This window comes from Neovison vison, chromosome X, assembly GCF_020171115.1.
Source record: "Neovison vison isolate M4711 chromosome X, ASM_NN_V1, whole genome shotgun sequence".
NCBI classification, from domain to species: Eukaryota; Metazoa; Chordata; class Mammalia; order Carnivora; family Mustelidae; genus Neogale; species Neogale vison.
In genome coordinates, this window is record NC_058105.1 from 30030333 (window position 1) to 30101074 (window position 70742).

At 48.2% G+C, this 70742-nt stretch overlaps 2 protein-coding genes across 2 annotated transcripts in view; both read right to left on the reverse strand.

Moving 5' to 3' along the window:
* Nucleotides 1-2049, reverse strand: part of SLC25A5 (solute carrier family 25 member 5) — a 2864-nt gene extending 815 nt beyond the window's left edge. Inside the window, exons 1-3 of the mRNA XM_044234261.1 lie at nucleotides 1857-2049; nucleotides 360-846; nucleotides 1-122 (exon numbers count right to left, since the gene is read on the reverse strand). The exon at nucleotides 1-122 is cut by the window's left edge and continues 19 nt beyond it. Of these exons, the coding sequence (XP_044090196.1) occupies nucleotides 1-122; nucleotides 360-846; nucleotides 1857-1967 (720 nt within the window). The 5' untranslated portion in view covers nucleotides 1968-2049. The remainder of the gene's footprint in view (nucleotides 123-359; nucleotides 847-1856) is intronic.
* A 9607-nt stretch (nucleotides 2050-11656) lies between these two features.
* SLC25A43 (solute carrier family 25 member 43) lies at nucleotides 11657-53923 on the reverse strand. The gene is made up of 5 exons (XM_044235124.1): nucleotides 53649-53923; nucleotides 45017-45258; nucleotides 42235-42407; nucleotides 13115-13249; nucleotides 11657-12442 (listed from the first exon to the last, which is right to left on the reverse strand). Exons 1-5 carry the CDS (start codon nucleotides 53921-53923, stop codon nucleotides 12242-12244), a joined length of 1026 nt encoding a protein of 341 aa, XP_044091059.1. The 3' UTR covers nucleotides 11657-12241.
* Between the last annotated feature and the right edge of the window lie 16819 nt (nucleotides 53924-70742).

The following is a 70742-nucleotide window of genomic DNA, read 5'->3' on the forward strand; positions in this document are numbered from 1 at the left end:
CATCATCATTCGGCGGCGAACAGTGTCAAATGGATAGGAAGTCAACCCGGCAACCGCTGTGACAGACTGTGCGATCATCCAGCTGATGAAGATGTGAGTATTCTTGGGATCTGGAAGCATTCCTGAGAACAGGGAAGAGACGCTTTTACTAGAAAGCAGAGTTTTAGGGGCCTGTTGTTTCCTACACCCCCGCCTCCCCCTTCCCCCCCCAACATCTCATCCCTGCACAGAGTTTGCCCTGGATGACCACGGCTTCCTCTAGCAATTACAGTAAATCTCTGGCTCTGGAAAATCCGGCCAGCATTAACCACCTTTCGGATGAAAGGAACACAGCTTCTATGTAGAGAGAGCAAACTTACCCTTGGCGGTGTCATAGATACCGAAGTAGGCGGCTCGGTAGATGATAATACCCTGCACAGACACATTGAAGCCTTGGTACAGGCCCCTAATGCCATCAGATTTGTAGATCTTAACCAGGCAGTCACCGAGGCCTTTGAATTCCCTTTCAGCTCCGGCTTTGCCCACATCGGCTGCTAGGCGGGTACGGGCAAAATCAAGAGGATACACAAAGCACAAGGACGTGGCCCCAGCTGCACCACCAGATGCCAGATTCCCGGCAAAGTAGCGCCAAAACTGGGTTCTCTTGTCCACGCCACCCAGGAAGATCTGCTTGTATTTATCTTTGAAGGCGAAGTTGAGAGCCTGGGTGGGGAAGTATCTGATGACATTGGCCAGGTTACCGCGCCAGAAGGACAGGACTCCCTGCTCCTTGGGGATACGAACAACGCAGTCTATAATGCCCTTGTATTGCTTATCCGCAGTGATTTGCTTGCTGGCATGCTGCACCTGATAGACAAGAGGAGGGCCGAAAGGGAGAGTTACAACCACGGAGAAGGAAGACAGGAAGAGAAATGTTATCCTCTGTAACACTGGCGGGGCTTTCAGGTTAACTACTCCCCACAGCCACTCTTCTAGATCATACAGGATGGGAGGCCAGTCCCCGTGGAAGGAGTGCTCTGCAACCTTAGAAGGCATAAAGCCTCCACCCCTTTGGGTGGGGGGGCACCCTGGGTCGGACCCGTGACCTTTAGACCTGGGAGAAAGGTCATTACCTCAGACCCAGGTTCAGAGGCATCTTGGCCTGTCCCGCCTAGGGCGCGGTCACCTCGGTGACCGTGGCCTCCGCCTCGGGGTTCCATTCCGCCCCTGCTCCTCTCCCAGAGGTGACCCACAGGCCCCCAGTCCTGCGCTCGTCCGGGGGCGCCCTCTAGGGCCGGAGCGGGGGAGCACGCCGCGAGGCGGCCGGGACGCGGCGGCCGCTGCGCGGGGGCGGACGCAGCGGGCACACGCGCTTCCCGGCGCCGGCTTCCGGCCCAGCGAGGGGAGAGCGCGTCCGCCGGCGGCGCGGCCCCCCGACGTGCCGCATGGCCTCCGCCGGGCTGTTATGTTATCTCCTTGCCGCGACCTTGAGGCCTTCGACACGGCCAGGTGTCCCTCCCTCCAGTGCCGGCTTCCAGCCTTCGCCCTTGACCTCCAGGCCCCCCGGGAGGCGGCCGCTGCCGGGCTGCCCACTCGAGCTCGCCGCTACCCCCCCACCCCCCGGGATGCCAAGGCCCAGGCCCGCCTCGCCTCCCTCCACCCCGACCCCTTCCTAGCTCCAGAACTTCAGGTCACCAAAGCACCTCCCCCGAGCTGGCCCTTTGGTCCGCCTCTGCGGCCACCCCTGCCCGCACCGGGCCGCTTCCCCCGACGGGACTAAAGAATTAACGCCCTCCCCTCCGGCCCCAGGGCCAGGCTTTCTGCGCGCCCCCTCCCCCACTTCCTGGTTCGCCCCCCCCCCACATCCCCGGAGGTACCTGCAGCAGCAGCTTGACCCGCTCGATGGGCGCTACCGCCGTCTTGGAGATGGCCGCGGCCACTCCACCCGCCAGGAAGTCCTTGGCGAAGGACACAGCGGCATCTGTCATGTTGAAAGGAATGAGATGGGCGACTACGGGACTGCGGTAGGAACCGGCTGGGACTCCGGGACTCTGGGGCGGAGCGAAACAAATGGCCGATTTATATAGGGCGAGCCGGCGCCCCGGCGGCCGGCGTCGGGGGCGGGCCTGGGCGGGCACCGAGCCCCGGCGCGCGGGCCAGCGGGGTGGCTGAGTGGCTCGGCACGCGGGGGGCGGAGCCGCGGAGTCAGGCCCCGGGGCCGCCCTCCCGCGCGGCGCGGCTCGCCCCAGGCACCTGCCCGGGCCTGAGGACCCAGCGCCCCCGGGCTATACCTGGGCTTCCGCCGCTGGACTCTGGGAGAGGCCTTCGAGTGGGGAGGGCGGGTGAGGTTACGGGTGTGCCTGCATAGAAACCTCTGCAGTATTGAAGGGGACGCAAAAAAAAAAAAAAAAAAAAAATCTCGGTAACTAAAATAATAAGTTAATGCAATGTTAAAAAAAAAGAAAAAATACTGTGGGCAAACGACGGCCGGTCGCCGGTTTCTGTAAATAAAATTGAAATGGAGCCCCAGGGTTGGGATTAGGGTGAGGCAGGTGAGGCAGGGTCCTGCAAGTGCGGGGTGCGATTCTGTCTTTATTTTAAATGGTGATAATTTGTTCTTCATGGATTTTGGCCTTACTTTTGACTTTTCAAAAATGGTGCACTAAAAATCATTTGTTGTGACTCCTGAGCTGTTTGGTGCCCTTTAAGTTTTGTGCTAGGGCGGGAGCCTCATTCTTTTCACCCCAGACCTGGCACTGCTCTGGAGCTGCCCTGGGGAAACCAGGGGAAACTGGGGGGAATAGCAGGGTTGGGGCACTATCAGCGTGCCTCAGACTCTTGGTTTGCAAAAACGATTTAACAAAGATCTTCCCCGGAGTTGGCAGAGGAGAGTCCAAAGGACTCTGCTGGGGGTGGGGACATTATTTTAGCCAGAAGTCAAATAAAGAGGTTGTACCGGGAAGGTTAAGAGGCTATGTGAACTAGGTTGGCATTTAGCTCCTTGGACGGAAAGTAAAGTGCTCTTGGATTGAGTAGATTCCTGAACTCCAGAGCTTTTAGAGGAATCAATAGAATTTGATTGACGGGCTTTGTGTCAATGGACAAGTGCTTACTGAGCCCCTTAATCCCTGCGGTGGGTAAGCATTTGCCAGACAAGTCCTTAAACACCTACTTGCTAGCTCGAGTGCACTCTCTTAGGTTTGGAACAGAAGCAGAGAGTATAATCACATATCATATGTCTAAGTAGTAACAACAATATTTATAAAAATGATGATACCATTGCAAGTTGCAACTGCCGCCCAACCCGAGGTTGCCCAGCACAGTGAAGACACAGACAGGAGGCGTATCCTTCACCTTCCTTTCCTGCCCTCTCCCACCTTCTGCAGATCTGCCCATTGAAGGGCCCAATTCTAGGGTTCCTCCAGGATCATGAGGTCCTTCATTTAGTTATACTTTGCAATTTGGAAGTCTTCCTAGGAACTCCAGCAGTCTGAAGGGATGAGCACACACGGAGAGGATTCAGAGAAGAGCAGTTTGGAATCCAGCTTTGTTGATCCTGGGTAAAACCCTTACCTGATGTTCATGAGAAGCTGTTCCATTTCTCATTAGTTGATTATAACAGTGATGCAGCTGGATACAGAAATGACTTTGCTGGAGAGTTTCAGTGATGTATATTCTCCGAAAGTGATAGTCCCTCCCTTTGCCTTTGCTGGTGAGAGAATTAACAACAAAAATTAAAATCGGCAGAGCATTTTATTTAGAGGGAGGTGGTTTGTAGAATGCATTTCAAAGTAGAATTGAAAACCTTTGCAGTTTGAACTTTTGACATTCTGGTTAATGCATTTTTATTGAAGTGTTAATTACTCTATGATACCCCTTGCCTGTCACTTAGGTACCCCTTTATCTGTCTTTCACTGGCCACATCTGCTACTCCCTTTGACGAGATCGGGCGCGTTCAGGGTGGTATGGCCGTAGACTCTGCTACTCCCTTTGAGCATGATGTCCCTACTACTTTCTATTCCAAAAATCTTTTGCTGTCTCAAGCACTTTCACATGTACTGTTGTGTCAGATTTCTATCTCACTGGAAAAAGATGATCAAATAATTATATAGAATTTGTCCCTTCTCAGTCTTTGGGTGCCTAAGTGTAGTTTTATTCAAGGTGAAATACAAGATGGTCATTTCAAAGCAACTTCATGCCATGTCTTGCTATTTTGCTAAATCCACCATGGGCGGGAGCTTTCTTAGTTGTTTATGATCAGGTATGATTCAAGGAGTCAGACAGATGTTTTCAAAAGTGTCAAGGTCATAAAAGACAAAGAAGGACTGAGGAACTGTCACAAATTAAAGGAGACTAAGGAGAATGACATCTTAATGCAACGTATGATCCTGGATTGGATCCTGGACCAGAAAAAGGACATTGATGGTACTATTGCTGAAATTTGAGTATCTGTAGATTAGTTACTGGTAGTCCACCAATACTGGTCTTAGTTACAACGATTGTGTAAGATGATAACATTTGGAGAAGCTGAGTGAAGGAAATATAGAAATTCCTTTAAAAAAAAAGGTTTTATTTGACAGAGAGGGAGCAGCAGAGGCAGAGGGAGAGGGAGAAGCAGACTCCCCGCTGAGCAGGGAGCCCACTGTGGGGCTCGATCCCAGGACTCCAGCATCATGACTAAAGGCAGCCTCTTAACTGACTGAGCCACCCAGGCACCCCTAGGAATTCTTTATACTTTGTGTGTGTATGCAAAATTTTTGTATCTGAAAGCTAAAAAAAAATTAAAAAGGAAAAAAAAAAAAGAAGAAGAAACCAGGAGCAAGAGTCCAGGAAAAATAGAGATTAATATTAATGATAATGATGATGATGTTGGTGGTGATATATGCTGGTCAATTCATTAAAAGTGAATTCCTCCAGTGAAGCATTAGTGGGGGCTCTGTGTTAGTAACTATTATGTTTCTGAAGCTTTTTAGACTGCAGGTATAATTAAGCAAGTGGAACTAAAGCTAAGGTCGGGCCTAGTAATTCTCAAGAAAAAACTAGGAAGAAGGTCAGAAATGATACTTGGGCCTCAGTTATCTATGTACCAACACACCCAGAATATAGGTAATAAAGTGAATGTAAAATGTTAATACAAGCAAGAAAACTCAATTTTACGGGTGTCGTGCAAACTTGGTAGAGTAGGACTTCTGTCTGGAAGAGGAAGGGGAGACCTGGTTCCGGGAGATACCATGGAGGATAGCAGGGTAGTAACAATATACCAAGAAGGTATAATCAGTTATTCTTTGACTGGAGGGGGACAAGCATTCAGTGAAAATGAGAGGGAGAAATGAAAGTGATTGTGGTCATGGAAGTATACAAGGAACCGCCTGGTTAGATAACAGCTGTGAATAATACTTCATAAAACAGTTACATAGGCTAGAGATGGTGATCAGAAGCATAGACCATCTGAATCCTTGCTGTAAGTCTCATTATTCTGATAGCAACATATTGGATACATTCATAACTCTCTTGGTGATAATTACAAGTTCTCAGAAGACTAAAGGATCAGTGAGGTCAATTGCTAAACTGGGCTTAATCCTGACAATAAATAAGGAAGATCTGGTTAGCAAAGTGAAAGTGATAAGAATCTTGGGGAAACTGACCATGCTGTGTGGGTCTGTTAACTAGAATGCTGGGCATGGCCAGAGAGGTTAACTAGTGTGTGTGGGGGCGGGGGCGAGAGGGTAGACTTCAAAAAGATTGTAGAAAAGATAAATAGATGGCCTGGCCAAATACCAAAAGAGAAAGATAGCTGAAGAGGGCAAGAGATTCCAAAGATAAAATTCAAACCTGTACAATTTAGAAAAATTCAAATAAGAGACTACAAAAGGAGAGGTAAATGCAAGTGTCCTTACACATTATTCTCTGACGAGCTCGGATTTTAAAAGTACATATGTAAATGACAGGAGGGCTGGACTTCCAAGGACAAAGACCAAAGACTATCACAAACCCCTAGGAACTGAGTCAGAAGGGCTAAAGTCTAGAATAAACCCAGGCTTATAAAATGGGATGGACCACAATAAAGGGTTCTAATGTTTTATTTATTGCAGGACAGTTAAGGATGAGGCTTTAGAGCTTAATGGTAGCGTGTATGATAAATAACTGGGGGTCTTCCTTGTCCGTGAGTTGGCAATGCCAGAAATTGCTGATGAGTCTTGAGTTGGGCCAAGAGGATGGTGGTGAGCAGATCAAGGCCTCTGCTGGTCAGCCCAGAGAGATTTATGCTCACTTCTGGATGCCGTGTTTCACAGGACATCAACAAACTAGAACATATTTAAAGGAGGCATGAGGAAAGTTGAAGTGCCTGTAAATCGTGTTGTATGAGAAATGGCTGAATATTTGAATGAGAGATACTGGGAAAGAGCTTTGGGTCAAGGAGGGACATCGTAACTGTGTTCGTGGGGCACAAGGCTGGCTCAGTGGGAGAAGCATGCAACTCTTGATCTTGGCATCGTGAGTTTGAGCCCCAAGTTGGGTGTAGAGATTACTTAAATACTTAAATAAACTAAACAAACAAACAAACAACTGTGTTCATAATTGAAGGATTGCCAGAAGACAATTAGACATTCTGTATGAATAGTCAGCACCTGCTGGTATCATGAAGGTAGTCTTCAGCTGAACAAGAAATGACTTTCTAAAATACGGGCTACTTAAAGGTGGAATGGGTTGCTTTATGATGTGGGGGAACTTCTCATTGCTGGAGATGTTAAGAGCTGAGGCAGAAGGACCACTCATTAGGGACACTGTAGAGGAGATCATTGCGTTGACTGGGAAGAGTTCTGTACCCTTCCAATTCTAAGATTCTGTGCATCTTATTCTTATTCTTATGAAGCAGTCTGTGCCTCTTATGTATTCTTTGTATCTCTATAAATTTGAATGGCTTTGAGCATCTGAATTTGGGAATCTGGGGCCAAATAGGAGGAGAGAGGTAATTTAGCCCAGTGGTCAAGAGGGTGGGCTCTGGAGACACACTGCGGGAGTTCAAATCCTGGCTCTACCACTTGCTGTCAGGCCTTGGGTAAATTGCTTAAACCCTCCAAACGTCATTTCTTCCAGTGTAAAATGGTAGTGAGAATAGTACCTATGATTCCAAGTGTTCCAGGATTTCGTTTCCTTTGGTGCCTACAGTTCTTGCTCACGCCGCTTGGAAGAATGAAGAGGTAGACCAGATGAAGAGTGGTGGGCAGCAAAGCCAAGTTTATTGAGTGATAGAGTACAAAGCTCCCGAAGAGGAAGGGGACCCGAGAGGACTGCCACCGGAGTTTCTAAGTCTGGGTTTTTTTTTTGCGGGGTGTGGGGGGAGTGGGGGGGCTTGCAGATGGGCTGTTTTAATCTGATTAACTCTCATGCACCTGTCACCCAATCAGGTTTTTGTCACCTGCCTATCACGTGGGAAAGGGTGGCAGGCTCCTTCCAGGGTGGTGTAAAATCCTTGGAAGGGTGGTTTCCTTTTGGGGCGGGCCCCCTTGTCCCTGCCTGCCTTTTAGGGACAATTAAATGAGATAATGTATGCATAAACAGTCTGGTACATAGTGAGTGTTCCGTACATGTTAGATTTTATTAATACTAAATAAACACGAGGCGCCTGGCTGACTCAGTCTGAAGAGCATGTGATTCTTGATCTCTGGTTTGGGAGTTCAAGCCCCACAATGGGCACAGAGCGCACTTAAAAAAATAATAATAAAGGATTAAAAGAGTATGAAGAAAAATACTAACTTAGGTTGACCTACTCTGAGTTCTTTTTTAAAGATTTTTATTTATTTATTTGACAGATCACAAGTAGGCAGAGAGGCAGGCAGAGAGAGAGGAGGAAGCAGGCTCCCCATTGAGCAGAGAGCCCGATGTGACCCCGATCCCAGGACCCTGGGATCATGACCTGAGCTGAAGGCAGAGGCTTTAACCCACTGAGCCACCGAGGTGCCTGACCTACTCTGAGTTTTAATGGACAAATCACTCCAACCTTGCTTAAGTAGGGCAGTAAGCCAGTTCTCAGTCCCAGGCGAGGACCCTACCTGTAATCTGGTAACTAGACCAGAGACCATTTAAGCAGGATTTGAGTGTCTAAGAGGTACCCAGAAAAAGCACTGTTGGTTTTTTGACCTGGCTTGCATTTGTGGTATGGAAGGGTGGTGTTTGCTGTGAGGTCACTGAGGAGAAAACAATGCTTATCGTTTGTTGGCCAATCTTCTTATATCTAGGCTCTTGTTATTACTTCAGCTTCTGGAACAGTCTTGCTCACATCCAGGTTTTTTTTTTCCCTTAAGATTATTTATTTGAGAGAGAGAGAGAGAGAGAGCAGAGCAAGTGAGAATACAAATTGTGGGGAGGGGCAGAGGCAGAGAGAGAAGCAGGCTCCTCCCTGAGCAGGGAGCCTGATGCAGGAATTGATCTCAGGACCCTGAGATTGTGACCTGAGCCAAAGGCAGACGCTTAACCGACTGAGCCACCCAGGGACCCTGAAGGTATCATTTCTTACTTGGACTTTGTAAGTCTCTTCTACCTGGTCTTCCCATTCACAGCCTTTCTTCCTTCTGCTCTATTATCCACACAGCAACCAGAGGGATATTTTTAAAGTGAAAATCAGATTATATTGCTTTTGTACATAAAAACCTTCAATGCCTCCTGACTGCATTTAGAATAAGGTCTAACTTTTTGGAAAAAAAAAAAAAGTATTTATTTATTTATTTGAGAGAGAGAAAGAGAGAGCATGCGCATAAGAGATAATGAGAGGGAGCATGAGTGGCGGGGAGAGGGGCAGCGGGAGAGGGAGAAGCAGGCTCCCCACTGAGCAGAGAGTCCAATGCTCTATCCCAGGACCACGGGATCATGACCTGAGCCAAAGGCAGATGCTTAACCCACTGAGCCACCCAGGTGCCCCCAAATCTAACTTCTTATTATGGTCTTGACAGCCACATATGATCTGGCCCTCTGTCCAGCCTCATCTCGCACACACTCTCCCTCGCGCACACTACCAGTCTTTTCCCACTACCCGTAGCCCTTTTGCACGGTCTGCTCCCTCTGCTGGAATGCTCTTCTCCCCAGCTCTTTGCACAGTTGGCTCATTGTCATCTTTCAGGTGTCATCTCTGATGTCACTTCTCAGAGCAGCTTTCCCTGACTCCCTGACTTCAAATATTTCCCTCACTCCCACATAATCCTCTGATAAACTGCCCTGTTTGTTTCTCTCATAACATTACAATTTATAATTACCTGACTCGCAGGTTACCTTATTAACTGTCATCCTTCTAGAATATAAGCTCTATGAGGGCAAGGAACTAATATCCCTTCTTTTCATTTAAAACTTAGCTCAAGACTCATCACTAGCTCTTTTTGCTTATGATGATTCCTTTCTTTTTTGTTTTCTTTATTTTTTAAGTAGGCTCCACACCCATTGTGGATCCCAGCGTGGGGCTTGAACCCACGACCCTGAGATCAAGACCTGACCTGAGATCAAGAGTTGGACGCTCAACCGACTGAGCCACCCAGGCACCCCTTTGATGATCCCTGTAATCACTGATTCGGTAGGGAGCCCCTTGTTAGTGTTATAGACAGTTGCTACTGCATTATCATGTCTTTGCTTGTATTTGCTTTGTAATCAGACTCATTTCTTATATGTAGGGATGTTCTGTCATTAAGACTGCGCTTCTCCTGGGTAATGTTGCATCACACTTCTTTTTTTTTTTTAAGATTTTATTTATTTATTTGACAGACAGAGATCACAAGAAGGCAGAGAGGTAGGCAGAGAGAGAGGAAGGGAAGCAGGCTCCCTCCCGAGCAGAGAGAGAACCTGATGTGGGGCTTGATCCCAGGACCCTGGGATCAAGACCTGAGCTGAAGGCAGAGGCTTTAACCCACTGAGCCACCCAGGTGTCCCTGCATCACACTTCTTAATCCTCCTCCTCAAGTACTTAGTCCAGCTTGGTGTACACTGTCAGCCACAAAAGCCGAAAAGCAGAAGGCTCCCTTCACACCCCCTGAGAAAATGAAAATAAGCAGAAAGTTTATTTTTGGAACAAAACTAGAGGTTTTTTTTTAAAGCGATTTATTTATTTATTTATGTCATCTCTACACCCAACATGGGCCTCAAACTCATGACCCTAAGATTAAGAGTTGCACACTCTTCCAACTAAGCCAGCCAGGAGCCCCCTCCCCCCCCCAAAACCCCAGAGTTTTAAGAGCTATCCTAAAATTAGAAAAATGAGGGGTGCCTGGGTGGCTCAGTGGGTTAAAGCCTCTGCCTTTGGCTCAGGTAATGATCCCAGGGTTTTGGGATCGAGCCTGCATTGGGCTCTCTGCTCAGCAGGGAGCCTGCTTCCTCCCCTCTCTCTCTCTGCCTGCCTCTGCCTATCCATGATCTCTGTCTATCAAATAAATAAATAAAACCTTTTTAAAAAAGGAAAAAAAAAAGAAAAATGAGGCATTCCTTTTCCTCACTTAACTTTATTGAAAAAGCCAAAACTATAGCTCAGAAAACATTCCTGTGTGTTACAGTAGCAAGAGTGTGGCTAGCCATCTCATAACATGGGTGGAAGAATACACAGAGATATTAACATGATGTAAGTAACCTGAGGCTAGGAGTTTAGATCTAGTTAAAAAATATATATATAAATATATATATATATATATATACCTACAGATTTCAGAACTTTAAAAAACATTGTTCACCTCAAGGAAGATGAAGAGTTCATAAACAGGACTATTAGCGGTGGGTAAAGAATTTGCCACCCTCCCCACTGTAACAGCTTGGGTTACAGATGAGACCTTCCTGTGTGTATTAACTGCTATTCCTTTGCTAGAATAGAATAGAATGGTCACTCTGCGCACACACAGTTATGAGGTTTTTATGATTGTAACATGCCTTCGGTCAGTGCACTTCTTGTTCCGGTCACCTTAGTAACAAATGACCAAACAACCTTTTTCTTTGGAAAACAAATTTCACAGGGAAAAATACGTGGAGCATCCTGAAAACCTGTGTGTGTGTGTGTGTGTGTGTGTGTGTGTGTGTGTAAATTAACGATTTACTATTACTGTGTTTTAATGCATAGGAAGGCACTATTTGAAAGTGAGGTTGTGTAAATTTGACAGGAGTTCTCAAGGTGGAACAATCCAAAATTCGATTTTTTCAAAGAGTAGAGATGATCAGCCTGAAGTGTTTTTGTTCAGTTCCATTTCTCTTTTGGATATGCATGTCAGATGTTCTATTTGATCCTTTTCTAGGCAACTGGGACATTTTGTGAGAATAACTTGACTAAATAATTTATTTTCAGGGTAGGCTTGCAAAGCAAGTTAGAAAGGCAGAGAATTCAGGCCACGTCAACTGTACATGACTTCAATTGGAAGGAGGTCTTTTGGGGGTCATTAATTAAGTGGTCACAGTAACAACTGGCTTGAAAAAAGATTCCTGAAATTTGTAAGCTTGAGATGCTTCAGGTTTAAAGCATCTCAAATTTACAGCATCTTCAGATTTAAAGAAAGAAGGATGGTTCCACCACGAGAGAGTGAGGACTTTTAAATGTTAAAGGTTTTAATTTAGTTTCTTTAAAAAAAAAGATTTATTTATTTATTTGAGAGAGGGAGAGCACACACAGAGGGAGAGGGAGAAGCAGGCTCCCTGCTCCTACGCGGGGCTCCATCCCAGGACCCTGAGATCATGACCTGAGCTGAGGGCTGCCGCTTAACTGACTGCACCACCCAGGTGCCCCTTTAATTTAGTTTCCAATAAGGCATAATTTACACTATAGTGTGCACACTCAGAAGTCAGCTAACATTAGGAGTTTCAGAACAAGTGTGCTGGGAAGACTTGGGTGGAATGGAGCAGCGCGAGGCCAGTGTGGGTCAGTGCAAGCTGCGACTGTGTGGCTGAGCTCCTGATGTGCTATTTGCTCAGTTGCTTCAACGACGTTTCACTTGGAGATCATGGCCATTGCCTTTCTTTGGTGTTGTGTAAGTTGCCTGTTTACAGAGTGTAAATCGCACGTTTTGTTAATGCTGTGTTTTGTGGAGCTATCTGGTGGATTGCCACCATGCAGTGGTTGTGCTGGGAAGCTTTCCCAGGGCACCAGGACGTGCGTTTGGAGCTTGGAGCTGGTATGTGGTGAAATCTTCCCATTTCCAAGAGTGGCAGACGGGAGTTTCCTCTGGTCACTCTGCGCACGCACAGTTATGAGGTTTTTATGATTGTAACACGCCTTCGGTCAGTGCACTTCTTGTTCCGGTCAGTTTTACAGAGTTGGTTTTTTAGACTTAAGCTGTCCGGTTTTGAAGAACTTTTTAAATTCCCGCAATTCCTGGGGCTTCAAACTCTGATCCACCCCAGGGGTTAATTTATAACTCAGAGGAGACACAATGTAACCATTTTGGTAAAGACAGATCCGCTTGCAGAACTCAAAGGTGCCAAACATAACTCCAAAATACGGAACTATCTGTTTAAAAACAAATGAAGATCATGTTAAAATCTTAAATAAGGTCAGTGTATCTGCAGTCAACCTGGACTGGGGTAAACTGAGAGAAAGGCTGGGAACAACACAACATCATTCTTTTTGGAATCAGGGAAGACGGCAGAATGAAGGCTGGCACAGTTTGGGTCAGGGAAGAGGAACAGTAGCGGTTAAAGGGAATGCACTGCGGAAGCATGGCCCGGATTAATATGCCGAGGACAAGCTGACATTTGTGCAAGATTAGCCCAGGGTTCTTAACCTTTTTTGGGGAGGGGCATGAAATTCCTTGGAAATATGATGAAAACTATGCATCCTCCCCCAGAGAGATGCACACATGCCCATACCTACATGTTTTTTGCATACAATGTTAGGCTAGGAGATTATGGTCCCCTTAGAGGTCCACGAACCCCCATGTCAGGAGCCGCTACACTAAATACTCAGCTCCTCTGGGATGGGGTGTCTGGTGCCCCACCACTGCACAGGGGTCCCTCTCTCTCAGGGGTGGTCACCAGCCTGTGCTCATGGGTCTTGTGCGACTGTCAGTGCTAGATGGCGAGGGGGGTGGGGGGTGTCCCCAGGCAGCCTGCAGGGGAGAGGCAGGGGAAAGGGCTAGAAGTGGAAGAGGCAGGGAAGCAAGGGACTGATGGCCCCTCTCACCTTCAGCAAGTTGGCCGTCAGTCCATTCCAGAGCGCCAGGACCCCCTGGGCTTTGACTATCTGCCGGAAGCAGTCCACCGCTCCTGAGAAACGCACATCTACTCCTCCACGGTGGGGAAGGTGTGGACTCTGAGCCTGGCAGGAAATACAGAAGACGGGGATGTGGTGATTGCATCACCAGGAAAGAAATGTTCTAGTCCGGGAAGCCCAGGTCTCAAGCCTGGGCGCTGGTTGCTATGCATCCTGCAGAGATGCCCGCCAAGAATGGCTGCCACAGGGCCCTTGCTCAATGGGCTCAGAATGAAGAGTAATGCACAGCCAAGTCAGGACAATAGGAGTGTCACCCTATTTGGGGATCACCCAATTGGGGGCTTATTTTGCTCGGAAGGAATCAACCATTTAGGACCGTCGCTTCCCCACCTATGCCCTCTGGACATGATAAACGTTCTCCTGTGCCCTTAACCTTTTTTAAGGTTAAGGTTAAGTCCCTCCCCTGGTCTCCTTGTCTTAGCTGATGGCCCTTCCATGAAGCTGTCACGCATGGGCTGCTCATTTTCCCACATCCCAGGTGTCCCAGGGTGATGAGCAGAGTGATGGCAACCTTCTTCTAGCTCCCTCTTACTGTCCCCAGACCCCAATTCCTTCCCTGTCATGCCCCAAGTTCCCGGCTGGGGCTCCCATCCCTGACCACACTCCTTGTTGCTGCTCTCATCTCTTGACCTCCTGAAAGTCTTCTCTGTTCATCTGAGACCTCGCGGCCTGGTGGCTCCCCCTCTTCCAGAGCCACCAACGGCTTAGGGAACTGGCATCTATAAGACAACCCATCCCACACCCAGTTTCTGGACCTCAACCTCAGTGACCCTTACTTTTACGCCTCTTTGGCCACCCACAACTTCGGCCACTTCACGGACTTCATCATGACTCACATAACTATCCTGACCAATCACCAACACGCTCCATCTCTGAAAGGAACATTTTTGTCCTTTGGTAGAAACCAGTTTTGGGATCACATGAAAGCACTTTTCAGTAGACCATCTCTGTATAAAACTGACATCTGTTGCCCAGGGGGAGGGGGACAGCCCCTTAGAGCTGGCTTTGAGGAATGGCGTCAGGGTCACACAAAGCCTCTCATATACTTTGGTTTGTTTCTGAAACGTCTGCTTGAGACTAAAACAGCATTCTAGGGAAGTGGAATCAGAACTTTCCACGTGGGAGGGGCGCCTGGCTGGCTCAGTCAGAATCTTAATCTCAGGGTCGTGAGTTCGAGCCCCAGGTTGGGTGTAGCAATTACTTAAAGAAACAGCAACAACAGCAACACATTGTTGCATGTGGGAGAGGCAGTGTAGTCTAACAGTCCAGAAAGCAAAACCTCTAGAGTCAGATAAGTCAGAGTTTAGCTCTGGCTGCTTCATGTATGCACCATGGGACCCTGGGCACTTACCTAACCCTCCTGAGCCTCAGTTTCCTTACTCACAGTACCTGCGTCCTGGGGCGGCTGTGAGAATTAATGAGATATGCATGTAAAGCAATCAGCCGTGTCAGGCACGTGGTAGGGGTCAGTAGGTATGAGCTAGCATTGCTATTACTATCACATAGAAAGTATGCTAAATAGGGGCGCCTGGGTGGCTCAGTCGTTAAGCGTCTGCCTTTGGCTCAGGTCATGATCCCCGGGGTCCTCAGCAGGGAGCCTGCTTCTTCCTCTCCCTCTGCCCTTCTCCCTCCTTGTGCACGCTCCCTCTCTCAAATAAATAAAATAAAATCTTAAAAAAATAAAGTGTGCTAAATAGCAACATAGCCCCTTACCTAATGTTACTAGTCCTCCATGCCCACCTCTGAAATGCTAACTTCTGAACCCCGGCACTACAGTGTCCTTACCCACCGGCACCCCCCCACGCTGGTTCCTATCACTGTTAGATCATTAAGGCCCTGGGCACTTGCCCCCTCCTGTCTCCCCCAGGCCACAGTTCCCTGCTGGCTTCAGTGGCTTCCTTTTCTAATCCCTGCCCAGGTTTTTGTGCTCCTTGTCCTTCAGCCCCTCACACCCACACATCCCTTCTCTGCCCCAAGCCACTGAAGATGAATCTGCAAAGGGGCAGATGGGTACCACCAAAGCTTCGAGGTTGCCAGCCTCTGCTGGGCCTTTGTACTGTGAACCGAGTCTTCAAAGCATCCTTGCTGTTCCTCAAGGCGGCGGTGCGAAACCTTCCCACAGCCCTTGACGCCTGGCACCCTGCATCTGGTCCTCAATTCTAAGTACATCACCTGTTCTCCTGGTTCATAGAGAAAACAGACTGTACAGGGCCTCCACTTTTGCTTTTTCACATAAACATCTTTTCTTCCAACCAGTGCCCTGGATCTCATACCTTTGAACTCCTGCTGGGTACCCTTCCCAAGAGACCTGACTTTCCTCCTTAGCAAATGAATAAACTCAAGTTCCTCTTGCGTCTTCAAAACAACTTCTTGTGTTGATCTTGACTTTGCTCTTCAGATATAGTCCAGCCCCTTATCCCCACATTAATATACAGTAAAATTAACAGGTTTTGGGGTCAAGAACTAGGAGTTTTGACAGATGTATTCATTTGTCTGACCACCACCACAATCAGGACACAGATCTGCTCCTTCTGCCACCGCCATTCTCATGAGCTGCCCCTTTGCAGCCCAGGTGTCCTCCGTTCCCAGCCCTGGGCAGCCACTGGTCTTCTCTCTGTCCCTACAGTTTTGCCTTTTGAGAATGTCATACAGATGGAAGCCAACAGCACAAAACCTTTTGAGACTGGCTTCTGAAAATATTTTTTACAAGTTTTATTTATTTAAGTAATCTCTACACCCCATGGGGGGCTTGAACTCATGACCCTGAGATCAAGAGTTGCACACTCTCCCAACTGAGCCAGCCGGGCACCTGAGACTAGCTTCTTTTTCTTTTTTTTTTTTTCTTTCTAAGACTTATTTATTTATTTGACACAGAGAGAGAGAGAGACAGTGACAGTGAGAGAGGGAACACAAGCAGGGGCAGAGGGAGAGGGAGAAGCAGGCTCCTCATTGAGCAGGGAGCCCAATGTGGGGCTCGATCCCAGGACCCTGGGACCATGACCTGAGCCGAAGGCAGAGGCTTAACAACTGAGCCACCCAGGTGCCCCCAAGACTGGCTTCTTTCACTTGGCGTGATGCTTCCAAGATTCATCATGTTATTGTGTTTGTCAATAGTTTCTTCCTGTTTATTGCCGAGTACTATTCCATTGTGTGGATGTACCACTGTGTGTTTATCCACTTATCTGTTAGAGGACACCTGCTTCCCTTTTCGCTTGCACTTACTGAAAGAGGCTGGAAACTTACTGGACTCCGGCTGACTCCACTTCCTCTCTCCCCATCACTGCTCTCCTCACTGCAGTCTGGATCTGTGTCCGTTACTTTGCTTGCTGACTGGCCAGGCGTGCCTTGGATCCCCAACTTTCTTTTAAAAAAATTTTTTTTTAAGATTTTATTTATTTATCAGAGAGAGAGGTGAGAGAGCGAGCACAGGCAGACAGAATGGCAGGCAGAGGCAGAGGGAGAAGCAGGCTCCCCGCCGAGCAAGGAGCCCGATGTGGGACTCGATCCCAGGACGCCGGGATCATGACCTGAGCCGAAGGCAGCTGCTTAACCAACTGAGCCACCCAGGCGTCCCTCTTTTTAAAAATTTTTAAAAATTTCTTTTATTTTCAGAGCACTCAGGCCTTTTATGACTTGGTATAATTCACTTATTTCTTTTCTTATTTGTCTACTCCTCCCAACTAGAACTGTAGCTCTGTGGGAGAGGGCATTTTCTTTGCCTGTTTGGTTCACTACTGTATCTTTAGTATCCTCAGCAGGTAGTGGATATTCAAGAAATATTGGAATAAATGAAGTATATTCACTCACAGCCTTCTACCTGGAAAATCCAGTAGATGGGGTTTTTTGGTGGGAGGATATTTTTCTTATTGGATTTTTGGGGCAGTGTTTGGCACTGATAACCAGCGACTTTTTGCCCTCCTCAATTTATACAACTTCTCTAGGAAATTCTACCATCGCATGGCTTTAAACACCATCTACAGGTAGATGACTTCTAAATCTTTCTCTTTGGCCCTGACCTCCCAGCCTGAGCCCCAGAATCAAGCATCCAGGTGCCTACCAAGTATCTCCACCCAGAGAGCACACAGGTTCTCAAAACTTGACACACCTAGAACTGAGTGTTGCCTTTCACCTTGACCATATCAAATTTATTCTTTCTTCTGTATTTCTAGCTAGCAATACAGCTTGCTCCACACCCAGCCTGGAGCACAATGTGGAACTTGAACTCACGTCTGTGAGATCAATCCCTGAGCCGAGATCAAGAGTCAGACACTTAATGGACCGAGCCACCCACGCGCCCCTCTTCTGAATTTAGCTCGGTAAATGGCACCATCATTCAACCTGCTGCCCCAAGCCAGGAACCCGGGATTCCCTCATTCGCCGCTCACTCTTACTGCCCTAGCCACTCAGTCATCAAGTGCAGCAACAAATTTGATCTTCTAAATACTGCACTTCTCTGATCCATCCCCTTTCTGTGTTCTCAACTGCTTCTCTCTTGGTTCAGGCTACCACCACCACCTCAAGCGCGGGTCACTGCAACGGTCTCTTACTGGTCTCCGTGACCCACTCCTGTCCTTCCCAGTGCATTTAGAATGCATCTCCAACATTTCAGCATGGACCACTGACTCCTTCACAGACTTTCTACCACCTATAGGATGAAATCCAAGATCCTCAGAATGATACACAAGGCCCTAAATGACAATTTTCCTAGCATTGAAAGCACCGTTCACCCCCTGCACTCCATAGCAATATTTCTCTACTTCTGTTACCTCCCACTATCCCCTCTGAAGACTTTTCATTCATGCAAATGTTTACTGAGTACCTAGTATATGCCAGGCCCTGAGGATACAGCAGTGAACCAAACAGACAAAAAGCCCTTGTTCCCACAGAGCTGAAACTCTAGTTGTGGGGAAGGAACAGGCAAAAGAAATAAATACTTATACCAAATACTAAAAGGCAGTGACTGGTCTGAAGAAAATCAAGGCAGGGCCAAGATCCAGGGAGTGCCTGGTGGGTGCTGAAGTTTTTAGTAGGGTGGTCCCTGAAGACTCACCAAGAAGATGGCCTTTGAGTGAAGATCTGAAGGAAGTGAATGGTGCTGTTACCTGTAAGGGCCCTGGGGCAGAAGCAGGCCTGGGGTGTTAGACAATAAGGAGGCCAGTATGGTGGGAATGGGATGAACAAAAGAGAGAGTGACCGGACAAGGCATCAGGAAAGTAGACCACATATGACTGGACCCTGTAAGGCTGGTAGGCCGCTGTATTTTGACTTGAATTACTGAGTGAGAATGGGAAATGCTGCTGGGTTCTCAATAGAAGAGTGAAGGAGCCTAGTTTACCTTTTAATAGGACCACTCTGGCTGCTGTGTGGAGAAGACTGAAGGCTGGAGGAAAGGGTAGAAGGACTGAGGGAGACTGGTTAGGAGATTATGAGGAGGAAGTGAGGCAAGAAAGCATGGTAGCTTGGACTGGGACGCTAGTCGTGGGGGTCAATGACTCTAACGTTTCTGGCCTGAGCAACTGGGTAGACGGAAGTGCTGCTAACCAAATGGGAAAAACCACAGGAGAAGTAGGGGGTTTTTTGGAGGGTGGGTGGAGGAGACATCAGGAGTTCAAGGGTGTGACACTCCTTTGACATCTCAATGGCAATGGGAAGTTGGCTATGCAAGTCTGCAGCCCAGGAGAGAGGGTTAGGGCTGGGGATCTAATTTGACAATCCTCAACACTGAGATGGTATTGAAACCCAGGAGACTAGATGAGATCACTTAGGGCTCGAGCCCAAGGATACCCCAACATTTAGAAGTCAAGGCAAAGAGGAGGACCGGCCAAGAAGCCAAGTGCTCGGCAGTGAGTGTGTCACAGGAAGTGGTGAGCTCCTGATGGCCAAGGAAGATGAGAACTGAGTCCCGACCATTACATTTAGAGACAGGGAGGTCACAGCTTCTCTTAGGAAGAGAAGTTTCTGTTGAATGGTGGGGGCAAAAGTCTGACTGAAATGATTCAAGGGAGATGAGAAGAGAAAGACTGGAGACAGTGAATATGGACAGCCCTTTGCAGGAGGTCCCTTTCGCACTGTAATGGAACCAGACCTGACTCACATGTCTATTTCTCCCAGGGGGCTGTGCGCTCTGTAAGGACTGGTCTTGTTCACTTCCGGATCTCTGGCGCCTTCCTCAGCAGCCGGCGTGTGGCCGGTGCTCAGCGAATGGTTTGCTGAGTAAATGCCTGAAATGCTCAGTACAGGAGTGGTCTGGAATTTTAAAAGCATTCTGACATAATGCTGTGCATGAATTATAAAAACTGGGCCAAAGCCTTTATGATATGGTATAGACTCTTTTCAGAAAACGAGGATCAAACTTTGCATGATTTCTTCTCTCTTTGCAACAACAGTGTGTATATAGTTCTATCTGACCAAGAAGTGATGGCATCGGAGTACAGAATAGCCACAATAATGTTGCTACTGCTTCTCGTATACTTAGATGTTTATTGACTGCTTGTATGCCTGGTCCAGGTGAGGAGACCGAGGCTGGGGGACCGGCTAAGTGATTCGATCAAGGTCATCTGGCTCGGCAATAACACATTTTATTCTGTTTCATCTGATTAGTTGTTTCATGTTCTTTCCCTCAAGAGACCGTGATCCCTGGTAGCTGGGACCATGTCTTACTCAGCTTTTCTTCTTTCCAGCATCCATAAAACTCTGTAGAATGTATGAACACATCGCAACCAGAGAAGTAGCATGAAAACTCAATGTTAATCACTGAAATGCACTACCAGGAAGGTCAGGCCTTGTGGACTATAGATTTTTGTTGGCTCTATGAAGCCTGGCCCTTTCTTGCTCTCGTTCTGGTCCTGGGTCTCATGACTCCAGGCCCCGACAACCCTGAATCCCCAACCACGGACTCAGATCTGAGAGGGACCTTATGATATTCCGGCCCAATGGGTGCAGCCGACTGGCTCAGTTGGTGGAGCACAAGACTCTTGATCTCTTGGTCGTGAGCTCGAGTCCCGTGCTGGGGGTAGAGGTTACCTAAAAATAAAATCCTTGGGGCGCCTGGGTGGCTCAGTGGGTTAAGCCTCTGCCTTCGGCTCAGGTCATGATCTCAGGGTCCTGGGATCGAGCCCCGCATCGGGCTCTCTGCTCAGCAGGGAGCCTGCTTCCCCCGCCGCCCCCGCTCTCTGCCTGCCTCTCTGCCTACTTGTGATCTCTCTGTCAAAAAAATAAAATCTTTATTAAAAAATCCTTTTAAAAAGATATTCCAATCCAGTGACTTTATTTACAGATAGAAACCCAAGATCTTGAGAGGAAGAGTGACCAAGAGGGACAAAAGCCAGGTGCTCTGCCCTCCGGGACCCTGCATCCCAGTGACTCCCTGACCTTGGCCTCTAGGTTCAAAGACATAAAATGACAATATATGCCGCACCTGACACCTACCTAGCTTGTGTCCTCGCAGGACACCCCATCCTGCCACCTGTTGCTGGCAAAAGGACAGTCGTCCTCTTCCTTGTCAGACTCTAGCCTCTCCTGTGAACCCTCACCATAAGGGCATGTGATAAACAATACAGAAAAATGTCAGTGATTCCAGCATGTATGTATGTGTCTGGGGGGAGGCTAATTTAAATTAGTGAAGCCTAGCTTATGAAGTCTTGGGAGGATATTCCATTTTATTATATGTGACTGAAACCGGATTAATGACGGGCAGCAGAGTACAGAGACTTTCCGGGTCCTATGTTCTCATCTAGCTGAGCAATTTGTGAAAGCCTGTGTGGAGCACAAGGTCATGTGCATGGGTTTTACCATAACACAGACCTGGATCTGAATCAACCTCATCTCTTCCACTCACTAGCTCTGTGATGGAAAGCAAGTTCCTTAACTTCTCTGAACTTCCATGTCCTCATTTCAAAAATGGGGAGGATAATGCCTTCTGCTATTTATATCATTCCTTTTCTTACTGAACCTTGGGTTGTTATTATAATTTTAGTGCCAGGCAAATTAATAAAGTTCCACAGTTCTTCATTTTATATGAAAGATCATTGTATCTTTCATCATTTAATCCAGCTCGAAGGATCAACATTCTTCTTTTTGAAATATTTTATTTATTTATTTTTTAGATTTTATTTGAGAGAGGGAGAGAGAAAGCGTACAAGCGGGAAGGGGCAGAGGGAGAAGCAGACTCCCCGCTGAGCAGGGAGCCCCCGTCCCAGGACCCTGAGATGATGACCTGAGCCAAAAGGAAGGCATCCTGGCACCCCTAAAGGTATCCCAGTCACCCCTAAAGATTTTATTTTTAAGTAATCTCTACACACAATGTGGGGCTTGAACTCCCAACCCTGAGATCAAGATCACACAGCTCTACCGACTGAGGCAGCCAGGTGCCCTGTTGAAGGATCAACATTCTATGCTTCAATCATATACAGTCCTATGTCAAGGTGAAGTGTGAACCTCTGGGTTAGCCCTTCCCTTTGGGGTATAGTAACAGTCAAGTACAGATCAGAGTATGAAAAATAAAACATGAAATGGACAAGCTGAGTCTCCCAACCTGGAGTTTCAGGAGACAAAATGGCCAGGGGTCTTTGGTGAATGTCTTACTTTAAAATGTTTACCCGGACACTATTGAAACCTGGCTTCTTTTCCTTCTTACCCCGCCGATGAAGAACCATTGCCAAACAGATGTTAAAAGCTTCCTTTCCCCTTAGAAAGAATCTGTCTAATCATAAGACTTGAAGTTCCTCCTGCTACTGTAAGACTGACATATTGAAAAGAGATTATATTCATGCAGGAAATAAACTTTCTTATTCTGTTATGAGATCATATGATTGATTTATCTTCTGCTAGTTTCCAGTAAAACTAAAAAAAACCTTGAGTTATGGGTCAAGGTAATCATTTTGTAATGCTGTGTCTACGCCCCACAACTAGAACAAAAAGACATTAAGCAAATGACATGAGTTAACAGAGCAATTATAATCAACTTGTGATGAATCAAGGGCCAGTTATGTTCAACCTTAGGACCTCAGCCATCTTCCAGATGTTTTTGCTTCACTCTACCTTCACTGCCAAGCCACCATCATTGTCAACATGGACCATTATTCAGCTCCCTTTTGGTCTCCTTGGGACAGAAAGGGTTTGAGACTCCTCGCCTGGCCGCTTTATAGTCCATTCTCTTTTTTAAAGAAGTTGCCGGAGAAGTTAAAAAAAAATCAGATCTTTTTACTCATCTGCTTAAAATACTTTAATGGCTTTATAGAACACTTAGAATAAAATCTACATTTCTTACTGTTACCTATAAGCTGTGATGGTAATGTAGTGGTAAATATTTAACAACTGATTCTCTGGGGAGAAAAAAGCCCGGAGTGGTCATATTTGCCAATTTCAGTGATGTCAGTACTGCCACATGGTTGATTTCAAGCTACCATCTGTGAGGCCCGCCAGCTCCTGGGTTGCCTGCAACTTTACAATCAGCTCTCCTAGGCCCACAGGAGCTGGCTCGAGCACACCACTGGAAGGTTATAAGCCCTACACAACCTGTCCCTGCAAACCTCTTCAAAGAAATCGACACGATTGCCTTACCCATCCGCACACCTCCAGTCTCTGCCCTCTCCAGCCCACCCTCCAAACAGCAGCCGGCTGCTGTTCCAAACTCACCAGTTGCTGTCACGGCTTTGCTAAGAAACCTTTACCAACTCCCAGTTTTCTAAGAAAAGTTTTCCAAAGAGAAAACCTAACCGAATTCAAAACTCTCTCTAGTTTGGTGCCCATCAGTCTTCCCAGTATTATTTTCCACTATCGGCCTGTGATGGTTTGTTTCATGTGTCAAGTTGGCTAGACTGTGGTACCCAGATATTTGGTCAAGCACCAGTCTAGCTGTTGCTGTAAAGGTATTTTAAAGATGAGATTAACATTTTTAATATTTTTTTAACTTTAAGTTCTTATTTTAATTCCAGTATAGTTAACATACAGTGTAATATTAGTCTCAGGTGTACAATATAGTGATTCAACACTTCTCTGCATTACTCAGTGCTCATCCCAAGTTCCCTCCTTCATCCCCATCACCTGTGCCCCCTCCCGCCCCCCTCCTCCCTCCTCCTCACCTCTGGCAGCCATCAGATTGTTCCCTAGAATTAAGATGCTGTTTCTTGCTTTGACTCTCTTTTTTCTCTTTGCTTGTTTGTTTTCTTACTTAAGTTCCATGTATGAGTGAAATCATATGGTATTTGTCTTTCTTTGAGTTATTTTGCTTAGCATTATGCTCCATCCATGTTATTGCAAATGGCAAGAGTTCATTTTAAAAAATATTTTATTTATTTATTTATTTATTTGACAGACAGAGATCACAAGTAGGCAGAGAGGCAGGCAGAGAGAGAGGGAGAAGCAGGCTCCCCGCTGAGCAGAGAGCCCGATGCGGGGCTCGATCTCAGGACCCTGGGATCATGACCTGAGCCGAAGGCAGAGGCTTTAATCCACTAAGCCACCCAGGCGCCCCGAGTTCATTCTTTTTGATGGTGGAATAATATTCCACTGTAAATCTATACCACCTCTTCTTTATCCACTCATTCATCAACGGACACTTGGGCAGCTTCTGTAGTTGGGCTACTGTAAATTATGCTGCAATAAACACAGGTGTGCATGTATCCCTTTGAATTAGTGTTTTTGTATTTTTAGGGTAAATACTCAGTAATGCAATTGCTGGATTGTAGAGTAATTCTATTTTTAGCTTTTTGAGGCACCTCCATACTGTCTTCCACAGTGGCTGCCTCAGTTTGCATTCCCACCCACAGTGCAGGAGGCTTCCCTTTCTCCACGTCCTCGCCAACACCTGTTGTTTCTTGTGTTGTTGATTTTAGCCATTCTGAAAGTCGTGAGGTGATATCTCATTGTAGTTTTTAAAAATTTTTTAAATTAAAATTTTTTTTATTTTTTAAAAAGATTTTATTTATTAGAGAGACAGAGAGAGAGCACAAGCAGTTGGAGCAGCAGCCAGAGGGAGTGGGGAAGCAGGCTCCCCACTGAGCAGAGAGCCCGATGTGGGGCTCCATTCCAGGACCCTGGGACCATGACCTGAGCCGAATGCAGAGGCTTAAACGACTGAGCCACCCAGGCGTCCCACATTGTAGTTTTTTTTTTTTTAAGATTCTATTTTTTTAAAGATTTAATTTATTTATTTGACAGAGAGAAATCACAAGTAGACGGAGAGGCAGGCAGAGAGAGAGAGGGAAGCAGGCTCCCCGCTGAGCAGAGAGCCCGATGCGGGACTCGATTCCAGGACCCTGAGGTCATGACCTGAGCCGAAAGCAGCGGCTCAACCCACTGAGCCACCCAGGCGCCCTAAGATTCTGTTTTTAAGTGGGACGCCTGGGTGGCTCAGTGGGTTGGACGACTGCCTTCGGCTCAGGTCATGATCCCGGAGTCCCGGAATCGAGCCCCGCATCGGGCTCCCAGCTCCACGGGGAGTCTGCTTCTCTCTCTGACCTTCTCCTCGTTCATGCTCTCTCTCACTGTCTCTCTCTCAAATAAATAAATAAAATCTTTATAAAAAAAAGATTCTATTTTTAAGTAATCTTTATCCCCGATGTGGGGCTCAAACTTACAACTGTCAGATTAAGAGTTGCATGCTCTACCCACTGAGCCAGCCAGGTGCCCCTCATTATAGTTTTGATTTGCATTTCCCTGATGATAAGTGAAAAGGAGCATCTTTTCATGTGTCTGTTGGTCAGAGGAGTTAACATTTAAGTCACTAGAGTTTAGGGGCGCCTGGCTGGCTCAGTCATTAAGAATCTGCCTTCGGCTCAGGTCATGATCCTGGGGTCCTGGGACTGAGCCCCACGTAGGGCTCCTTGCCTGGTGGGAAACCTGCTTCTTGCTCTCCCACTTCCCCTGCTTGTGTTCCTTCTCTCGCTGTGTCTCTCTCTGTGTCAAATAAGTACATAAAACCTTAAAAAAAAAAGTCACTAGAGTTTAAGCAAATTACCTTTCATAACATGGGTGGGCCTCACCTAATTCATTGAGGCCCTAAAGAGAAAAGACTGGGGTACCCCCCAGGAAGAGGGAATTCTGCCAGTAGTCAGCTTCTGGACTTGAACTGTGCACAGCTGTGTGTGGCAATTCCTTAAGAGAAATCTCTTTCTCTTTCTACATATATACATATGCTATGGGCTCTGTTTTTCTAGAGAACCACGACTAACATCTCCCCACACCCCAGGAGACCTACATCCAATCACACTTGTTATTTCCTGAACGACTTTTTCAGCTGTGCAAAATCCTAGTTACCCAGGGTCGGGTCAGCTGCCACCTCATCTTGAAACTTTTTTGGATTTTGATTGGAACTACCTGTTTCCCGGCTGCTTCTTCCTCTCTTTTGCCCTCCTTCTCTCTCTCTCTCTTTTTTAAAAATGATTTTGACGGGACTGGAAGAGATTATGCTGAGTGAAATAAGTCAAGCAGAGAGAGTCAATTATCATATGGTTTCACTTATTTATGGAGCATAACAAATAGCATGGAGGACAAGGGGCGTTAGAGAGGAGTAGGGAATTTGGGTAAATTGGAAGGGGAGGTGAACCATGAGAGATTATGGACTCTGAAAAACAATCTGAGGGGTTTGAAGTGGCGGGGGGGGGGGTGGGAGGTTGGGGTACCAGGTGGTGGGTATTATAGAGGGCACGGCTTGCATGGAGCACTGGGTGTGGTGAAAAAATAATGAATACTGTTTTTCTGAAAATAAATAAATTGGAAAAAAATGATTTTTTAATGTTGGTTTGTTTACTTATTTATTTATTTACGTAAACTCTACACCCAGCATGGGGCTTGAACTCACAACCCCGAGATCAAGAGTTGCACGCTCCACTGACTGAGCCAGCCAGGTGCCCCCCCACTCTCTTTTTGAGAGGTGGGGAGGGATAGAGGGAGAAGAGAGAAAATCTTTAATTTTTAAAATTTTTAATAGTTTTATATATATATATATATATATATATAGAGAGAGAGAGAGAGAGAATGAGAAAGAGAGAGAGGATGCTTGTGCATGTGTGAGCAGGGTCAGGGGGCGGAGAGAGAGATGGAGAGAGAGAATCCCAAGCAGGCTCCATGCCCAGTGTGGAGCCAGACATGGGGCTAGATCTCACAACCCTGAGATCATGGCCTGAGCCGAAATCAAGAGTCAGACACTCAGCCAACTGAGTCATCCTCATACCCCCTTACCTCTCATTTAAAAAAAAAAAACCTTCATTGTAGGGGCGCCTGGCTGGCTCCGTCAGTGGAGCATGTGACTGTTGATTTCAGAGACAGGAGTTTAAGCCCCACACGGGGCCTAGAGTTTACTTAAAAAACAAACAAACAGCTTTTTATTGTAGAACATTTCAAACGTATACAGAAAGGGTGAAATGAACACCAAGTTCCCTCACCCAGCTTCAACAATCAGCAACTCATGGCCAATCCCTTTTCATCTCTACCCCTATGACACATCATTTCAGTTCATCTGTAGATATTTAATTGTGTTTCTCTAAAACATAATGGCTTCTTCTCTAATATATAAATATATATAATCACACCATTACAGCACCTAAAAAATTACAATGCCTTAATATCATGTATCTGATCAGTGTTCCCATTTCCTTCATTGCCTTGTTAATTATTTTGTAGCTTCTTTGTTTGAGTCGAGGTTCTATCCCTGTCTTGTGCTCTCTTTGCTATTTGTTTGGACCTCTGCTCTGGTACAGTCGACCTAGTGTGAGTTATACGAGTACAAATCTGGGCTGGTGGCCCACTGGCCTGTGGGATCAGGCACTAGGCCTTCCTTCTGTCCTACCTCTTCAGGATCTAACACCTTTCATCTCACATGTCAGGCACTTGTCAAATGTCAAATCAAATTCCCCTCAGTGTCACCAATAGCTTTTCCCAAATACAGCTGTTTACTTGTGATCAGTCTCAAATAAGCCACATAGACAGTAATGAAGCAAAAAAAATGAGTCATGTTTCCCGGGAGCTCAGGGTCAGGCATTATACTGAGCACGTGACACCTACCATCTCATTTAATCCTCACAAAAGCCTCGTGAAATAGGTAGTAGGATCCTCGCAGCCCTATTTTATAGATGACAAAATGGAGTCTGTGAAAGGATGACTCTCCCAAAATCACAGAACATGAGACAAAGCATCAACTTGAACTTGGGTCTCTCAGACTCAGAATCAAGCTCTATTCCACTGAGCTCCACTGTTTTCTGTTGCCCAGGACTGAGAATACTCTTAGCCCTTGACACACTTGCCGATGACAGTCAGCACTGAATGTGGCTACCACAGCGTGGACCCTGAATGAATTCTCTAGGCTAAGACCAGAACTCCTGGTATTTGTTTAAAAGATAGAAAAAAAGTGTTCTAAGTAGTCCCTACACCCAATGTGGGGCTTGAACCCACAACCCTGAGATCAAGAGTCACGCACTTCACCACCGACTGAGCCAGCCAGGTGCTCTGGAACTCATGGTATTTTTGAATAAATGACTCTGCTGGTGTCAGACTAAATGACTGTAAAGGCAAGCACGGATTCCTGGCTGTCCCCCGCTATGGACAATGTTTACGGGCCGCCAACATTCATTATGGGGTATTATTACTGGTCGTGAGGATGGAGGCTTCATGAATGGGGTTGGTGCCCTTATGAGGGGAGACACCAGAGAAATGATCCCTCTCACCCCCACCGTGTGAAGCCACGACAAGAAGGTGGCTGTCCACAGGCCAGGAAAGGGGTTTTCACCAGACATGCAGTCTGTTGGCACCTTGATCTTGGACTTCCCTCCAGAAGTGGAGCCTCCAGAACCGTGAGCAGTGTCTGTTGTTCAAGCCACTGGTGTATGGTATTCTGTGATTGCTGCCCAGATGAAGCTGCCCCCACAGGAAGAAGGAATGCTAATGATCGGAGCTTCTCAACCCTCAGCTGCTTATGAGGCTTTTGAAACGGGAAGCTTTTCGGAACCATCATGATGGGGACCCAGCCCCAGAGCCTGTGCTTTCTGGTGTGCAGACCTGGCTCCATCAGCCCACTGCTGACACTGACGGCACACGGGCTGCTCGCCAGCGCTGTGACCTGGAGCCCACACTTTGACCATTCTGAGCCCCAGTTTCCTCATCTGTAAAATGGGGATAATCAGAATATTGACCTTATTGTTGTCCAGATTAAATGAAATACATGTAAAGTGCCTGGAACAGCATTCGACGTACAGCAAGTGCTACAAAAGCGACCATCATGATGAATGTCACTGTTACTGACTATCTGAACTTGGAGAAGAGATGAGGGTGTCGAAGACCAAACCAACCCACTAGACGGGCACAAGAGACTTGCCCAAACTGTATCTTACTAGTAAAGAGAAACAAAACATGTCAGGCTGCTGGCATCTTCCCTCCACACAAGCCCGAGCAACTGACCTCCCCGCCGATCTAGTCCAGGATGAGCATGCAGCCATGGCACCGTCTGGAAAGATCCAGAGAAGCCAGCTCTTCGGTCTGGCTCTGCCCCTCTCTGGATGACCTTGCTCAGCTCCCGAAGTTCTTTGAACCTTGGTTTTCTCACATGTCAAGTGAGAAGAGTGGAACCAGATGCCCTGAAGGCCTTTCTTGCACCTCTGATCCATGTTGCAGGTCCTCCAAGGTCCTTCCTGCCTCTAGGACTTCCAGCCTGGCTATTCCTCTGCCTGCCTAAGTCTCTCTTAGTGATCAGAATGCGCATTGCTGGACGCCTGGGTGGCTCAGTTGGTTAATCATCTGCCTTTAGCTCAGGTCATGATCCTGGGGTCCTGGGATCAAGTCCCACATCAGGCTCCCTGCTCAGCGGAAAGTCTGCTTCTCCCTCTCCTTCTGCCCCTCCTTGCTCCTCTTGTGCTCTCTCTCTCAGATAAACAAAGTATTTAAAAAAAGAGAATACATACCCCTTCCTCAGGGACAGCTTCTCAGAGTCCCCCCCCAGACTAAGTCAGGAGTCTGATAAACACTTTTGGCCCCCCTATGCTTCCCCATCATGGCACGTGACACAGTTTTTCATGATTTAGTGCATAACTATTTCTGCCATGTGTATTCCCCCAACCCTGCCTCTAGGACCAGAAATCCCAGGAGGGCGATAATCGGGTCTGTCATGTTTGTGGCTTTATCCTAAAGCCCACCAACACGCCTGGCACTCAGCATGTGCTTAATAGATATTGAAGGCGGGACGCCTGGGTGGCTCAGTTGGTTAAGCAGCTGCCTTTGGCTCAGGTAATGATCCCAGCGTCCTGGGATCGAGTCCCACACTGGGCTCCTTGCTTGGCAGGGAGCCTGCTTCTCCCTCTGCCTCTGCGGGCCATTCTGTCTGCCTGTGCTTGCTCTCTCTCCCTCTCTCTCTCTGACAAATAAATAAAATCTTTTAAAAAAATAGATATTGAAGGGAAGAGGAAACAGATCTGCAGTGCATGAAAATGAAAGGTAAATATTTCAAAACAAAGAACTTGATTATTTCTCCGAGAAGGTCCACAGAGGCCTTCTGAAAGAGGAAAAATTTTAGGTTTTTTGTTCTTCCCACGAGCCCTGACATAAGGTGACGGTGTTTCTCAAGACATAAAACTCATATGCCCTTTGACCAAAGCAATCATATTCTAGGAATTTATTCTACAGAAACATTCATTCACGTGGGAAACAATGTGTGTGTTATAAGGATTTATGTTGCGGCACTGTTAGTAATGGCAGAAAACTGGAATTAATCTGAATGTCCACCAACAGGGGAGGGGGCTGGTTAAAGAAAGAACTCCTGGTACCGTGGAACACTGTGTCACCATTTAAAAATATGTGACATCGCTAGCTGACTGATACGGTGCCATCTCCAAGATACATTGGGAGGTGAAAAAAAATGGCCTGGAAGAGTCTATGTCGCTGATGATCTAAAAACAGAACACGAATGTGCATGCGTATGTATGTCTGTCTTTGCATAGGCCATCTTTGGAAAGATTCAGCCAAGATACTGGGAGGCGCTGTCTGCAGAGAACTGAGAGGCCAGGGGACAAAGGTCCGGGAAACCTTCCTTTCCAACGTACACTCTTCGCACCTTATGGACTTTCTACCATATGCCCATGTGACCTATGCAGAAGGTAGAATAATTTAATTTTAAAAGAAAATGTGAAGACGAGCCACAAACTGGTAGAACATATCTGCAGAAGACGCATCTGATAAAGGACCATTATCTGAAATATACAAGGACCTCTTAAAACTCAACAATAAGAAAACAAACAACCCGATTTAAAAATGGGCCTAAGGCCTGGACACCTCACCAGAGAAGATCTACGGGTGGTAAACGAGCATAGGAAAAGATGCTCCTTATACTCTGTCATCACAGAGATGCAAGTTAAAGGAGCGATGAGATACTACTACACACCTATTAGAATGGCCAAAATCCAGGACGCTGACGCCGCCGAGCACTGCTGACGTGTGGAGCGATCGGAACTTTCATTCACTGCTGGTGGCAATGCCAAATGCTACAGCCACTTTGGAAGACAGTTTGGTGGTTTCATATAAAACTGAACATATCCTTACACATGGCTTAGTAGCTGCACTGACTAAGTCCGATCTTGGGATTTGCCTAAAGGAGTTGAAAACTTAAGTCCACACAAAAGCCTGCATGTGGACTTTTAAAGAAGCTTTGTTCATAATCGCTAGTGCTTGGAAGCAACAAGAGGTCCTTTGTCAGTATGGGAATGCAGACATAAGCCATATCCCGACAATGAAATATTATTTAGCATGAAAAAGAAATAAGGCATTGAGCCATGACAAGACATGGAGGAACCTTAAATGCATCTTCTTATGTAGAAGAAGCACATCTGGAAAGTCTGGATACTTAGGGGGCACCTGGCTGCCTTGGTTGGGAGAGGATGCGACTCTTGATCTCAGGATCTTGAGTTCGAGTCCCACACAGGGAGTTCCGAGTCCCACACTGGGGTAGAGTTTACTTAAACAAACAAACAAACAGAAAAAAAGTCTATATAATACCGTATGATTCCAACTATATAATATTCTGGGAAAGGCAAAACTATGGAGACAGCAAAAAGATCAGTGCTTTAAGGGGCTTGTCGGGGGGGGTCAATGAGTAGGCAGAGAAATTCTCTGTACACTAGAATGGTGGGTATACATCATTATATATTTGTCCAAACCTAGAGTGTCTGACCCCGTGAGTGAGCCCCCGGGGAAAGCGTGGGCTTGGGGGCATGACGATGTGTTGGTGTGCACTCATCAGTTGTGACAGACGTAACCCTATGGTTGGGGGGGTGTTGATCATGGGGAGACTGTGTATGTGGTGGGGCAGGGTGTGTGTGGGAAATCTCCGTACCTTTCTCTAAATTTTGCTCTGAACCTAAAACTGGTCAAAAAAATCAAGTCTTGGTTTAAAAAAGAGCATTTAAAAGGAGAGGCAAGATAGGGGGCCTGGGTGGCTCGGGGGGTTAAAGCCTCTACCTTCGGCTCAGGTCATGATCCCGGGGTCCTGGGATCAAGCCCTACGTTGGGCTGTCTTCTCCGCAGGGAGCTTGCTTCCTCTTCTCTCTCTCTCTGCCTGCCTCCCTGCCTACTTGTGATCTCTGTCTGTCAAATAAATAAATAAAATCTTAAAAAAAAAAAAAGGAGAGGCAAGAAGAAAGAAAAGGAGGTGGGGGGAGTCTTCCAGCTGGAGCAAACAGGCGCTCCCAGAACCTCTTGTTTGTTATTGGAAACAACGTTTATCCTCCATGGACGTGTTAGACACAGCCTGAGGACCAAGCTGTCCACGTCCCACACTATCTGAGGGTGTATATGCTGAAGGCAGTTGTGCGGGAAGCTTTAGTCTTTTGGCCCATCCCCAATAATCAAACAACAACAGGCCAATCATATTGCAGTAAAAGGACATTCCTTCCTTTGATTTTGTCAGAGAGAGAGAGCACAAGTTGGGGGGACAGCAGGCAGAGGGAGAAGCAGACTCCCTGCTGAGCAGGGAGCTTGTCGGTGGGACTCGATCCCAAGACCTGAGCCAAAGGCAGACTGGTAACCAACTGAGCCCCCCAGGCGCCCCGTAAAAGGACGTTTCTGTCCTGGGAACCAACGTGGCCCAAGTTTCTCTTGGCAGAGCCAGACCCAGACCCCCAGGACTTGTCCTCGCATAGCTGGGAAGCGCCCCTGGCTCCGTGGTGGGGGTGTCTGCACAGGCGGGTATGGGTGACGGTCCCCAGCATGGGCCACCTGTCAGCCGGCTACTCCACTCCTGCGGCCGCATATGCCTCCCCTCTCAGCAGACCAGAGGACCAACTCACTGCCCAGAAAGACCCTGGTAGCAGTAACGTGGGGAGGTAAGCAGGTTAGAGCTATGCTTGGGGTGAGCGGGGAGAGAGAGCCAGGTGGGGTGTGCGTGTGCGCGTGCCGGGTGGGGTGCAGCTGGGCCAGACTGGAGGAAGCCATTGGGAGGCGAGTGGAGCTACCCAGGCAGAGGTCATGGCAGCAGTAGTGGCCCCGAGGAGCCCACTAGTGTCACCCTGGTGGAGGGGGAAGCAGTTGATGGCTGAGGGAAGAGACTGCAAGAGCGTTTTCAGGAGGCTGGGAACACAGAGCTCTGTGCAGGGCTCGCACATGGGGCCTCCAGGTAAATGCCTGCCTGCGCAGCGTGCCGCACGGATGAGTAATGAACTCTCCGCTATCCTCAGCTCCATCTAGAGAGTTCGAGGGTCCTTTGAGGTTTTGTGAGGCTGGCTAGCCCCTTTGTGTGTTTCCAGCAATCAGAGAGACAGAAGCACACCTGGGCTGGCTTTTATGGTGCTCATCAGATTCTGAAGAGATGCTTCGGCAACAATAAAGCTAGCACCTCGGCCTTATCAAGTGTGGGTCATGTGCTCGGCTCTGTATCTGCGTGAACCCACTCTGGCGCTCTCTCCCGTGTATGAGTCAGGTGCGACGCTTGTCCCCATGGTTTTCAGACGAGGAGGATGAGGCCCTCAGAGGCCAGGCAGCTCACCTGGGGTCGTGGCGCGGGGGCGGGGAGGAGGAGGGCCAGGGCCAACATCCGCAGCCGACGCCCTTGACCGCTGAGCCGGTCTGCCCGCTGGAGCTTTCAGAGGAGCCCAGCTGTCAGAACCAAAGAGGCAACAGCTCCATGGGGGAAAGGAGGGGACGACTGGGGCTGCCTGTTTCTGAGCTGGCTTGAGGCCAGCTTGGCGGGGGGGGGGGGGGGATGTGTGTGAGGGGGGGTCCTCTCAGCAGGAGCTGCCGTCTCTCCTGGCTGACAGGAGGCCTTTTGTGGGACCCTCCTTTCCCTTTCCCCTACCTCCTCCCTCCCAACCATTGCGGAGAGGGGATGGGTGTGTGGGGGGGTCATCTCCCATCACGGCTGCTCTTACTGTTTTGCTGGAGCTCGGAGAAGCCTGCTTAGCCCGGGGAGGCCACTCTGCTTCCCAGACTAGATCTTGTGAAAGGAGTAAGCCAGCTCAGGTCAGGAGAGAAGGGCAGAGTAATTTTACAAGAGTGTTGTTAGGCAGACGCCTCCCTCCTCGCCGGTGCTCTGGGGACAGTCTTGTTTCCATGATCAACAACTGCGGTCCCTCAAGTATTTAGGGCGCTCTCCACCTTTTGGGAAAAACAAGGGGGAGAGGTCTCCTTTCTCCACAGCCGAACAAAAATGCTCAGACAGAGCCGCCTCGCCTAAGGGATGTCCCACCCGCCAACTACCTGATTGAGACAGAGGGTAGTGCCCAGCGGGGCCAGACCCCAAATTAAGCAAGGAGACAGCAAGGCGTTGACAAGGCAACGAGGCAGAGGTAACGTCCCCATCCTCTCCCGCGCCCCCGAGGGGTTAGAACGCCAGTGTTTGTACTTGGGGCCAGGTGAGGCAGCTTGGCTGGGGAAATGGAGCTCTGTCCCTCCTGAGAATAGATGCTATGTCAACCAAGAAATGTTGAGCTAGGCAGAAAACCTGAAACCTGTTAGCACTTCCTAGGAGGTGTGATGGTAATTTACTTTCCCCTCCCAGGACTTTGTGCCTGCACCCTCAGGGGCTCGGAGAGCCAGTGCCTCCCAACGGCCATGGTCACTTTGTGGCCAGCCAGAAGGCCACGCTGCGGAATGATCTACGCTCCAAATTCCCATCTGCTGGCTTCAAGCCTTCCACTGTCAGGTTGCCAGGGACTAAAAGTGGGCCCTGGGCAGCTCTGGTTTTCTGAAGACTGCCCCCCCCACCAACTTGAGTTAACCATTTCCTGACCAAAGCCAGGCTCTTGCCTGTTTATTTCTGAGCTTGCACATCACTGTTGGTTTTTTTTTTTTTTTCAACCACTCTTGCACTAAGCCTGTGAGCTCCCAATTGCCAAAGTCAGGTCTCCTTCTCTCTAGTCCTCTACTCCTGTGCCCAGGGCAAGGAATGAACAGATTACCTAGCATCTAGGAGCAAGCCTCTGGTCTTCCTTCCTGGAGGGTAAAGCATGGGCTGGAGCAAGGAGAGACAGGTGTTCAATCCCAGCTCTACTGCTTGCTGGCTGTGGGGCTGTTGGGCAAGTAACTAACACTCTCTGTGCCTCATTTCCTCATCTAGAAGATAGGAATCATACTGGCACTTATTCCACAGGGTCAATAGAGGATGAAATGGGATAATAAACTGCCTTGCGCATATTAAATGACCAGTAAATGGTAGTTACTCTGAGGCCCTTATAATTTCTCAATCCAAAGGAAGGCTTTCCTTTCATTCCCTCTGCCAGACATATTTTGTCCCCACCCTTACTCGTGACGAAAGCATCCCCATTGCAAGAGAGCACAGATTTAGACCCCATTCATTTACCTTGGGTCCCCTTTGCTGAAATCAACAAACAAACAAATACAAGTTCTTCGAGGCTGTGATGTGTGGCGCACTTCCAGGCACCGTACAAGGCAGCGGGAAGTTGCCGTGAAGAGGGGCTGGACATCAGAAAGGTGTCAGAATGGTTTTCCTTTGTCCTTTGCGCCTATCTGCCCATGTTGAAATGCGCACAGCTGTTTGGGCTGCGGGACGCAGAGCCTGACTGCTAAGGTAGGCGACTGAAGATCGCGCGGTGTCAGAGCAAGGATGAGAGAGGTTTACCTAGGGCAGCAGGCTGGCGAAGGGGAAAGCTCTTCTCACCTCCAGCATGGCTAGGAACGAGCACCTGACTTGGAGCTCGACCCGAGGCAGCTAAGGTTCAATTCTGTGCTCAGAGACAGTGAGCTCTCCTAAGCAGCCCTGAACTTCATTCATTTTTTAACGAGTATCAAGTGCCTGCTCCACGAGCCAGCGTGCTACGGGGATATACAAAGGGATAAGCCACGCTTCCCAAAGGCGAAGAGCTTGTAGTGTCGAGGGAATCATGGCACCGAGGACTGTGACAGAAGGAAGCATGTGACATGAGCCAGAAGAGAACCACAGTGTGAGTGAGCTACAGGTGTTCAGAAGCGGGCGGCGCTGACAGGGTGAGACAATGGTGTGGACAAGGGAGAAGGTGGGGCACGTGGGGAAAGGCTAAGGAAATTCAACCGGCTGGCGCAGAGGGCACTTGTAGATGAACGGGCATAATTTAAGAGGGATTACTCACCCACAAAACTCTTGGAACAAAATAACTATACCCTGGGCGGGGTGGGGGGGGGCTGTGAAAACCAAGCATCCACAGTTGTTAGAGCACACTGTGAGTTAACTGGGCTTCTCCGGCCCCCCAGTCCCCTCCTCCTGGAATGCCCCCACTGTGGTTCTGCAAGGGCGAGACACCTGCCTTCATCCATCAAGACAGGAAAGTTGTTTGGAGGTGGGGAAAAAGCCGATTCATTTACCAAACAAAACCAACAGATACGCACTACCCTCTGCCAGAAGAGCCAGGCACCACTGAAGCAAATCTCAGGGGAGCCTTTAAGATGAAGACAGATGCTCCAGGCGGAGGTGACAGGAATGTGAAATACACTCGTTTATTCTTTAGGGCGCTGTGGGGGAGGGGACCAAGATCCCTTTGGCGGAACTGGAGGCTTGAATAGAGAAGAGTTTATAAAAAGGCGTGTATTAGTTAGCCCACGTGCGATTCGACAATTTGTATTTGCCGACACTTGAGAAATTGGGAGATTTTACAGAAAAATTGGATTTTCATCTCCCTAGAAAAACTGGGCCCACGTTTCGAAACGGCATAAAACCCTTGAAGAAGAGGCGCTGGTCTTGGCCTCCACTGGCCGGCTTTACCCCCCCCCCCCATCGGTATTTAGATGCTAATCACATTTTGCCAGCACAGAACAAGCTAGCTCTCCAGAATGCTTTGCAAGCTGAAAGCCTGTGATGACTGAGAACGCCTTTGAAATCTGTCTTTGGTGGGTGAGTGCATGTCATCTGGATTTCCCCGCTTTTTTTTTTCCATTTTTTTCTTCATGTTACTGCCAAGTTCTTGTTGGCATTTGACTTTGCAACTCCTAATACAGGACCCCTGGGCAATGAGGGTGGCAAAGTGGGTAAGGGCCACATGAGAGGCCAAGGGGCTCGGCCTCAGATTTTACTCTCTTGGGGCAATAAGGAAGGACAGAACACAGGCAGATCTTGAGACCTGGTCTGGCAGGAGCCACGGGCCGGAGCTGGAGGGACTGAAGTGAGTGCGGGCCTTGGAGACAAGCTACCTGGTCTTCAATCTCGGCTCAGTTACGGGGCGGGTGGACTTGGGCAGGCTACACACCTTTTCAGTGCCTCTGTTTTCTCATCTGCAAAATGGGCCTGATGTAAATGGTACCTGCCTTATCGGGCTGTTTTAAGGTGTCAGTACGATGATAATAAGATAATGGACGTATTTCTTTAGCGCTCCATGCTTATGGTCATTTTTAGAATTAAACCTGGAGAACAATGAGAGGAGTTGACAAGGTCCTAGATTAGGGCAGGGACAAAGCCAAAAAGAAAGACCAGTGTGGGGCGCCTGGGTGGCTCAGTGGGTTAAGCTGCTGCCTTCGGCTCAGGTCATGATCTCAGGGTCCTGGGATCGAGTCCCGAATAGGGCTCTCTGCTCAGCAGGGGGCCTGCTTCCCCCTCTCTCTGCCTGCCTCTCTGCCTACTGTGATCTCTCTCTGTCAAATAAATAAATAAAATCTTTTAAAAAGAAAGAAAGAAGGACAGACCAGTGTGGGAGGACTAGGCACCAGGAACCAACCGGGCTTGAGGATACCTGCGGGAGGGGCAAGATAAAGAGTCAAAGAAAACTTCTAGACTTCCTACCTGTGTGACTCGGTGCTGGGGTGATGGCACTGAAAAGGAAAACGCTGGGCAGCAAGTTTTGGGGGAAGAAGAGTTCAGTTTGACACACATTAAGTCAGAGTTGACAGCGTGGAGGCGCTAGCCAAAACGGCACTGTGCAGCCGGTCTTGAGAAGCGTGGGTTGGGGCTGAGGACAGGGACTTGACCATGAGAAACCAGGAGGGTGCCCAGTTTGGTGTGGGCAGCACGAGGTGTTAAGCATCTCGGGCAGGTTCAGCATCTCTGTTTGAACAGGGCTGGGGCCTCTCTTCGCTTGGGGACCGTGTGTGTTCTGCTCGGTCAGCTGTGCCACTTGGATACTACCTTTGTCCTTCAGTTTATGTACTTTCAGTTGCAGTGCTGACCTGGCCTAATCCTGCTCGCCTTGTGAGCCTTGATGGGGTCAAAGTCCCCTGGGGTAGCGAGCAACAGGAGGACACTTGGTTTTATATTTGATGAAACGGAGACACCTAACATGGGCTGTAGGGGAGGGGGACAGAGTTGCGGGGGGTGAGGAGAGGGGACCAGGCTTGTGCCTCGTGCCTCCCACACGATCGATCGATAGTCTGAGGGCCCACCGGGGGCTCCAAGGCTCCCATGTTCTCGGCTGCCCCCTGGAGTTTCAGGGCCGCTTTTCTCCCTCGCTCTTCCACGTATGCCTGTCCAGAGAACCCTTTGCTCGGACACCCTGGTCCTTAGTCGGGGCCCGCAGATTAATCAGACAAATTAAGCTCCAACATTTTACCTTTCCCACTTTTCTCTCAATACAGTAAGTGCTGCCAGCCATTTCAGGCCCACGCTCCGGGCCAGGCGTGGGAGATAATGAGCATGAACAGGTCAGGTCATACCCAAAAGAGCTTGAGCCACGAGGCCCCGAAGTGCAGTGAAGGCGATTTTCAGGCAGGATGAAAAGCACACCGGGTTGGGGGGGCACCTCATTCCCTTGGTGCAGGGCAGACCTACCCCCCATTTCCCACCCAAAACTGTTGCCTCAAAACACGCACATACATAATTTATTTACCTCTCCATTCTCTAGCATGCCAGTCAGGAGCCAGTGCAAGAGAAAGTGAAAGGAACAAAATGAGTGGAAGCATGGTGAAGGAAGGGCTCAGCTGGTTCAGGAAGACTTCTGATTATTGTCGTTAATGTTCAAGAGAGTTCCAACCGGATGCAGCACTAAACGGGCAGATTGATTGATTGTGTGTGTGTGTGTGTGTGAGTGTCTGGACAAAAGCATATTAGGAGAATGAGACATTCAGACAAAGTGGCCAGTCGGTGCGAGAGCTGGGAAAAATTCCCTGTCCAGCTGGTTATCTAACAGACATCCGACGCTGGTTTGCTTCCTGAAGGGCAATGCAAGGAGGAAAGCCAGGGGAATGCAAATATTACCATAAAGTGTGCTCAGTTCGGAGCAGCTTGGCTGCCCTACACAGTTCCCTCGTTATAAATTCTGCTGTTAAACCTTGCGTTATGGGGAGACTGCTACTGAAGCTCTCTCGGAGAAGCTGCATCGTGGCTTTGCAGGGAAAAAACCCCACAGCAGAATTTGGGTTATTTTGTTGTTTCCAGGCTACTCGTCCTCCAAACTGAAGGTGTATTTCGAGAAGGGATTAGGAGCTTGTTAGCTGGACAGAGATCACTGGCGGCAGGGCTAATACTGGAGCGCTCCAAAACGCTCCATTTACTGCAGCGACATCTAATGGCCAGAGGAAGCACTGCATGTTCTCCTTGAAAATGCAGCCTGTGGTTCTATCTAGTGAGTTACTTTTATTTTTTAAAAGATCTTATTTATTTATTTTACAGAGAGAGAGAGAGATCACAAGTAGGCAGAGCGGCAGGCAGAGGGAGAGGGAAAAGCAGGCTCTCCGTTGATCAGGGAGCCTGATTTAGGACTTGATCCCAGGACCCTGGGATCATGACCTGAGCTGAAGGCAGCCACTTAACCGACTGAGCCACCCAGGCACCTGAGTTACTTTTTTTTTTTTTTAAAGTAGAGTGGACAAGGTATTATTATATTTATTAATGCCTGTAAAATCACACTTGGCCACCACCCTAAGAATTCACTTCCTATCACCCTTTGGATGATATTTATGATGTTATTCATAATTGGATGCTGATCATATTTTATGAAAACCATGTAATTAGCTCTTTGGGATTTTTAAAAAAAGATTTTATTTATTTATTTGACAGAGAGGGACACAGTGAGAGAGGGAACAGAAGTAGGGGGAGTGGGAGAGGGAGAAGCAAGCTCCCTGCCAAGCAGGGAGCCCAATTCGGGGCTCGATCCCAGGACCCTGGGATCATGACCTGAGCTGAAGGCAGATGCTTAATGACTGAGCCACCCAGATGCCCCAGGATTTTTTTTTATAACCATCATGACTTTGCATTTATTTTAAAGGTTGTTGTTGAAGCTATGAGTATCTATTGCAAGAAGGTTTCCATACCAGGGAAGAGATGATCAAGTTTACTCCCAAATACTCACTTCTAGGGTCTCTTACTCCAGTTTATAGTAGAATGTTATGGTTAAAAAAATTGAAAAGTGATATTAATCATTGCTGATGATTGCTGAGGAGATGAACCACTCCCTCACAGATGGTGCAAGTGTGAACTTACAGCCTTTCTGGGGTGCACAGTTCATTGAGAGCCTCAGAATTATATTTATCTTTTTTAAAATTTATTTTAAGTGGGCTCCATGCAGGGCGAACTCATACCCTGAGATCAAGACCTGAGCTGGGATCAAGAGTCAGATGCTTCGGGGAGCCTGGGTGGCTTAGTCGGTTAAGGTGCTGCCTTTGGCTCAGGTCATAATCCTGTAGTCCCAGATTGAGCCCCGCAATGGGCTGCTTCACCCTGTGACCTTCCCCGCTCTTGTGCTCTCTCACACACTCTCTCTCTCAAATAAATAAATAAAATCTTAAAAAAAAAAAGATGCTTAAGTGACTGAGTCATCCAGGTGTCCCAGAACTCTTTTTATCTTGTGACCTCTAAGTCCATTTGTAGGAATAGAACTGAAGGGTGCCATCACAGATGTGAAAAAAATATACAAGGGTTTTCACTGCAATGTTATCATACTGATGAATCAGAAATAGCCTAAATATTTAAAAACTGAAAAATTGTTATTTATGGCACAGTGGAGGCAGAGATGGATGTTACGCAGCCACAAACCGAGGAATGCTTAGGGCAACTAGAAGCTGGCAGAGACAATGAAGCAACCTCCCCTACAGACTTCAAATGGGGCACAGCCCTGCCGACACCCCCGTGTTAAAATTCAAGGCAGCAGCACTTTGTGAGAAGAAATCATTGTTTTTTTTAAAAAAATACCCATGGGACATCCATACTGTGGACTATTACGTGAAAATCTAAAAAGGTATTCTCAATACTTGATAGCCTGGGGCAATAATGGAAATAAATAGGATACTAATTTATATACGGTGGGAACACAATTTTGAAAACAACAAACCCTTCCATAGACATGTATCTCACATATTCATGCACATACATGTGTACCTGTTCACACATACAAGCATGCAGAGAAACTATTAATCATTGTGCATAGGTGTTGGGTTTATAAGTAATTTTTTAAAAGATTTTTTATTTATTTACTTGACAGACAGAGATCACAAGTAGGCAGAGAGGCAGGCAGAGAGTAGGAAGCAGGCTCCCCGCTGAGCAGAGAGCCCGATGCGGGGCTCGATCCCAGGACCCTGAGATCATGACCTGAGCCGAAGGCCGAGGCTTAACTCACTGAGCTACCCAGACGCCCCAATTATTTTCTTTTTTATACCTTTCTGTGTGTCCCAAATTTTCTATAATCTATGTGCATTACTTCTTTTTATTGTGGTAAAACATTCATACTGTACTTGATATTAGCCAAAAGGCCCAGAAGTGATTGTGGTAAAACATTCGTAACATAAAACTGACCATTTTAAGGGTAAGCACATTACTTTTAACATTAGGAATAATAGGGGCGCCTGGGTTGCTCAGTGCATTAAGCGCCTGCCTTTGTGGTGCTCAGGTCATGATCCCAAGGTCCTGGGATGGAGCCCCACATGGGACTCTGCTCAGTGGGGAGCCTGCTTCTCCCTCTCCCTCTGCCCCTTCCCCCGCATCATGCTGTCTCACGGTATCTCTCTCTCTCTCTCTCAAGTAAATAAAATCTTAAAAAATTGGGAATAATGGTTTTTGTGAATAGATATGAACTAAGCAGGCGCTAAACTTACATCTACATTATAATTACAATAATGTGACCATCGTTTGTTTGGACCAAATACAACCTGGAGAGATGAAGTGAGATGGATGGGGAGAGGGCAGAAGAGTTGGGGGGTCATTGTGATGTGTTAATTGTTCTAAAAGCAGTTTTTCTTTATAGGTTGAGATCAGCCCTTTCAGACTTTTCAGTGCTGAGGAAGGTGAGGCCCAAATCTAGCCAAGAAAGCTGCAAGGAGAAGCCAGGGGTAACCAAGCCAGCAGAGAGACAAGTTAGAGAGTTAGAGTCTCTTTCACTGAGGCAGCTTTAAGAAGAGAGGAAAGAAAAGTGGGCTTCATCAAAGACCTAAAAAAAGCAGAGTATGGGAACAGGGAGGCCGCTTGGGCTCGAGCCAGCAGCCTCGAGTTTAGAAGCAGAAATGCCAATGGAGTGTGTGTGTGTGTGTGTGTGTGTGTGCGTGTGTGTGTGTTGGGGGGAGGTTTGCATCGTATTTGTGTGAGCTTTCACGAGCTCCCTGGAAACCTGGCATCATCCAGGGTCACTGTACTTTGCAGCTGCTACGGCCCCCAAGCACAGCAAGGCATCCCTCCTACCTGATGTCCCCTGCTCCCCCAAATAACTCCTTACCTGCATCTTTCTCTTCACTGTGTCGAAAGGAAAGGAGAGCGTCTGGGTTACGGCAGCGGCCAGGCAGACATTGACGAAGTTCTGGAGGGGTGAGAACCGATCTCGGGGTCCATTCCAGAGTTTCTCCAGGTTCATGTAAACTAGAAGGGAGCCAGCAGAGAAGGGCAGAGCACCTGCAAAAAGAAGGCCAGGAAGAGGCTGCTGCTGTCTCCAGTGCCGCTGGCTTGAGAGCACAAATGCCTGTGGGGAATCCCAGGCAAGTAAACAGGACTGGCTCCGGTTCATTAAAAGCACTCCAGCCAGAGCTGCCCGAAGCAACTTTTCTTCGGTGACAATAATGTGCTCCCTTTCAATAGGGGGTGTGTTATCTGTCAAAATGCACCAAACAGTTCATTCAAGGTTGGCGCACTTTGCTGTATGCAAATTTTACTTTACAAAGAACTGCAAACCAGTATTGAACTCTAGTTCTGGAGACACATGTTGAACGGTGGAGGGGTGGAGGGCACTGATGTCGGCAAATTACGTGGAAGTCATCCAGAAATATGTAAGATGGACCAATGAATGGCCAGAGGGATGAACATGTACACGATAAAGCCATGTGTTGATTGGAGCGTCCAGATGGTGGGCGTATGGGTGTTTTTGATTCTTGTAACTTTTCTGAGTGTAGTGTCAGAAATTTTTTTAAAAAGTAAAATCTTGGGCGGGGGGAGATCACTCTCATAGAGGAAACAGGGAGTGGCACTTCACCAGGTTTCCAAGGCTAGGAGGGACTGGCCTCTGGCTGAGGAGGAGACAGTCTGTGCGAACTAGAAAGCGAGACTGTCCTGGTGAGCGAGGGCACTTGACCTTGCTTTGGGGTATGATGTGGCCACATCAGGGTCCAGGAAAAGATGTCAAGTAGGTAGCGCAGTTTTCAAGAAACTTCCAGAAACTTTGGGAGCTATCTTAAGTTTACAGAGGAGCTTAATTTGTCTGTCGAAATAAGATTCAAAAGAGAGGCTAGCATCAGCTAACTTTATCTTGAGGAAAAGGCAGTTATCTATTTAATAAACACATTGCAAATGAAGTACCCACACCCCTGTTTTCCTTCATTCAGAAAACATTTGTGGAGTTTACGTGATGTGCTCGGCCCTATGCTGGGTGCTGGGAATACAAAGAGGCATAGGCTGATTCCTGGAGGAGACAGACAGCTGATGTGTGTGCTAACTGGCCAGGGTGGGGTGGCGGTACAAAGTGCTTGAAGCACACAAGGACCAGAGGGATTAATTTTACCTAGAGCATCAGGAAGGACTTGACAGAAGAGAAAAATTGCCCACTGGGTCTTGAGGATTGAGCAGGAGTTCACCAGACATTGGGAGAGCGGACAGGCAGTCCAGGCAGAGGGAACAGCAGGTGCAAAGCGAGTGGTGTTTCCAGGAAATTGCAAGTGTTTCTGGATGGCTGGGGCACCGTGCTGGTGGAGGGACGGCAGGAGGCGAGGGGGGCCGGGCCGCCCGGGGCCAGGTATGAAGGACCGAATGGTGTGTCATAAGGAATTTGGGCCCTTCCCTGTATCTCAGGAGTGCCTGGGACTGGGACCCTGTAGAAACCTCTTGTCAGTGTCTGTGGGAAGCATGAGGACGAGGGCAGAGGGAGGTGGGGAAGGAGGAGGGCGACAGATGAAGAATGCAGAGGTCAAACTGACAGTACTTGGTGCCGGAAGCCGGAAGCCACAGCGGAGAGAGGAGAGGAGCTGAAGCAGTTCTAGGTTTCTTCCGGCTTGGGCCACTGGGTGAAAGGCAGGTGGTCGCGTTCTTTAGGGAACCCAGGAGGAGCAGGTGTGAGCCTAACGAGGACGCCGGGTTTAGTCTCGAGCTGGATGTGCCCCGGGAGCAGCAGGTGAAGGTGTCCAATAGCAGGTACTCGTCCTGCCATTGGGAATTGGTAGCAGTCAGTGGTTAAGACAGAGGGCTCTGGGGTTACATCGCTAGGTTCTTCCGCTTCCTACCTATGTGATCTCGGGCAAATCTCTCAGTCCTCAGTCCCTGAGCATCTACTTCTTGTCTGTAAGCTGAGGCTTCAGTGAGAAACTGTACGCCAGGCGTTCAGCACGGTGTGGGGCACAAAGAGAGCACCAGTAAATGGTAGTCACTGTTGTTACAGAGGCCGGGAGTCCTTAGAGTATCCTGATGCTTGGTTAAGCCACGAGCTTAGCTGAGGCCACCTGGGGTGGGGATGGAGGGTGAAAAGAAAGCCAAGGAAGGAGCCCCGAGGGGACAGTGACACATGGGGGGGGGGCTAGCTGGAAGCCAGGCTTCCAGGAGAAGGGGTGGTCAGTCGCATTAGATGCTGCAACAAAGGTCCAATATCAGGTGAAGAGTCTGCCGGGTTTGGCAATTGGGGGACTCTGGCGACTCGTGCACATGTGGTCTTGGCAAAGGTTCCAGAGACCACGGAAGGTATGCTTGCTACCTGGTTGTGCTCACATATGTCTGTATGCAGGCCGAGTCTCTTTCCCGCAGTCAGATGGGGTGTGTGGGATTATCTTCCTATCAGTTTGGGCTGAGCCACCTTCACTCTCCCTTCCTCCCCTCCTTGGGATGTGACTGGCCAAAGTTAGGAGCTGGGTAGAGGGTGTGTGGCTAAGGAATAGAATGAAGCTAATTGGCTCCACATGGATTGAATCCATAGGACCTTGCCCTTGAAAAACTGTATTTAACTGGTTATAAACAAAGGTATACAATATTCATCTATACCAAAGAACACAACCTTTCCTTGGACAAGGTGAAAAGTTCCATCTTACCTAGAACAGTAAGGGAAACCCCTCGATACAGGGCTAGGAACCCTTCCTGTTGATAAACAGTAGAAAAAGCATGGAGGATCCCTCTGTAAGATGGTTCCAGCAAGTTCTGCACAATCAACCGGGTTTTGATGAGGTCTGTAGGGTACGTCACAATGGTGGAAACCATGCCTGCAAGACTCCCAGCCATGATGGAGCTCCACTGGGAAATATGGCCCAGGTCATCCGTGAAGAGTATGACAAACCTAGGAGAAAAAAGGAGGAAAAACCCAAGAGAATCAGCTCTGGATTGTACCTGAGTGTTCTATACCACTTCTTACAATATCTCCCAGCATTTGGAAATGTTTTACAAAGTGAAAGTTACTATATCAATGTATTAGGATTCACAAATAGCACATTCAGTTCTACTATCTTAATAGAATTTTGTGAGCTATAAGGAGATGACTTTGTTCTTTATGTCTACCTTAAGTTCTTCCCAATTCATTTTGAGCATTTTCCCCTGTATCTGTGTAACTGTCAATCCTGGCTTGCCGGTGGGGTATAAATGAATAGGAGTACTTGGTAAATACTGAACTAGAATGTGCTCCTTTGGTTCTCTTGAAATTTAAAAGAAATGAAACTGCATGAAATGATGACTTTTTTTAAAGATTTTATTTATTTATTTGACAGAGGGAGATCACAAGTAGGCAGAGAGGCAGGCAGAGAGAGAGAGGGGGAAGCAGGCTCCCTGCTGAGCAGAGAGTCCGATGCGGGACTCGATCCCAGGACCCTGAGATCATGACCTGAGCCAATGGCAGCGGCTTAACCCACTGAGCCACCCAGGCACCCTGAAATGATGACTTTGAGCATCCTCAGTAACTAAGGTTTCTTTTTGTTTGTTTGTTTTAAAACCTCTATGTCCAACGTGGGGCTTGAACTCACGACCCGAGACCCCAAGAGTCTCATGCTCTACCGACTGAGCCAGCCAGGGGTCATGTCCCTCCCTTCCCTCCCAGTAATTGAGTTTATTTATTTTTATCTTTTAAGATTTTATTTATTTATTTGATAGAGAGAGAGAGTATGAGAGAGAGCATGAGATGGGAGAGGTCAGAGGGAGGAGACTCCCCATGGAGCAGGGAGCCCAATGGGGGGCTTGATCCCGGGACTCTAGGAACATGACCCGAGCTGAAGGCAGACGCTCAACCAACTGAGCGCCACCCAGTGCCCCCCCCAACCCCGCCCCAATAATTGAGTTTAAAAAAATATATCTTTGTTTGGATGCCTGGGTGGCTCAGTCAGTTAAGCATTGGATTTCGGTTCAGGTCATGATCCCAGGGTCCCACTGAGCCTGCATAGGAGTCCCTGCTCAGCAGGGAGTCTGCTTCTCCCTCTCCTCCTTGCTCTGCCCCTCCCCCTGCTTGTGCGCTTTCTGTCTCTCAAATAAATAAATAACATCTTTAAAAATATGGACTGGTTGGGGTGCCTGGGTGGCTCAGTGGGTTAAAGCCTCTGCCTTCAGCTCAGGTCCTGATCTCAGGGTCTTGGGACCGAGCCCCACATTGGGCTCTCTGCTCAGCAGGAAGCCTGCTTCCTCCTCTCTCTGACTGCCTCTCTGTCTACTTGTAATCTCTGTCTGTCAAATAAATAAATAAATAAAATCTTTAAAAAATATATGGATAAGGGAAGATGCGGCACCCCTGCTAGTTCCCTGGGAAATGACCAGTACAAACAAGATCCCACTTCTCACCCAGCAGACTGGCAAAGATGAAAAAGTCTGATGGCATCAAGTGATGGGCAGGACACGTGGAGATGGGAGTGTGCCCATCTCCGCTGGCAGAAATGTCAATTGGCCCAGCCCCTTTGTAGTATCTAGCACAACTGAAAGAATACCTCCTTTCACCCCAGACATTCCATTTCTAGGTACACATCCTAGAGGAGCTGTTGCCCACGCACACGTGCAGACAATACAACACAGTGTGTTCGTGTGAAAAGTCGAACAACCTAAAAGTCCATTCATAGGGGAATGGGTAAATTAGAGCAATCATATAACTATAGCTGCAATGAGCTTGAGGCGAGGTATTCATGCGGATAATCCTAAAAGCATAAAGTTGAGCATAAAGTCACTGCAGGGTGACCTACAGTGTATGACAACCATCTATTTAAATGAAGAAACACACCCATAAAAGCATATCTTGTATTATTCATGGATGGATATAGCTACATATTTTAAAAAGTGTCAACAGGAACGCCTGGGTGGCTCAGTTGGTGAAGTGTCTACCTTTGGCTCAGATCATGGTCCCAGGGTCCTGGGATCGAGACCCTCGGCGGGCTCCCTGCTCAGTGGGGAGTCTGCTTCTCCTTCTGCCTCTCACTCTGCTCTTGTGCTCTCTCAAATAAATAAATAAAATCTTAAAAAAATAGAGAAGTATTAAATGGGCCCCCGGGAAGGTGGAGGGGGGGAAGGGAATCGGAATGAATGGGGTTTCTTTCTCTGGAACCTTTTATTTCTTTGTATTAAAAAAAGATACTTGAGGGGCGCCTGGGTGGCTCAATGGGTTAAAGCCTTTGCCTTTGGCTCGGGTCATGATCCCAGGGTCATGGGATCTAGCCCGGCATCGGGCTCTCTGCTCAGCAGGGAGCCTGCTTCGTCTTCTCTCTCTGCCTGCCTCTCTGCCTACTTAATGATCCTTGTCTGTCAAATAAATAAATAAAATCTTTTAAAAATTTTTTTTTTTTAAAAAAAGATACTTGAAGTATCTTTTATGCTGTCTTTCATGCTGTTACTTCAGGATGGTGGGTACATGGGCACTCTTCTTTCTGCTTCTTTACAGCGTTATAATGTGGCCAAAAATGACTTTGGGTGGACTTTCCCAAACGCAAGCCAGGAAGACTGTTGCGGTCCCTCTTTCTGGAAGCAGTCAGGACCAATCTCGGCAGAAATTGTTCAAAGGGCACTTTTACATGGTACACATTCCCTGCCCAGGAGACAAAGGAATTTTACTCCTTGCTGATGAGGACAAAACCAAGAAGGGCTTGGAAACCAGGAAAAATAGTATTTTCTACTAGAGAATGGGATAGGGGAGAGGGAGAGGAATAGTGGGGGTATGAGTAAAAGGAAAATGAACAGGGCTAGGCTAAAAAAAAGTATTATATCTTTTTCAAGATTTTATTTATTTGAGAGAGCAGGAGAGCACACACAAGTTGGGGGGGAAGGGTAGAGGGAGAGGGAGAAGCAGACTCCCCGCCGAGCAGGGAGCCGGATGTGGGGCTCCATCCCAGGACCCTGGGCTCATGATCTGAGCCAAAGACAGAAACTTAAAGACTGAGCCACCCAGGCACGCTGTATCTTTTCAGACCATCCCCGGTTCTCTGGTCCTCAAGTCTCCCATAAAGAGGGGCATGTCCTGTTCCTTCAGCCTGGCAGCAAGCTGGGGCCCTCTGTGTGATAAATAAGACACGTGGGTATTCAGGTGAAATCATTTAAGAAGTCCTAGGACCAACCCTTTGCTCCCAAGTAAACACTCAATGATCACAAGCATCCCTTTCAAGGGGTACCTGGGCGGCTCAGTTAAGCGTCTGCCTTCAGCTCAGGTCATGATCCCAGGGTCCTTGGATCAAGCCCCGAGTCAGGTTCCCCACTCAGCAGGGAGTCTGCTTCTCCCTCTCCCTCTCCCTCTGCCACTGTCCCTGCCCGTTCACTCTCCCTCTCTCCAATAACTAAAATCTAAAAAAAAAGATAAAAGCATCTCTTTCAAGCTCTAGGAAAGTCTTCATTTTGCCAAACTATGGTTGACTACTGTTAACTGCACTAATTGAAACAGTCATAAAAAAAAAAAAAAACCCAGTCATGAGTTAAGCAGCTACTTCTGAAAGATGCAGGTCACTAAAGCTGGCCCTCGCCAGTGGGCCATTGGCCTGTCTCACTTCCTTGTTCCTGCCTTTTCTCTCCCCCAGGGCCAGTCCAGTTGGAGGGGAGCCTGAGGAGGGGCAGGGGAGGAAATGGACATGCTTGACGGGCCGGACGGTCTGCAGCCAGTTGGAACAATCCAGATGACGGTGGGAGCCTGAAATGCCAAAGAAACACCGTTCCTTCTCATCGCCTTGCCCTCTTCCCTAACCCACTTGGCCACTTCCAGACTCATTTATCGAACTTCTACTATGCACTATGCACCAGACAACTGTGCTCACGCTCAGCAAAGGTCCTAACGGAGCTCTACAGTCCTGCGAAAGCAGCTGGTGGAGAGGGGCAATGGGAGAGGAACTAAGCCCTGGGTCCTCGGAACAACCTGATGGACGAGGAACAGGAACCCTGTCTCACAGCAAGTTAATTTATAAAGTCAGGTCTTACTATCAAATAGACAAAATTCCAAAGAACCAAAGCAAGTCCTTTCTTCTCAGACTCTTATCATCTGGTAGAGACAGGGACCATCAACCCTTCCCCTGGGGGGAAGTGATGTCATCCTGCCCCGCCCCCGCCCTTTCAGCTCTTGTCTGATTGGCTGGGGCAGAAGTGTTCCCCTTTCTGCTCTTCCCCGCCACCGCCGCCCCCACCATACACAGAAGCTTTTCCCAGAAAGACTGGCTAAGCTGGTGAAGAGCAGTAACCCCTTCTTTCAGCCACAGGCTATCACCCCTCCGCCCCGCCCCCACCCCAGGTATCCGGAGTTAGAACTGCCACCCAGCTGAACACGAGCTCCTGGACTGGTTATACAGTAAGAAAGTGGGGCTGGTTCCGAACTATTCCAGAGCTGCAGGGACACCAACCAACGTTTGTACAGCTCGACAAGCAGTTGTCCAGTAAAGCTGGAGGAAGATGCACTGGTCGATGGATCTGACAGCCAGCCTCTGTGTTCCGCACTATTTATTGCCAGGGCCCAGCTCCTAATAGACTCTACCCAGAGGACTTTTGATCATAAATCCAAGGGAGCAGACCTATCAGCATCACAATGGTGGGCAGAGCCCTGGACTAAACAGCTAGAAGACCTGTTTCCAGTTCCAGCTCTGCCATTAATTCTCTTTGGGGACAAGTCAGTTAATCCCTCCATTTCCTGAACATTCTCCATGTTTTCGCTTCGTTCAAACCCCCGATCCTAGGCTGTATACCATTACCCTCAGGCAACTGTTTCTGCAAACTCATAGCCAGGAAAGAGTAGAGATGAGTTAGTATAAGGATGGACTAACGGTATCTTCTCTGTGTAGGAAGGCTAGCACCATGATTAGCCAACCACTTTGCTTTCTATGCCTTGCCATTCACTGAAATACTCCCTTTTAGTTTCCAGGAGGAAAACAATCTCACAGGAAACATTACTAGCAAACTTAGACCTGGGAACTCTCTCTTTCTTCCTCTCCCGGTCACCAGCCACCACTCTGTGTCAGGTGCCCGCAGCTGCCACATGGACCAGTGCAACAGGTTCCTAACTGGCCCAGCCACCCCTGGTCTTCCTTCTCTCTAGTCATCGTACGCTGCCACCAAGTGACGGTAACTCCTGTTGAGTTGCTCTAATCATCACCTCCCCACCACCACCACCTCCTCAAAAATCTCCCACAGCTAACATTGGCCACACTGAACGAAGTCCAAAGTCCTTAACCCGGCCCTCTGAGATCGCATTCCAGCCTGCTTTTCTGGCTGGACTTCCCAGTGCTGCTGTAGACACACCCTGTGTTCTAGTCCTGCCGCATGCCTGCCCACCTCTGTGCCTTGGCTCATGACGTTACCTATAATCTTTCTATCTTTCTCTCCATCTGTGCCCAGCAAACTCCTATGCATTCTCCCCAGACCAAATCCAGGTGGTTTTTCTCCTCTGTGAGGTCCTCACATCTTCTCCTCCTCATCAGAAGCGTGAATCTGTTTTCTTTAAAAGATTTCATTTCTGGGGCACCTGGGTGGCTCAAGTTGGTTGGGCGTCTGCCTTTCAGCTCTGGTCACGATGCCGGAGTCCCAGGATCGAGCATGGCATTGGGCTCCCTGCTCAGTGGGGAGTCTGCTTCTCCCTCTGCCTCTCACCCCACTTGTGTTCTCTCTCTCCCTCTCTTAAATAAATGAATCAAATCTTTTAAAAAAAATAAAGATTTCATTTTTAAGTAATCTCTACACCTAATGTGGGGCTCGAACTCACAACCCCGAGATCAAGAGCTGCGGGGCACCTGGGTGGCTCAGTGGGTTAAGCCGCTGCCTTCGGCTCAGGTCATGATCTCAGGGTCCTGGGATTGAGCCCCGCATCGGGCTCTCTGCTCAGCAGGGAGCCTGCTTCCCTTTCTCTCTCTGCCTGCCTCTCTGCCTACTTGTGATCTCTCTCTGTAAAATAAATAAATAAAATCTTTTAAAAAAAAAAAAAAGAGCTGCATGCTGTACTGACTGAGCCGGCCAGGCATCCCAGAAACGTGGATTTCTGTAGCAATCAGTCACATGCTATGGACATAATAATCTTCCGTTCTTCTGTTCCTCTGTAAGCCCTGGGGCCCCGGGAACATGCCCCTTTTGTCCCAGCAGGTACTTAAGGAGGCCTGGCTGTATTAATTCCAAATGAACACAGAAAGAAACGCAGCAGGGTGTAGTAGTTATGGATTTGGAGGCAGAAGGTAGGCTTATGGGGCTCTCAGCCCTATAGGGAGGAATGATGGAGCCAGTCTGAGCCCAATTCTGTATCTGGAAAATAAATGGGCACAATACTTCCCACCCGATGGGCCTTACCAAAATCCAATGATGTGCACACACCCAGCCAAGGGTAACTAAGCGGTCATGATTATGCTGATCAGCTTGATTGCGGTGATCATTTCACCATGTGTATGCACATCAAAACATCAAGTTTTACCCCTTAAATATATATATATTTTTATAGGTCAAGGGTACCTCAATTAGGCTGTTAACAAAACCAAATGATGTATATATACTAGGTGGTGTCGGGGCCAAGGGCAGGCCTCCCCATGATGGGCAACAATAGTGTGGTGGAGATTATCTTGAGCAGAAAACAATCAAGGCCCAAGACTCCGGCAGAAACTCTGACCTCCCCTGCAACAGCTTGAAAAGCCTTTAGAGGACCTGCTCCAGGAACACAATGATGGCCATCAATAAGACAAGAATTAGGGGTGGTAGGGAGGAGTTTAGCAAAGAAGGTTAAAAATTCCTCTCTGTTCCCTGTTTCCCAGTGGCCCAGCCAACACTTACCAAACATTTGCTCTCTTTCATCCTGCTGTGATTTGCATTCCTTCCCTTTGAAGTCCCAGACCCCTACCTCCTCCTCCTTCGCTCAGAAGGACACCTATACCTCCTTTTGCCTGTCTTGGGAAACTCGTGTGTGTGTGTGTGTGTGTGTGTGTGTGTGTGTGCGCGCGTGCGCGCGCACATGTGTGTGTGCATTGCCCACCCAGAGGAAATGAAGTTTGATTTTCTCCCAGAAGCCTATCTCAACGTCCATTGAATTCTTGTCCGACTAGAAGAAGAATCTTGGACAGAGGAAAAGATCTTCCTCTCAGGCGGTGATTACCCGACCAGTCCCAATACGGAAACCAGCCTGTCAAGTTTGGTCTCCTAATCCTCGGCCTACATTCCAAAAGGCAGATTTCCATAGCTTCGTGTGGAGAGAACTGTTTACAGACATCAAGCCAGCTGTTGCTGAGGAGGAAACTCCTCCCCAGCCTAGGTGAAATGTGGGTTGGCCAAGAGGACTCAAGTGAGAAGGAAAATTCCATCCAGCTTGTCAGCTGCCTGGTGAGCCTTCCAGCATCAATGGTGAGAATCCTGACTGAGCCTCCAAGGGTTTAACTAGGTGGTGAAGACTGTGAGCTGTCTGTCTAATTCAAAGCCAAGGCCAGTCCTCAGAGTTGGCACTGTGCCCACAGAATGAGCCACACAGGGACCCTACCCTCAAGTCAGAAACATCCTCTCTTCCTGAAGCTCCATCAGTACCATTTCATACTTCTAGGCTTGTTTTAGTGAAAATGCAAATATCTCTGAGCTCTGAGGGACCTTTGAAGACTCATCTGCATTTGCATGTTTAGATAGCTTCGGAAGAAGCAGCTGTTGTTGGGAGAAGGTGAAAAATGGGCAAAGAATGAGGCCAGTGGGCAGAGGGTGGGGTGAGGCAGTAAGTTGGGGGACCTCTGTTGGGCCGTAAAGGCCAAGCTTCATTGGTGGGAGGGGAGCTGAAATCTGTGGCCTTTCATGGCCATGGGTTGCCCCCCCAGGCCCCCTCCCGCCCAGTACTTTCCTCTCGAAGGCACAATTGCACACACACACCTTCCGAACGGTCTCTCTCCTGAGCCAGCCAAGGCAACATTTCCAAGTTAGTGGAGGGTGGGAATGGGCAGGAAGCCGTCCCTACTGGCAGGTCTTCATTCCTTCCCTCCCCCAATCTGTTTTTGCCCCATTCCCCCTCCTCGCCGGACAACTCCGGGAGCCTCTCTGCGCCGGGGACTGCGCTCCGCAAAACTGCACCCGGCGGCCCGGGGAGGCCCCGCAGTGCACCCGAGGGCCTGCGCAGGTGCCGCGTCCTGGCCCGACTGCCCCGAGGGGCTCCCGCGCGATCCGGAAGGAGGCCGCGGCTCGCCGCGAGGCGCCCCCAACCCCGAGGCCGCGCCCGGGAAGCAGGGCGCTGTCGCCCCCTCCCCGCGGCGCCCCCTCCCCTCCCGGGCCCGCCCCGCCGCGCCCGGCTCTTACTTGCGGTAGGCGGCGAGCTGCACGGCGCTGCAGGGGAAGAGGCGCAGGCACGCCACCGCGTTCCCCTTCCACAGGGCCCGGGGCCCCTCGGCGCGCCACACCCGGAGCCCCGCGGCCCACGGCCCCCGGGCCTGGCCCCGCGCGGCGCCGACCTGGGCCAGCACCGTGGCGAGCTCGAGCGGCGCGGTGAGGCTGAGGCTGAGCGCCCCCGCCACGCCCGCGCACAGCAGCCGCTGGCCGCCAGTCAGCCGGCCGTCCCGCCGCCACGTCGCCATCGCGGCCCGGCCGCCAGGGCCCGGCACCCCCCCTCCCCACCGCGACCCCGGGGGACCGCGTGGCTCGGGACTGCGGCTCCCGGCGGGCTCCCGGCGCACGGCCCGGCCCGGCCCGGCGCGGCGCGCGGCTCGGGGCCCCGCCCGGCGTGGGGCGGGCCGCGGCCGGATCTGGAAGCCGGCTGCTCGCCCGCGCGCGGGCCTCGGGGTTGGGGCTGGGGCTGGGGAGGCCGCCCCGGGGCCGAGGCCGCGCCTTTCCCCTGGGCTCTGCGGCGGGCGGCGTTCTGTGTGCCCTGGAGAATTCCAAGCCCCGCAGGCTCTGCTTCTGGCTTCCCGCGTCTTCCGCGCTCCCGACCCCCCCCCCCCCGCCGCGCCGCCTCCCCTCTCTTGTTTACCACCCTCTCTCCTTCCACATTCCACCCCTGGCCTGGGCTCTCCTCCCTCCGATCTCTTCTGTTCTGCCCCAAGAAGCGGCCCAGCCGTGCCATGTGCGCAGGGCAGGAGGGGAAAAGAAACCTCACGCCAAGGCACCTATCCCACTTGTCCAGTATTGGGCTTCCCGTGCGTGAGCTCACTGAATCCTCAAGAGAGCCCTTAATGGGCATGACCTCAGCTACAGCCCTCGGTTGGAGAGGCTCTGGAGGTGGTCTGGACCCTGGAACGTGCCTTGGCATCTTGGCAGCTCACCAGCTGTATGACCTTGGGGGAGGTCACTCCAACCCCTCTCTGTGCCTCAGTTGCTTCATCTATAGTTTCTTCTTCTAGGGGTTGTTGTGAGGATTAAATGAACAGTGACACAGGGCAGCCCCAGCAAGAATTTCTGGCCCCCTTCCAGGGCCTTCTAGACTGATGAAGAATCAGATTGACAGGAGGCAGATAAACAGGAGAAAATCAAATGGAATTTTATACACACGGGGAATCCACACAGACAGTGGACATTTCAAAGACAGGCAGGCAGAACAAGGTATCCGGGTCATCCCGAACTAAAGGACAGGTGGGGAGGGGTTTGGGACTTCACAGAGGAATGCACTTCCCGGAAAAATGAAAAGAAGAGCAGATGTCTGGCGCTGAGATGTGCGCCCTGCCAGACAGATGTGTCACTCAGATAAAATTGATCTCTGGTCATAACCCTTATTCTGGAAAAGACCCCAGTGTAGATTCTTCTGTGCAGTTAAGGGAGGGGCAAACCGGCCCGGGGGCCCCTCCAGCACTATGTCCGTAGCTCTGATTAGATACTATTTTGCAGAAGAGGAAGGCAAGACAGGAGAGCTTGGCTGACCCTAGGTCACAGCTGCAAGGGGCAGTCGAGATTCAAATCTAGGTTGATTTTACACCAACCAGCGGCTGTGCTACACATCCCCTGTGACTGCGGAATGTAACTCAAGCAGGGACCTTCTCAGTGGCCCTCCTCTCAGCTTAAGAGGACAATGGAGGCAAAGAAGGGCTGAGAGTGATTTGGCCAGAGTCCAAGAAGAATTTTGTTAAGTGAAACAGAATTCCAAGTGTCTCCCTGTCTCTGTTTTTGAAAAACCACCTTGATAGTAACAGTGCAAGGGAAAGGGGCCGTGAGCAGTCTGTGAGGGCGAGACGCCCCAGGAGCATGGTTGCTTTGAGGCTTATCTGGTTATTTCCTCCAACTGACTAACACACAGAACGATAAAGCAACCTTCTCTAGAAGGCGTCCCAGGGCCCAGATTCACAGGGCTGGTTCTGACTCCGGATGCCTTGCTCTGCTTTCAAACATTGGAGAATGCTGACTTTTCATACTTGGTGACTTCTGCCCTGCTGTCCGCGGACTTCCCAGCTGAGGGAGGTTGGAGAAAGGAGGCTTGTGACTGTGGACTTGAGGCCTTGAACTGGAACTGGGGCCAACAATAACAGGACCTTCAGGTAGCACTTGGTCCTAAAGCTCCTTTCGCCCTGAGAATGGAAGAGTTGATGCAGCCGTTCCATTGTATGGAGATTGGCTCAAGTCCCTTGTTTTCCTTTCGTTGCAAGGCAGCCTGTGTGAGGGGGTTCATTGCCCCCATCCTGGGGACCGGGTATGGACATGCTTTTCCTTAGCAATGCTATTCTTTACTGTCCCGCATGAATAAGATTGTTCCGGTGAACCAGAGGCAAGAACCATTTTTACTTTTCACAGCTGTGGGCCGGGAGAAATCAGGAGCTGGTGATTTAACGTGAAAATGTATATATTTGTTTCCCTATAGGTTCAACAGTTAAAATGTGTAACAGGGAAGTGTATAGTTCTTGCCTTCTGTCTTTTCGTAGCAGGGCGCTAACGGAATGAGGTGTGTTCCTATTCTCAGCGAGAGCCTCATTTATTTGCTAACCATAGAGAACATCATGTAAATTGATCTTAAACATAAATCACTTCCTGAGCATGTCCCGTATTTAGATGATGCCTTGGGGACTCGGGCTAAGTTTAACTGCTTCTTTTGCACACTTGGTGAAAGTTGGTGAAGAAACACAGCAGGTTAAGGACCCACAACTTTGAAAAAGGCACACGATGTGAAACTGGGGTATTCTGTTAAAAATAAATGTATGAGGGGCTCATGAGTGGCTCAGTCAGTTAACTGCCTTCTGCTCAGGTAGTGATCCCAGAGTCCTTAGGATCAGGTTCAATGTCAGGCTCCCTGCTCAGTGGGGAGTCTGCTTCTCCCTCTCCCTCTGCCCCCCACTCGGGCTCTCTCTCTCAAATAAATAAATAATATCTTAAAAAAATAAATGTGTGATTACTTTAAGAAAAGGATGCAGGGGTGCCTGGGTGGCTCAGATGGTTAAGCCTCTGCCTTCGGCTCAGGTCATGACCTTGGGGTCCTGGGATCAAGCCCCCACATTGGGCTCCCTGCTCAGCAGGAAGCCTGCTTCTCCCTCTCCCACTCCCCCTGCTCGTGTTCTTTCTCTCTTGCTGTCTTTCTCTCTCTGTCAAATAAACAAATAAAATCTTTTAAAAAATACATTAATTTATTAAAACAAGATATGGAGGGTACCTTCCTAGTTGGTAGAGCACTAACTCCTGATCCGGGAAGGTGGGAGGTTGTAAGTTCAAGCCCCATGTTGGGTGTAAAGATTATTTTAAAATAAAAATTTTAAAAGGAGGCAGTTAATAAAACAAACAAGCTGAGTAGTAATTTAACAGAAGGAGAAAGGTGGCTGGCTGACTGAAGGCACGAGGCCTCCTATCACCCTGGTCCTGCCTTAGGAGATGCTAACAGTTTTAAATTCAACTGTCATTCTTCACTTTCTCTTCTAAGTGATATCCTTTCTCCACTGTACTGTTAAAAAAAATCAACCAAATAATCTTGAAGATCTAATTGGCTTTCTTTCTTTTCTTTTTTTTGGGAGGGAGGGGGAGAAAACATGCATGACAGCGTAAGCAGCTCCCAGCAGTGGGAGAGAGAGAGAGAAAGAGAGGAGGAAGCAGGCTCCCCGCTGAGCAGAGAGCCCGAAGCGGGGCTCGATCCCAGGACCCTGGGAGCATGACCTGAGTCGAAGGCTGAGGCTTAACCCAGGAGCCCCTCTTAAGTGATTCTTAAATAAACACTGATTTAGGGGCACCTGGGTGGCTCAGTGGGTTAAGCCTCGGCCTTCGGCTCAGGTCAGGATCTCAGGGTTCTGGGATCGAGCCCCGCTTCGGGCTCTCTGCTCAGCAGGGGGCCTGCTTCCCTTCCCCTCTCTCTGCCTGCCTCTCTGCCTACTTGTGACCTCTCTCTGTCAAATAAATAAAATAAAAAACAAACAAACAAAACAAAAACAAAAAACCACTGATTTATTTGAGAGAGAGGGCACCAGCAGGGGAAGGGGCAGAGGGAGAAATAGGCTCCCCGCCGAGCCAAGAGCCCAAAGCGGGGATTGGGAATCTTGACCTGAGCTGACAGCAACGATGCTTAACCGACTGAGCCAACCAGGCACCTCTCTTAGCTGATTCTGGAATAGAGCTGCACTCCTTGTGGCAAGTAGAGAGGCTCATAGGAGGAATTCTATGGAAGGAGAGCAGGAGGGTGGTGTGTGGCAAAAAGTTATTAGCAAAAGAAAAGAAAGAATCAATTTAGGCTAGGACAGCTGCTTTTGGCTGGAAGGGAATGGTGGGGTGTTTATCATGCAGATTACATTACTAGTGCTGTTAAGGACTTTCCAGATTGTTAAAAAAGTCACATTCCTGGGAGAGGTGGAAGCTCATTAAATTTTGGCTGGCGGTCCTGGGGTTGGGGGGCTCTCCAATTTGCACTTGCTTTTCTTTTCATTTCCTTTATTTTTTTTTTTTTAACAATGCATTGGCTTAGTTCGACTTGCTGATGTTCCTCAGGTTTTAGTTTATCTTGCTATGATTATACCAATGTTGGTGGATTCCTGCTTTTTTAATTTGTCTTTTATTCTTTTTTTAATATTTTATTTATTTGACAGAGAGAGAGAGAGAAATCACAAGTAGGCAGAGAGGCAGGCAGGAAGAGAGAGAGGAGGAAGCAGGCTCCCCGCAGAGCAGAGAGCCCGAAGTGGGGCTTGACCTGAGCCGAAGGCAGAGGCTTTAACCCACTGAGCCACCCAGTCGCCCATAATTTGTCTTTTATTCTTAAGCCTTACGGAATTTTGCAAATTACAAAAGGAGTAAATAGCTGTCACCACCAAGACAGATGGTATAGAAGTGTGTTCGAGAGAGTTAGGTGCCCCTGCACGTGCTATGGAGTGACCAGTGCTTAGGACTTGGCGGGCCATTTTCTTCCTGCTCAAATACTCGTTTATATGTGCTTTCCCTCCCTCCCTTCGTTCCTTCCTTCTCTTAAAAAATGGAGTCATTTATGCTAAACCCCACCAGAACCTGGGACCTAATCTCACTGCAGCTTCCCCGATTCTTCCAGAAATGTGATCTTTAACCAGACAGCCTGGAATTTTTCTGGTCAGCTGCATTAGGGAGTAATCTGCCACCCATGGACGCTTCCATTCCCCTTAGGAGGGCTGCCTTGCCTAAAACAATGTGTTCTTTGCTAATAATACCACCCTACTCACCTCTGCCTTGAAAACTCTTTTCTTTTTCTTTTTTTTAAAAAATTATTTATTTATTTATCTGACAGACAGAGATCACAAGTAGGCAGAGAGGCAGGCAGAGAGAGAGGAGGAAGCAGGCTCCCCGCCGAGCAGAGAGCCTGATGTGGGGCTGGATCCCAAGACCCTGGGATCATGACCTGAGCTGAAGTCAGAGGCCTTAACCCACTGAGCCACCCAGGCGCCCCGAAAACCCTTTTCTTTTCGGCAGCTCAGTGGAGCTCCTTACTATTTGCCAGATGGGATGCTGCCCAGTTTGGGAATCGTTGGATAAAGCAATTTGATCTTTAAATTTACTCTGCTGAATTTTTATTATTGAACCTTCCCTCCTTTTATTATTGAAGCTTCTCTCCTTCCCTTCCCCTCCCTCTCTCCTTTTCTTTCTTTCTTTCTGCCTTCCTTTTAAACAAAAATGAGATAATGCCTGGGGAGAGCACTCTGAAAAGCTGTTAATCAGGTTATCTCTAGAAAAGGAGACTGGGAGACCTAGGAACGAGGTCCAAGGGAGACTGCCTTTTGATGGTGTCCCTTTGTGTTATACCGCCCCCAAAACATGTCCCTTTGGCCAGAAGATTATGCTGAGCTAAAAACAATCAAGGCCCAGAGGATTCTGGAAGAAACTTTGACCTTCCCCCCAAAACTGCCTAAAAGAATTTAGATTAGGGGCCTGCCCCTGGAAGGGAGCTATCACCCTGGACACCTACATTATACTATGAACTTGATGTGGTGGACAGGAAGGAATTCAGCAAGGCCTGTTTGATCAAAATCCTCTCTGTCCCATTGTTTCTGGAGGGTAAACATTTGTTTACCAAACCTTTGCTCTTTTTCGTTCTTCCTGAGTTGCATCCCCTCCCTTTGAAGTCTCAGGCCCCATTCCTCTTCCCCTTAGTTCAGGATGATCTCATGTTGCCTGACTGTCTTTGGAATCTCATGGGTGTGTGGATTCCCTGTGCACACGAAATTAAATTTGATTTTCTCCCGTCAATTTGTCTCATGTCAATTTGATTCTTAGTCCAGCTAGAAGAATGCCAGAGGGCAGAGGTAATTTTTCCTTCCCCATAGTACTGTTGGCTTCCCCCCTCTTTTCTTTCTCCAGGTTAAAAAAATTTCTTTATCAATAATAGTTAAAAAAAGAAAACAACAAAAAACCATCTTGTCCATCATCAATTTCTTCTGAATTCCCTAATTCCCATTAGGTACAGTGATTTCTGAAACATTTGCTTTGTCATGGGGAGGGTGGGTTTCTGAAATGTTGAACAGTTCTCGGTGAGGTTCGGAATGAAACAAAATCGGACCCACTTTCTCTTTACGTGATACTTGCACCCCTTGGAAAATTCTTTGTACAGAAACACTGTGCAAAAAAATGTCTTAAGAGTTAGGCAGAGTTAAATTCTCAGCTCCGATAATTATTAACAGCTTTCCACCTACACACGGGTCTGGTTGGGTCTATGAAAGTCACAAAGGACGCAGGACATTCTTAAGCATTGCAGATGTGCACCATCTCTGGCGTTTGCCCACTAAATGCCCCTGATTTTCAGAATGCCCCCTGGAAGGCAAGGCCGTTCCTCTTGAGAACCACAGTGCTAGCTGCTGCTCGGCGCTTGGACAGTTCTTGTCCCCAGATGTTTGCAGAACTGGTTCCTTCTTGTCACTTAGAGCGCTGCTGAAATGTTTCCGCCTACAGAGGCCCTGTTCACTCTGCCACATTGCCCTGTTTCAATTCTCTGTAGAGCATTTATCTCTATATCCTGCTTTTCTTTTCTTCCCCTGTGCCTGGAATGCTGGTTGACACGTAGTTCTCTGCAAGCATTAGTCACAGGAAGGGAAAACCGAAGGGAGGGACGGGATCTCTTTCTCGGTTGTCCAATTTGGCACAGACTAACACAATGTCTTCATGAAATTTTTTAGGTCAGGTGTGATAAATAGCCGAAGATCAGCTCACTTCCCAAGATCAGTGGATTCCTCACTTTGCAGTGAGTAATATTCAGCTTTGTCACAATTGGCAATGTGCCCTTTTACGTTGAGAGCCATATCTGTAATTCTCAAGTGAACTGACAGAGCCTCTTGCTTTCTCCCCAGCCTTGATTTCCACCATGTCTTCAGCAGCCGTTTGGGCAAGTGTGTCAAGGGTGAATGACGTCAGCATCTATCTCTAACATTTGCAGTGAAATAGAAACACCAGAGGGGCACCTGGCTGGTTCAGTCCGTGGAGCATATGACTCTTGATCTTGGGGTTGTGGGTTCAAGCCCCGTGTTGGGTGTAGAGATGACTTAAATAAATAAACTTAAAAAAATAGGGCCCCCCGGGTGGTGCTGTTAATTGGGTGTCTGACTCTTGGTTTTGGCTCAGGTCATGGTCTCAGGGTAGTGAGATCAAGCCCCACTTCGGGCTCTGTGCTCAGCATGGGGTTGGCTTGGGATTCTCTCTCCTTCTCCCCGTGCCCCTCCTGCTCATGCTCTCTCTCCAATGAATAAATAAATCTAAAACAAATAAGTGAATGCACCATGGAATGTGGCTTCCATGGCTTTTACATTTTTATCCCTTGGCACATGGTATTTAACTTCACGTGATACTCAAATATCCTTCCATTCTGCGTCAAAAGTCTTGATGATGCTTGAAGCAGGAAGGTTTCATATTGAAATATGTGAGCCTTTTTGATCATTCCTTCAATCACTCATTTATTTGTTCCACAAATTTATCCAATACTTACTCTATATCAGGAACTATGCTGTCACATAATGGAATTTAATTAGCTCCCATTACCAGGCCATAGTAATCCAAATTCAACATTTTTTTTTTAATGGTAGTCCTGTGATCCTTTTAGTTCCCTGGCTGCTGGTGTTTTTACAACTCTAAGAGATGGTCCAGGTGATAGAGTGATAATACATCTCTAGTGCCTATTTGAAGACCTAGTGTCAGCGCAAAAAGCCTGTGTCTCGGCTCTTAGCACAGGCCTAATAAAGGATTAGAGATCAGTGCCCTAGTGAAAGCTGAAAACAGCTTTATTAAGGACAGTGCAGTCTCAAGGTAGGAGAGCAAGAGTGCCAGGCCCAGAGGAGTGGTAATTGGCCTGCGGCTACAGTGGTCCTTTCCTTTTATGTGAGCCTCTAATGGAGGCTACAGCCAGTCACTTGGGGGACCCCTCCCACAGGTGGGGCGGGGGAGTTTTTGACCCTACAAGGTTTGTATGGAACGTCGTGGCAGGCTTTCCCGATGGAGGGGAGCTATAACCACAGTGCAAATGCATTATAATGAGTCTGGGGGTCACACTGGGGCGGTGGTAGGAGAGGAAAGCGCATGCTCTGCACCTGTGGCTCTTGGTCCTTTAGCCCTGAGTCTTGGAAGTCACAAGGTCAAGATGTTGTACCCTTGGACTTCTAAGAGTAACTTATTGATCACTGTCCTTGCCTTTAGCTCATGTCTAACCAACTGCCTACACTAAACTCATCACATTTTTTAGAAGGTTTTTTAAAAAGATTTTATTTATTTATTTGACAGAGAGAGAAAGAGAGAGAGCGCACAAGCAGGGGAGTGGGAGAGGGAGAAGCAGGCTTCCCGCAGAGCAGGGATCCCGATATTGGGCTTGATCCCAGGACTCTGGGATCATGACCTGAGCCAAAGGCAGCTGCTTAACCCACTGAGCCATCCAGGCGCCCCCGAGACTGGCTTCTTTCAACTCAGTGTGATGCTTCTCTGATTCATTCATGTTGTTGTGTTCGCCAATAGTTTCTTCCTGTTTATTACTGAGTACTATTCCATCGTGTGGATGTACCAGTGTGTGTTCATTCATTTGTCCATTGGTGGAGATTTGGGCTGATTCCAGTTTGGAGCTATTATGAATAAAGCTTCCAGGAATATGTGTGTATAGGTCTTTGTATTAAAATATCCCCCTTTATTACATAAAAGGTAACATTCTATAGATACAATCTTTGGCACTTGGCTTTTTACACTAGATGCTATATGAAGCACAAGACTAATTCCTAATAAAAATGCTACACGCCTTTATACGCTTCCTGTACTAAAGGTTGACCAGCTTCTGGAAATCATGTGTTGATGTACCAATGAAATGAATGCATTGAGGTATATGGGTCTTCAAGATACAAGGCCTCATACTGGCACTCCATGCTGGGCTTTCGAAGTGCTTCCCAAAATGGCTGTGGTCATTGGCAGTGAGCAGATTTGGGAAACAAGAAGCCAGGGTGCTGGATAGTTGACCAGATGGACGTTGAAATCACTGAAAAGACGGGAGAAGTGGAGTCAAAGAGGACAGTGAGCCTGGGACTAAAGCCTTCAGGAATGAGGGCGGTGACCGGGAGGGTGACAAGACTACCGCCAGGATGGGGAAGAGCTGAAAGCATGGGATGGTGGGAGCCAAGGAGGAGCCAGAGGTTTCTCAAGAGCGAGGACGTGAGGCTCCTGTGTGGCTCAGTCATTGGGCGTCTGGCTTTGGCTTGGGTTGTGAGCCAAGGGTCCTGGGGTTGAGCCCTTGCATCAGGCTCCCTGCTCAGTGGGAAGTTTACTTCTCCCTCTCCCTCTCCCACTGCTTGTGTTCCCTGTCTCTGTGTCTCTGTCAATTAAATAAATAAAATCTTTAAAAATAAAAGAGTGGGGGGAGGGAGCAAAGACCTAAGGTGGCTTTGAGGAGCAAGGAGAGCCCCAGCTCCATGTCATGCACTGAGCTGTGAGGTGATGAGAGAATAGACAGCCTGCACTTCAGCAGGTCAGCAGACAGCCACGGTTTCAGTTACAGCAGGATGTGGAGGGAACATCCCGAGGAGAGGTTCAAGGCTCTAGGGACTTAGTGCATCACAGATGGGGAGTTCTAACCTTAACCTAGCCCTAACTCTAACTTAACCCGCATCCTCACTCACCTTCTGGTAAGGTCCAGCTGTAGTAGTGTAAAATGTCCCTTCACCTCCAGGAAGCTGGTGTTAGTGTGCAACAGTGAAGGTAATAGCTAGCCATCATGAGCCATGTGGCCCTGTGCTACTGGGGCGCTGGGAATGGCTTTCATGGTCTCTTCTGGGTGTTCTCCAAGATTGGGGCCCAATGGCTTAGTGCGGATTCATAGGGCTGAGCTCCTCCTGCAAGTCGGACATGCTTGGTTCTGATGTTTAATGTCCCAACTAGAGACTAGCCCGGTCTATCACCATAATTGCCAGGCTGCTGCTATTTTGGCACGTAGTTTGCATGAGGTTTACTGCCCTTAAAAGATGCCCTGGGGGCGCCTGGGTGGCTCAGTAGGTTAAAGCCTCTGCCTTCAGCTCAGGTCATGATCTCGGGGTCCTGGGATCGAGTCCCTCATCAGGCTCTCTGCTCAGCAGGGAGCCTGCTTCCTCCTCTCTCTGCCTTCCTCTCTGCCTACTTCTGATCTGTCTCTATCAAAGAAATAAATAAAATCTTTAAAAAAAATCTTCTTAAAAGATGTCCTGGTACTGCCACTGTGCTCAGTCATGTGTCTCTCTCTGTCAAATAAATAAATAAAATTTTTAGAAAAAAAAAGATGTCAAAGAGAAAGACTGAAAGTGAGGTAGAAATTATGAAGCATGTTGGAGTTCTGGTCAACCCAACTGGAGGGCCCATTTCCCATACTCAATATGCTATACCAAAAGCAGAGTCTGTTATGGTGGAGATGAAGCACTGACACCTGTGTGCTCCTGTTTCTTTCCCAACTTCCCTTTTAGCCAGGTGGGACCACGTGGTTTCATTTGGGCCAATGGCATGTGGGGCGGAATTGAAAACTGCCACTTCCGGGCTGCACCTGTGCAATAGCCCTCATAATTTTCCATGCTGAGACCCTGTTGGGGCAGCTGCAAGCAAAAGACTCTAAAATGGCCGAGTGAAATGTGAGGAACCTGGGTCCCTGAACTTGCCACTTGGAGGAAGCCTACCCGGGGGTGCTGTTCACAGAGGAACCAACTCCTGGGACTTGGTGTGTGTGAGGAATCAGTCTTTGTGCTATGCCGCTGGTGTTTTAGAGTTTGTTTGTTTGTTTAAAGATATTTTATTTATTTGAGAGAAAGAGAAAACAGGAGCATGAGTAGGGAGGGGATGGGCAGAGGCAGAGGGAGAAGCAGGCTCCCCACTGAGCAGGGAGCCTGACACAGGACTTGATTCCAGGACCCTGGGATCATGACCTGAGCTGAAGGCAGACGCTTATCTGACTGAACCACCCAGGCGCCCCTCAGGGTTATTTGTGACCACGGTGGAGTCTGATCTGCCCTGACTAACAGCAACACACGGTTGTCCCCAGAGAAGCCCTCTCCACCCAAGCTACCTGTGAAGATAAATGGGGAAGCACTTAATCCCTGTCAGTCACGTTAAGAGTTTTTCTCCCCTCAGCTTTATGAAGAGATGGGCAATGCTCTAAATTACTGCTTTTGCACTGATTTTTCTAAGGAAATGTTGCTTAACTATTTGAGCTTTAGGAAAAATCTGTGTCTTTTGGAAGGAGGAAGCTTCTTTGATTTGAATGACCATAGGCATGAGGAGGACTGACTTTGAACAACCCCAGGTGACAACAAGCTTCATGAGTGCCATGCCACGCAGGAGAAACAGAATGCTAGGGTGGCAAAAGCCATAACCTTAGCACGTACGCCTTGCTGAAGCTGAGGAGTTTGGGGTGTGGAATGGTTTCCATGGTCTGAATTAACCTAGTTTTGAATTCAACTGAGGAACTTGCTGCGAACATTTTGATCTTAATGAAGAGACTCTCGAAATGCTTGATTAAGGGTCTTCTACAGAATTTCTTCAAAGTGGATGGCAGTGGTGAGTGGCTAATTGTGCCAATTTGGGTCCTCCAGGAAGCAGATGCTAATATGGACTTAGGAATGCAAGATGTTGACTGGGGACAATGCTTGTGAAAGATATGAGGTCAGAGAGCAAGAACGGGCAGGGAAAACCCTTAGACCCTAATGCAGATCTACCCCACGTGCGAGGGACCGGGAGGAAGGGAAATGGGCAGAATTGCCTTAGACTGCAAGATAGATGGGACAAAGCCTTGGTCAACCCAATGAGGAGTTCTGGGGAAAAGACCACCTTTTAGAAGAGTCCCATGTTGGGCAGAAGCAGCTCAGCCCTGGTACTGCCACTGTGCTCGGTCATGGGCTAGAACCTTCCAGAAGAACACATGGTCTTGTCAGGAACATGGCAGCTGATCTTGCCAGGTGCCACAGTAGGAGGCTGTCAGTGAACAGTGCCCCTCAGAGATACATGGCAAACTCTTTCCTGAAGGGAGGTCCAGTGTGCAGCTCCATTCCTGCCACCATCCTCCCTTGGTGCTGCATGGACTCACTTCTCCAAACCCGTTCGATGTTCCTGTGGACTTCTCTTCCTGAGGAAGAACCCGGAAGAGGTGAGTGCAAAGTGCTACACCTTGCTGTAGCTGCCCTCAGTGCAGCCACTGGTTCTCATCTTCTCCTTTCTTGAATATGTTTTTGATACCTGTACTGATTTTCTGTCTACTTGACCTAGAACCGACCCAGTTACCGACCAAAGGGTGTTGAGGTCTCCAGTTTACAATGGTTGATGTGTTTATTTTTCCTTGTAGTTCTGTCAGTGTTTGTCTCATTTATTTTGACGCACTGTTGTTAGGTACAGATACATTCAGCATCGTTAAGAATTCTCCGTTGTTGGGGGCTCCTGGGTGGCTCAGTCGGTTGGGTGTCTCGCTCCTGATTTTGGTTCAGGTCTTGATCCTCGGGGTCGTGGGATCGATCCCCGTGTCTGCACTCAGTGGGGAGTCTGCTTGAGTTTCTCCCTTTCCTTCTTCCCCTCACCCCGTGCTCTCTCTTAAATAAATAAATAAATAAATCTTTAAAAAAAGAGAATTTTCAATTGTTGAGAATTGACCCTTTATCATCAGGTAATGCTCCTCTTCTCCCCCCCACCCCCCCCTTTTTTTTTTAAAAGAAGCCATTCTTCTTCTTCTTTTTTTAAAGATTTTATTTTTGAGTAATTTCCACACGTAACATGGGGCTTCAAGCTACAACCCTGAGATCAAGATCACATGCTCCACGGGCTGAGCCAGCCAGGCGCCCCTCTTTTCTTTCCTGGGTGTGTTTGTAAGGGTGTTTCTCCATGAAGTTAACATTTTTGGGGGTCTTTAAGTAGTTTTGGCCTTAATTCCAGTATAGTTAACATATGGTGTTATATTAGTTTCAGGTGTACAGTCTAGTGATTCAACAATTCCACGCAATACCCTGTGCTCATCAGGACATGCCCTTCTTCAACCCCATCCCCTGAGCCTCCTCCCCGCCGGTAACCATCAGTGCATTCTGTAGAGTTAAGAGTCTGTTTCTTGGTTTGTCTGTCTCTCTTTTCCCCACTTTGCTCCATTGTTTTGTTTCTTAAATTCCACATATGAGTGAAATCATGTGGTATTTGTCTTTCTCTGACTCATTTTTCATTATATTCTCTAGCTCCATCCATGTTGTTGCAAATGGCAAGACTTCATTCTTTTTTGTGGCTGAATAATGTTCCATTGTGTATATAGATACCATGTCTTCTTTATCTGTTCATCAATTGATGGACACTTGGGCTGCTTCCATATCTTGGCTACTGTAAATAATGCTGCAATAAACTTAGGGAAAGATGTATCCCTTTGAATTAGTGTTTTTGTATTCTTTGGGTAAATACCCAGTAGTGTGATTGCTGGATCATAGGGTAGTTCTATTTTTAGATTTTAAGGAATCTCCACACTGTTTTCCATAGTGGATGCACTAGTGTGCATTCCCACCAACAGTGCAAGAGGGTTCCCCTTTAGGGTTCCCCTTGTTCAGCATCCTCACCAACACCTGTTGTTTCTTGTGTTGTTGATGTTAGTCATTCTGACAGGTGTGAAGTGATAGCCAATTGTGGTTTTGATTTGTGTTTCCCTGAAGATGAGTGATGATGACCATCTTTTCATGTGTCTGTTGGCCATCTGGATGTCTTCTTTGGAGAAATATCTGTTTGTGTCTTCTGCCCACTTTAAAATTTTAATTCTCAGTTGTTGAGAATTGACCCTTTACTGTTAGGTAATGCTCCTTATTTCTGGTAGTATTCCTTGTTCTAAAGCCTACATTGATACTAACACAGCCACTCTAGTTGTCTCTTGGTTAATGTTTTCCTGCCATTTGAATTTTTAACCTATCTGCGTCTTTGCATTTAAAGTGGGTTTCTTATAGACAACCTATATTTGGGTCTGTTTTCTTTTTTTAAATTTACTCCAACAATCTCTTTTATCTATTTTTTTAAGATTTTATTTATTTATTTGACAGACAAGTAGGCAGAGAGGTAGGCAGAGAGAGAGAGGGAAGCAGACTCCCTGCTGAGCAGAGAGCCTGATGCGGGGCTCGATCCCAGGACCCTGGGATCATGACCTGAGCCGAAGGCAGAGGCTTTAACCCACTGAACCACCCAGGTGCCCCCTGTCTTTTATTTTTTATTTTTTAAAAATATTTTATTTAGGGGTGCCTGGGTGGCTCAGTGGGTTAAGCCGCTGCCTTCGGCTCAGGTCATGATCTCAGGGTCCTGGGATCGAGCCCCACATCAGGCTCTCTGCTCAGCAGGGAGCCTGCTTCCCTCTCTCTCTCTCTGCCTGCCTCTCTGTCTACTTGTAATCTCTCTCTGTCAAATAAATAAATAAAATCTTTAAAAAAAAAGATTTTATTATCTATTTGGCAGAGCGAGAGAGCACAGAAGGGGAGTGGTAGAAGGAGAGGGAGAAGCAGGCTCCCTGCTAAGCAGAGAGCCCGATGTGGGATTCGATCCCAGGACCCTGGGATCATGACCTGAGCCAAAGGCAGATACTTAATGACTGAACCACCCAGGCGCCCCAATATCTGTCTTTTAATTGGTGCATTCAGGTCATTCTCATTCAAAGTGATTATTGATTTAGTTAGGTTAATATCTGCATCTTTGTAACTGTTCTCTATTTATTGCATTTGTTCTCCCACACTCTTTTTCTGTCTTTTTATGGTTGCAGTTGAGCTTTTTCTTTTCTTAAGGTTTTATTTTTAAGTCATCTCTACACCCAACGTGGGGCTCTAACTTACAAAAGAGATATGCTCTACTGACCGAGCCGGCCAGGCACTCATATGGTATACATTTTTTTAAAAGATTTCATTTATTTATTTGACAGAGAGAGAGACACAGTGAGAGAGGGAACACAAGCAGGGGGAGTGGGAGAAGGAGAAGCAGGCTCCCTGCTGAGTAGGGAGCCCAATGCGGGGCTCGATCCCAGGACCCCGGGACCATGACCTGAGCTGAAGGCAGACTCCTAACGACTGGGCCACCCAGGCACCCATGGCATACATTTTTAATGAATCTAAGTCTCCCTTCAAATGATATTGTGCCACTTAATGTGTAGAGCAGGGACCTTGTAACAGAGTCTTTTTGATTCCTACCTGCATCCCTCCGGCCTCCCCAGGGCCCTGACGGGAGTGTGTCCCCTTTGGGAGCAAGTGTGTCTTACACTGCAGATCTCAAAATACTGGGGACTGAAAGTACAGTATTGCCTTCCCAGGAAGCTGTTGGGAATGAATGTATATGGAGTCACTTCTGTGTCCACCCCTTGGTCCCTGCACCCACGTGATTTTCCCCTTGGGGCAGAGGCGTCCTATAGAGGTCTCTAAGTTAGCATTCACGCTGGGTCCTGGAGGACGGTAGCCCATCCTGGCAGCATTTGGCTTCTCAGCTGCTGCTTTAGTTGCATCTTCGGCAGGCCACTCCATTGCTTTATCGAGTCAGCCACTTCTGAGTTGTGTGGCAGGTGCCATGCCCAGAGTGTCCTGGGGTCACAGGCACACTCCCACACTTCCTTCGCTTTGAAGTGAGTTCCTGGTCAGATGCCGTGCTGGGTCAGATTCCAGGGTGTAGATTGGGCATTCCTTAAGTCCCTGAACAGTGGCTCTGGCTGAGGTCCTGCACGCAGGAGAGGCAAACCATACCTGGTATAAGTGCCCATTTCCGTGAGAACGAAGGGCTGCTCCTTCCTGGATGGAAGAAGTCCCATTATCCCTGTTGCTAGTCCTGAGCCTGGCTCTGTGATTGCCTCTACCGCCACCTGCCCTGACCCACAGAGGAGGGGCACAGGAACTGCTCAGTGCTGTTGGTGCCCTTCTCCCCAGCACGTTCCCGATGGCCTTGGTGAACAGTGGGCTTGGGATAGTCGCATCCTCCAGCACGTGTTCTGGCCTCATATAACTTCTCTACTCCAGCATGCCCACTTCTTTGAGCCTTCTGATCACTGCCTGTCCTAACAGTTCAGGCATTTCTACCCAGCTGAGTGTCAGCCAACGTGTTTTCCTTGCTTCTAGGAGCCATCCTAGTCATGGGTTTCTGTCACTGTTCAGGATCCTTGCCAGGGTGTCGGATTCCTCTGTATCCCAGGGGAATATTCCTATACTTATAGACTATCTTTTATCCAACTTTATGTTCTACCTCCCCATTTCATACCTGGAACCCCTTGCTCGAGAGACACTTTGGATCTCTGGTCATTCAAGTCCTTTGTCATCTAATGTCCCCCCTCTCCCCAGTGTAGAGTCACCCAAGTAATGGTCATAAGTCCTGGCAGGGAGGAACTTGAAGTATTTTTTTAAATTTTAATTCCAGTATAATTAACAGTGTTATATTTGTTTCAGGTGTATAATACAGTGATTCAACAATTCTATACATTCCTCGGTGCTCATCATGATTAAGTGTGCTCCTAATCCCCATCACCTGTTTCCCCTGTCCCCTACCCACCTTCCCTCTGGTAACCATCAGTCCGTCCTCTATAGGTAAAGAGTCTGTTTT

What these genes read in the sequence shown, in the direction of transcription:
- SLC25A43 (XM_044235124.1), bottom strand. Translation starts at nt 53,923, where the DNA reads ATGGCGACGTGGCGGCGGGACGGCCGGCTGACTGGCGGCCAGCGGCTG. An exon ending in GGTTTCCCTTACTGTTCTAG is followed by an intron (nt 42,408 to 45,016) that starts GTAAGATGGAAC and finishes TTCTTTTTGCAG; the next exon opens with GTGCTCTGCCCTTCTCTGCT. An exon ending in CAGTGAAGAGAAAGATGCAG is followed by an intron (nt 13,250 to 42,234) that starts GTAAGGAGTTAT and finishes ATTTCCTGCCAG; the next exon opens with GCTCAGAGTCCACACCTTCC.